Here is a 70,771-nt window from a genome sequence, read left to right on the forward strand (position 1 = left end):
AGAGTGTTTATCTAGCAAGCAAGGGGCCCTGGATTCAATCTTCTGTACTGCAAAGAAAAAGAAAAGAAAATGTCATGTCATGGCTGGGACATCCATTTCCTGACAGGTAGCAGTTAGTGTTCCCTGATAGCAAGCAACCAAAACCAATTTAAACTTAAATGGCTAACTAACCAAAATGGAATATACTGGAAGGAATCTCAGGAAATCAGGACCAGGAAAGAGGATCAGTGGAACAGCCAGATGTTCAGGTCAGGCCTCTATTGCTGGGGTGAATGAATGACCTTCATCCACTCCTGCTTATCCAGTGTCTCTTCTTCAGAATTCAGTCTTGGGAGAGGCCATTTGGCTAGGAAAACTTCATACAGGTGCCCAGCCTAGTACACAGTGCTGGTGAGGGGGTGTCTACCTTTCCCCCCCCCTCTTATTTAAAAAAACCTTTTTCTCACTTATGAAAGTATTTAGAACACAGAAAACAAGGCAACATCTATCCTTTTTTGTTGAACTGGTATGAGATCTATTGTTCCTCCTTTCCCTTTCTTTTTTTGCATTGCTGGAGATTGAAGCCAGGACCTTGTACATGCCAGGCAAACACTCTTCCAACTGAGCTACATCCCCAGCCCATGTGACTCCTTTTCTGTGGAACTCTTGCTTCCCAGGTCGGTATTACTACCTCAGTTCCTTCCAGAGAAGGAACTGTTGATCCCTCCTGTCAGCTCATCTTATCCTTAGGAGTGAAGGTATCTTCTTCACCGTTCTGGTGACTTTCTGTCATTTCTTCAAGCTTTGTTTGGAATGGTTTTCCTTTCTTGGTCTTTCCTTTCTCAGACTCTTTCTCTTCTGGGGAGAGAGAGAAAGAGACAGACAGATAGACAGACAGTTTCTTTTCAGGAAACTTTCCCCTTTTGTTGAGCAAGTCTGGGTAATGCCCTGTTCCTTGCAGCCAATGATTCCTTCTTCTAACAAGTTCCCACGTGGGCGTATCTCAAACTATAAGAATGGCCAACGGAGGTCTCTCTAGGCACCTCTTGTCTCCCTGATTCTCCCCACTCAATCCCTGTAGGGAAGCTTGTCCTCCTCTGGCCTTCTGACTCCAGGCCAGTGCAGTTCTGATGATCCCTTCTCTTCTCACCTGTCACTGGAGGGGTCAAAGGAGGTCCTGGAGAGGGAACCTCAACTCAGGATAAAGGAGTCCCCAACAAACATTGCAGAAAAGAATTTCAAGATGTGCAGATAGAAGCACAAGCAGAGATTTTTTCAGGGAAGCAAGGAGAACTCATCCAAGGCAGAATGTGGGCTATCTCAAGAGCGAGGCATACTTTTGAGGTCTCAGACTCTTCTTTTTTAAAGGAAACTTGGTGAAGGATGGTCATGAAAAGGTATGTGGGGATGACATCAGTTGGTGATCACAAGATGGTTTATGGTGGTCTGCCTGTTCTCAGGACCTTTGACATTGCCTCCATTATCTGATCAATAGATAATGTTTGGAATGTACCCTATATTAGACGTTTCTTAAAATATTATGTCTCCCTTAACCTACTCTAAAAACACATGTGTTAGTACACTTCACAGGACAATTATCATAAGGGATTACCACTAACTTTAAGGTTGTGAGTGAATATTTGTAGATATCCCAGAAATTTGTGAGTGACAGTCTGAGATGAAAGCTGGCTTGGGGAGTGAAGGTGTAAGGAACCCTACCACAAGTTTTCAGAACAAAGTGAAAATCTCCTTTTTTCTTTCTTTTGTCTCCTTTCTACCTATCTTTTTAATTTCTTCCATCCTATCTCACTCTTACCCCCTTTTCTTTGCCCCAGGGTGAAGGGGTTTCCCTTCTGGAGAGCAAGGAGGAAGTGGGGATCCACTGAGTAGAGTAGTCCTCTCTACTTCTCCAGCTTGGGCAACTCAGGTTGGCAGAAGCTGGCTCTACAACTTCTGTTCCTCTCCCCGCAGTCTAGCTACCTACCTTTTTAATCTAAATCCTAGCTCCTACTTTTAGGAACTGTCATCATGTTTAATCCTGCCTGGGGGAGACCCCTAAATGGAAGGTATTCCATTACATGATAAAGTGCAGTTTAAGTAGCTGTAAGGAAGTGTGACAGAAAGTCTGTCAGAGTTGAGATAGACTTGCCAAAACTTGGTGTAATGTGGGGATGCTGGCTGTCAACGTGCCTCCAACAGAAACCTGATCTGAGCTGAAGCTGGGGAGTCAGGATGTTCAAGGTAAAAGACAGGAAATGGTGTGGGGAGGGCAGACAAAGCTCAGGACCCCTGGGTGCCCTGAGAAAGAAGAGTTCCCAGTGGGTGGGAGCCAGGGGCTTCTTCCTTAATGTGCTGTCAGACAAAGGTACAAGGACCAGTAGAACTTTGGGACTGTTTCAAGGTGGAGCAGGAGGGCCCAACCCATGCTGAAACAGGATTAGAGCAGAGAGACACTGGAAGGGAGGGCAGGATTTCCTCCATAAGGAAATTTCACCCCGAGATCAGTGACACCTGGACCCCCTGCAACAGGAAAGGCTGATCCTCCATAGATGACAGCCACCAGTTTCTGGAGGGGAGGGCTAGTGCCTTTGCTGCTGAGGGGCCCAGGACTGGCAACACAGATATCCCACAGGACGATCCAAGCCAAAGACAGCCAACTAAGCAAGTACTGAAATGTCTCCATCAGATTCCATAGACCTTCTCAGTGCCTACTCTCCCTCCCATGTTCCTTTGTTCAGTCTAGAGACACCCAACCTCCAGCCCTTCTCTGGCCTAGGTCCAGGTGGCCAGTGAGGGATCAGACTGCTTTCCCACCTGGGCCCCTCATGCCTGGCATCTTCCCCACATCACAGTGAAGGAGTCTGCATTTCATCTCCCCTGCCACCGGGTGAGCCCAGGACCTGCCATGTTGTGCCAGTCTCACATAAGCCAACCTCCAGCTGGTCCTCCTATCCCAGCAGGCTAAGGCACCCGAGGCTTTAATTAGGAGCCACCTTAAAGCCTTTCTGGAAGCATGTGAGAGATGAAGTGCAAACAAGTGAATGAGTGTGTCATCAGCCCTCCCTGCCCCATAACAGGAATATCCATCCTGCCCCTATCTCTGAAAAACCAGCCTGGGATATTTCCCAATGTGGACACTGTCCTGTGGCGGAGGCCCTCTGCCCACCACCATGGCCCATGTCATTCTCCTCTTCGGCACACCCCCAATGAGTACTGAGCAATTTCTCACCTGGGCATCTTCCCTCAGACTAGTTCTTTTAATCCTCACAACAACTGCATGAGCCAGGTGCTGATGTGCCCACTTTACAGGTGGTAAACCCAAGACCTAAAGAGATTAAGCATCTTGTCAGAGATCACAAGATTGGTGGTGGGCCCAAGGTTCAACTTCCAGCAGTCTAATTCTAGCCAGTAACTTTAGGCACCTACTTCCTCTCCTCTTTTCCCTTCTGGAATTTCTAACTGTACACACAGAAGCTCACACACACTCACGGACACACTGCATTCTCAGTCCATCCTAAGAGCAGTTGCCCAGTAGCTATTTGCTTCTAATTCTCCCCTAACCACTCACTTGCATGGCAAAGCCCATCCCATACCAGGCTCATACTAACATGGGGAGAAAGTCACTCAACTCCTGTGTGTGTGTGTGTGTGTGTGTGTGTGTGTGTGTGTGTGTGTATGTATGTCAGGGAAGACAGGATAATCAAGGTGACTTCCTTTTGAGACATCTGCTCTGCATATCAGTTTTTGGAGGGCACAAAATGGAAGTTTTGGGAGATGGAGAATTGCAGAGAAGATCCTGCATCCCAGTCCTTTCACTCCCAGTATGATCAGAGCTCAGCTTCCCATTTAGGGACAGGAGCAACAGGTTAGAGTGTTCAGAGGGAGAGATGTGATGAGAGATCTTTTCTTCATTTCCCAGATCTCACGGCTGGAGGGGTAGCAGTTCATAGTCTCTGGAGTCAGATCAGTCTGATTCTCATCACTGTGTTACTTTGGGCAATTATTGGCCTTTCTGAGCCAATGACGTAATCTGGAAAATGATATAATAAATAGCAGCTAATTCTAGATGTTGAGAGGAGTCAACTCTATTCTGCAAGTGTCATGGTAATGACTAATTCAGGAAGGAATTACTGATTCGGGTAGGAATTACTGATAAATGCTAAAACTATAGGGCAAGAGTTTATTGGAGGAAAAGAACAGTCTCAAAGTATTTCCCCCACAGAGAGATGATTAATTTCAAAGGGAAAGAAAACAACCTTTACAACTGATAGATCTGGCAAAAAACATGTTAAGCAAGTGATCAAAATTACTGTCACCAATACTGGGACACACTGACATCCTCTGCTTTCTGATTGATGCAGTGAGAAGGACACAGCATGTGTCATGTGGTGTCCCTGTCAAAAATGCACAAACCGAATCTAATCATGAGGAAGCTGCCAGACAGCCAAACTTCAGAAATGTTAATATTATGAAAAGCAACCAAGGTTCACAAGAATTTTTCCAGATTTAAAAAAAAAATTAAAGAGACACAACAACTAACCACAACAATAAATCCAGGATTGGAATTTTGGCTCAAGAAAAAAAAAGTGGCTTAAAAGACAGAATTGGGACAAAGAACAAAATCTGAATATGGATTATTTATTAGATACTAGTGTGTATCAATGACATTTCATTAATTTTGTAATTGTCTAAGGACATGTAAAAGAATGTCCTTGCTTTTCAGAACTATGTGCTAGTAGCACACGGTGGCACACTCTGTGATTCCAGCTACTCATGAAGCTGAGGCAGGAAGACTGCAAGTTTGAGGCCAGTCTCACCAATTTAGTGAGATCCTGTCTCAAATTAAAATAAAAAGGGTTGGGGATGTAGCTTGGTGGCAGAGTGCCCCTGAGTTCAACCCTCAGTACTGGGGGGGAAAAAACTTATATGCTAACGTACTTCAGGATGGAGAATTATGAGGTCTAAAACTTACCCTAAAATATCTCATGCACAACCCCCAAAACTAATTACATTTATATGTGTGCATGTGTTTGTTTTCATGTGTGTAAACCCAGATAGATTAAAGCAAATGTAGTAAAATATTAGTTCTCAGTGAAAGGGATTTAGAAGTTTATTATACTTTTTGTTCCCTTTTTAAAAAAAAAAAACTTTTCTATAGGTTTAAATATTTTTCAAAATAAACTATCAAAATTCAGTTTCTGAATTAACACGAGTGTGTGTCCAGCCTGTACTTATTATTCCTTACTAGATGCCTGCTCATTCCTTTGTAGGACAATGGATCCTAAGGGCAGACAGCCCGGGCTGCCCAGTAAGACAGGGGGCAAGGTCCTTCCCCAGCCTCAGCCTCTGCCTCTGCTGTGGCCCTCAAGCTTCAGCCCCCCTGGCTACTCTCAGAATCTTCCCAGGCAGAGCTGAGAGGTGGGGTACAGGAAGCAAAGGAGGCAGGTGAAGGAAGACAGTCCTTTCTCTGTCCTCACACCCAAGAATCATGTCTTTTGAAAGACTGGACAGATTTGTCCACACACATCAAGTGCTTTGTGCTGAGGGATTCTGCAAACAGAAGAGGCACTAACTGAGAGGCAGGAATGCTCCTCAGGCTCCCTCCTGCCTGTGGGCAATCCTGGGCCTCTGAGTATGGGGAGGGGGTTTCACACAGAGCAGCAGGGGAGCACTCAGCCCTGGGAAAGCCAGCCCACGTGTCAACACTCTGGCAGAGAGAACTGTGAAAATGCATATTTGAAGATGTCTGAACAGACTTGTTTGAGAGACAACTGGAGCTATGAAGTAATCCTGGTGTCTCCCCATGTCTCAGTTTTGAAGGCAGGGATTGCCTGCAGGCCTCTGACCTCCAACGTCCCTCTATTATTGTAAGCATTTGACAAAACTTTGCTTAAGACTTCGGGATGACAGAAGTCAACACAGAGAGGAGCTTATAATTGCTACTGGAAGGGCTACTCTGAAGACCCACATGGGACATAAGCCAGCTCTGCTTGGAATCTTCCAGGCCTCGTGCCTGGGCCAGTAATGCTGTACCAAGTACAGATCATTGCCTGCATAAACTGACCTCCTCTGGCTTTAGTAGCTCCTGTAAGCCACAGTGTCCAGCTCCAAGGGGCAGTACCAACCCATGGGCTCTTGCTCAAAACCCAGCATCAGAATCCTCCCCAAGAATGGAAACTGGCCTCCAGGAGCCAGTTGGCTGAGTCCAGGGAGAATGAGTCATAGCAGGATACTAAGGCTCCAAGAAAAAATAAGATCATGGTGGAGGCCAAAGGACTGCTAGTGGAGTGATTCAGAACTGCAAAGACAGGCCTCTGAGTGACAGCTGATCAGGACCACAGAAGAGGAGGATCCAGAGAGCCATGACTGCCACCTTTCTCTGCCAGTTTCCCTGCTAGTGTATCTGCTACATCCCAAACTCCTGAAAGGGGTGTCCTAGCACAGTGAACCAACAACTTCTCAACCAGCTCTATTCTTTAAAAAAGCTCCCTGTACCCCAATGCAAGCAGGGAGGAACTACCAATGACAGCATCCTTGCACCCCTGGCTGCAATGATCAGCCCAGGGAAGGATGTTCAACTCAAACTAGCTTGATGAGCTCTTAACTGGGATTTTGCAGTTAAGTAAAGTAACAGGAGACAGCCTTTCCTTTACCCCCAAATCACTATTTGAGGTGATATAATATTAGAGTTGTCTGTCTCCTTCATCTCCATCTGCCACATGAAGATCCAACATGAGGGGATGAGGCCAACACAGAAAGAGGAACAGAGCCCCAGTGACTTTGTTGGCATTTCTAAATCCAATTGTCCCTGAAGCCCACTCCACTCTACTCATATCAGCAACATAAGCTAAGCCTTTTCTGCTTTTCCACTTAGATCAGTTTAAATTAGGTTCTTGCTTCTTCTTTAAAACATGGGTCCAGTGGGGTGCATACCTATAATCCCAGCAACTTGGGAGGCTGAGAAAGGAGGACCATAAGTTCAAGGCCAGCTTCAGCAATATAGCAAGGCCCTAAGCAACTTAGCAAGACCCTGTTTCAAAAAAAGGCTGGGGATGGAGCTCAGTGATAAAGTGTCCTGGGTTAAATTCCCAGTACCTGGAAAAAAAAAAAACATAGGTCCTGATCAATGTTTTATATGAGTCTCCTTTGTTCCCATTGTGAGCAGGAGTGGAAACCTGACCCAAGGAGAATAAGACATTGGCTGAAACAAGCTAAGAAGTAGAGATTGGAGCCCAATAGCTTGAACTAAACACTGCATAGATTTAGAGAAATCTGAATTTGGGGGGACCACTAATGGGGGGGGAAAGAGGAAAGCTGGTGTACTGAGATCAATAGAAATGAGAAAGAACTATCTGGGCAAGATGAAAGAAAGAGAAAGGGAGACATATAAAATATTCTCAATTCCTGAATCCAACTGCACTTCCTGCCCTTCCTTTCTGGGACATTTTCTGATCCCCTACAATATACCCTGTCTTAGGCCTCTTTAGGTATAACTGACAGAGACCTGTTCAGGCTAACTTAAATGAAATAGTAGTCAAACTAGGGATGCAAGTGTCTCCTGGAACCTGGAACAGGTGTCACATCCAGGCCCAGAATCAGGCAGCCCTTCTCTCTCTAGATCTCATGGTATCGGGCATCTTAATTGAGACAACTTCCTTCAGTTCTCCATGAGCACAAGGCTGAACATTATTCCTTCCAGCTCCAGAGTGTACAAATTCAAGCAGCTACAGAGATGTCCTGACCACTCTCTACCCCTTGCTCAAATGCCCAGAGGAAAGGCTTTGGCAAGCCCAGTCTGAGTCTGTATCTACCTGGTCCAACCAGCCATGTCTGGGCAGCCACCTCCAGGGAAGGATCCCAGAGAGAAATCCCCTGTATCTATATCACATCAGGCTATCATGGGTGGGTTTCCATTCCCTGCCACTGAAGAGATAATAAAGTATTTGCAAATAGCATCAAGACACTTCTCCTTACCCCCCCCCACCTTTAGAAATGTGAGGCTCAAGGGCATGTGCAACTGGATGGAAGGGCCAGTTCTTAGATGAATGCTGAGAACATTCTTCCATAGTGGCTGTTATGTGAACAAACAGAGTTCATGGGGATAGATCTGACTATCCCTCCCTTCCCCACAACCCACCATCCACCACCATTCTTGAGGGAAAACTGGCCAGTGACTTATTATCTATCTGGACCCATCATGTATTCTGTGGTAGGTAGCAAAGAATCCTGTAGAACATCTCAAAGGCAGACTCCTATGTGACACGTATGATGACTAGTGAGTATAACTGTTGTTTCAGGAACAATCCTGGATCCATGCAGACTAGACACCAAATGGGGAATTCTACAATGTGATTCTAAGACTTCTATAGGGTTGGTAGGTAGGATCACTGAGGGTAGGCCAGGTTAGCATGAGTCTTGCACACCTCTCTCACTTCAGCCCTCAGGACACTAAAGCATCAATTCCATCCAGAGGTCAGAATTTTCTTTCCAGAGCATCAAGTTTGTTTGGTAAAGCCCCTGCAACATCTCTTTAACTTCTATTTCTTCCCTGATTGCTTAGAAAAAGGTAACCCTAGATCCAGGATGGACATGGGGGACTGCCTCATGGAGCACAGGTGGATTGAAAGCTTAAGGTAGATATTTCAATTCAGCACTGCTTTTCTAAAACAAAAATATGGGCTAGGGTTAGTGTTGCTAGTCTGTAAACCCAGCAGGAGGATCACCAATTCAAGGCCAGCCTAGGTAACTTAGTGAAACCCTTTCTTAAAAATTAAAAGGGGCTGAGGATGTAGGTCAGTGAGAGGGCACTTGCCGAGCATTCATGAGGCCCTAGTTCAATGCCCAGTACTGCAGAAAACAGGACAAAAATATGAAAGTAGAAGCACATGCATACTGTCCAACACCGAGTCCCTCTGTTTCTCCCTCCCTCACACAGTCAGCATGTTCCTATTTCCAATTAATTTATTTCTTATTTCTCATGTGTGTGTGTGTGTGTGTGTGTGTGTGTGTGTGTGTGTGAGAGAGAGAGAGAGAGAGAGAGAGAGAGAGAGAGAGAGAGAGAGAGAGAGATATCCAGGGCCTTCTGCATTCTAGGAAGGTGCTTTACCACTGAGCTACATCCCAGTACACCCTCCACCATCAGCTTCTAATTTAATTCTAACCAATTGAAGAAAAATACACATTCTTTCTTTCTTTCTTTCTTTCTTTTTTTTGTGGTGCTGGGCCTTGTGCATGCGAGGCAAGCACTCTACCAACTGAGCTATATGCCCAGCCCAAGAAGAATACACTTTCTTAAATCATCCTCAGTGTACCTTGGCTTGTCCAAGGCCCAATATTCTATTTGCCTCCAGGGCCTGACGGGCAGCCTCCCTGTAGCTTTTAGGCTTGGAGTCTGCAGGAGACAGGTGACTGCACCTGTGCTTCTGTTGGCAGAGGCTGCATCCCAACAACACACTGGGTCCTGGCTGCTGGCCAGTAATAAGGACAACACAACAGCAGCCTCAGACGCACAGGGACAAATGCATTGGGGGTGGGGGTGCCTTAAATACAAACATACTATTAACTACTAAAACAATTGACAAATATTAACCAGGAAGGAAACTAGAGGGACTTGGGGAAAGGAGAAAGAAAAGGATCAAAGTAAGGCAGGCCAGGCACAGTGGGCCATGCCTGTAATCCCAGCAGCTCAGGAGGCTGAGGCAGGAGTATCTTGAGTTCAAAGCCAGCCTCAGCAACAGCAAGGTGATAAGTAACTCAGTGAGACCCTGTCTCTAAATAAAATATGAAATAGGGTTGGGGATGTGGCTCAGTGGTCAAATGCCTCTGAGTTCAATCCCCAGTACCAAAAAAAAAAAAAAGACATACTGGACCCTAGCCTGGTGATTAAGTAATATCATCAAAGTGAATCACATTGATTGTCTGCACATGAGATGTCACCCCAGTGTGATGTAATTGAAAAGGGCACTTCACCTCAGACCTACAACCTAGCTGAAACATGAGAAATCCACAAGTCAAATCCAGATCAAGGGACATTCTACAAACTACCTGACATATTCCACTCAACTATTAAGTGAATAAAAGACAAGGAAAGTCCAAGAGACTGTCACAAAGAAACAAAGATGTGATAACTGAATGTAATATAGTATACTGGCTAGAATCCTGAAATAGAAGAAGGATGTTAGAGGAAAAACTAATGGAATCCCCATAAAGAGGGAGTTCAGCTGAGTGTGCTGTTGCATGCCTGTATTCCCAGCTTCTCAGGATTCTGAAGCAGGAGGATCATAAGTTTAAGGTCAGCCTCAGCAACTTAGCAAATCTAAGTAACTCAGCAATAACCTTCCTCTAAATAAAATATATAGAAGGGCAGGGGATGTGGCTTAGAGGTTAAGTGCCCCTGGGTTCAACCCCAGTACCAATAAATAAATAAATAAATAAAGTGGGAGTTCAGTTAACAGCAATATATCAATAGTCATGTGACATCACCAATAGAGGACATTGTATGGCAGTATGTGGGAGCTCTTTGTGCTATCTTTGAAACTTTTCTATAAATTTAAAACTATTCTAAAATAAAAGATGCATTTTTAAAAACAGAGTAAGGTAGAGGTATGGGGGAGAGCAGAGGATCTGGTTTTCTGGTTGGAAGAGGAGGGAAGGTCGGACGGCAGAAGCCCTGGGATATCTGAACTAGGACGAGAGACTGCTGGTCTTGAAACAAATGGGCACCCCCAGCCTAGCAAGATGCTTCCTGTGAATAAGGTGAGCCAGACCTTATTCTGTGGGCACAGAAAACAGGTCTAGCATTCACCTGTGAGTGCAAACCTCTGGAGAGATTTCCTTAAGACAGCTCCGACTCAGCAGGTCTGGGTCGGGATTGGATTCTGGTTTCCTAACTGGCTGTCAGGTGCTGCTGCTGCTGCTGGTCTCTGACCACACTCTGAGTTGCAAGAAGCTGGCAAATTTGCAACACTCCTCACCTGGGAGGAGGAAAGGGACACTTAAAGAAGAGGTTGCAACCCTGAAGCCACATATCATCAGCCTTACAGCCCACAAAGGAGCACAGACCCCCAAGGGCCCCCCAGTGAAGAGAGCAGGGCATTACTCCCAGGCTTATAGAGCAGGTCCAACCCTGATTGTTCTCCCACAAACCATAGCACTGGCCCTTCCGGCCTCAGGCCCCCATTATAGAGTCTAATACCCACATCTCCAGGTTGTTCTAGGGACTGAGATGATCACATGTAAGGGTCTCTGTACACTGTGTAACTGTCTGCTCATTAAAATGACCAAGACATCTGTCCAAATAGTTTCAAGTGATTTACAAAGTGTATTTCTCCCTCTCTCTTTAATTAACACAGTTATGCCCACAAGTAGCCATTTTGCATTATTTACTCATCCATTTAAAAAAAAATTGGTAGTTGTAGATGGACATAATGCCTTTATTTTACTTGTTTACTTTTATGTGGTTCTGAGGATCCAACCCAGTGCTTCATGCATGCTAGTCAAGCATTCTGCCACTGAGCTACAGCCCCAGCCCTTTATTCAACCATTCACTCAACAGATAAGTCTTGAAAGCTCCTGAATCTTCCAAAGAATTTGCCTTTTGAAGTCTGCTGTCATGTGGAAGCCATATTTATAGAAGTTGGAGCTGAAAAGCAACCTGGATCTTACCTTAACCTTCCAAGGCATAAGTCCCCCTTGTCCTTCTAAGTCCTCCACTTCTCCTGTACTCTGACATCCCTATCTGAGTCCACAGAAAAAAGAAAGAAAACTTCCATGCCCTATGACCTCCTCTTTTCTTCGGTGGAGCCTTCTGCTTGTGATGGCCTGGGTTCCCAGCCCCTTCCCTCCTGCCTGATGACAGCCTCTTTCTCTGGCTGCAAGGTTCCCACCCTGCCTTAGCCACACCTGATTATTGTCCTGTGGGGACCAAGAGCTCAGGAATCTCAGCTTACCTTTAAGCTTAACTTGTATAAACACATTTATATGCATACACAGGAGTTTAAAAATCAAATCAAGGTGGTTCCTTCACAGCAGATTAGAGGAAAAGAGAAGGGAGTTGATATTGTTGGATCAGAGACTTTAGGAACTTGATCAAAGCTATGCCAGGGTATCAGGAAAACATGCTTCAGCACATTTTCACCCAACTCTGCTCCCAGTTCCATGGTATACTGGGTACTGGGTTAAGAAAGTTGGGTGCAGTGGTGTATGCCTATAATCTTTGGAAGACTGAGGTAGGAAGATGGCAAGTTCCAGGCTAACCTTGGCAAATGAGGGAGGCACTAAGCAACTTAGTGAGACCCTGTCTCAAAATACAAAATAAAATGGACTGGGGGTGTGGCTTCCTGGTAGAGCATTTCTGGGATCAATCCCCAGTACAAAAAAAAAAAAAGAAAAAGCCAAGTACAGAGGCTCCTGTGAGCTCACTGATACTGGAAGAACACAGCTAGACAACAGGGTAAGGTGATGGGTGGCTAGGTCCAGTAATCAGTGTTAGCAGCACTGTCCCTGCATCCTCAAGTCCTCATCTCCATCCATCTTCCATTCGTGAAGCATGTGTGAAGCCCTGGGTTCAGTCCTTGGCACCACATAAAATAAACAACAACAACAGTAAAAAATCAGAAAACTTCCCATTCCACTTGGGTCACCAGCTACTGAAGCACCTGAGCATTATAAAGGTTTATAAAGGTTAAGGAAAGCTAGAATGAGTGAGGCTCTTTTAACACTTCGCTACCCACACCTCAAAGCCCTGTTCTGTTAGACCTGACTCCTATCATTCTAAATCAATGTCCTTGAATATTGTTTCCCCAAAGTCTGCCCAGCTCACTACTCCTAGCCCAACCCCAGCCTCTGCCCTGGAAGAAAACCAGAGACAGAGCATCTTGGGGAGGGCTTCCCCAGAAGATCTCACTACCTGCTTATGATCATCATTAGATATTCCAGGGCAATGTGTCTCATTGTGGACAGAGGAGTCCCAATTGCCTGGAGGCCATGTTCCAGGGCACAGCCCGTGAATTTTTAACAGGTTCCCTAGAACTTGATGTGCAGTCACTTTTTTAATGTCTGAAACTGACACTAGGAAAACCCAACTCCTTTGAGGTGGTGTTTGCGGCAATAATTGGTAAGGCTATTTCCCTTTTGTTTTCTCACAGAGAGGAGTTAGAGTTTTTTAATGGGGGAATTGGCTGAGAAGAAGAGGTGGAAGTAGTATGGAGGCCTAGGGAGCTGTGGAGGAGATGCCTACAGGTGCACACAAAGAGGGGAATCCCAAAGGAGGTGACAGCCCCTACCTGGTCTCCCATCTGGTAACTGCCCTCTTCAGTCTCCATAGCTCACTGCTTAGGCCTGGGGGAGGTTTTCCTGGACTTAACAACACCCCCACCTATGGCACTGATCTTGAATCTAAAATATGTCTTTTGTAAAGCACCTTGTGGGGACCTTAGCCCTAGTCCTTAGTGCAACACCCTGGGGCAGGGATCATTGTCCCCAACACACAGAAACTAAATGGATGCTTAGAGATAAAGTGACTTGCCAAAGTCCCAATGACTTAAACCCAGTATCTCTAATTCCAAATGGCAGACTACATTCCCTCGTGTATAAGCATCGGTGGGAAGAAGGTGGGGTAGGGAGGGATAGGTTCTGTGCTTCTCCAGGATTGGTGTGCATAAGATTGGTATAGGGATAAATAAGGAGCCAGATGCCCCCCCCCATCTCCTGGCATTTCTATGCTGAGGATTCCTCAAAATTGCCAAGACTGGCCTCGAATTTGCAATCATCCTGCCTCAGCCTCCCAAGTATTTGTGATTACAGGTATGCACCACTATGCCTGGATTATTTTATTTCTTAATTGACAAATGAAAATCGTATGTATTTATGGTGCTCAACATGACGTTTTGGCATATACATACACAAGTGGTATAGGGGAAGAAATTTCTAACCTTCCAGTTAGGGGACAGATGGCCCATCAACAGAAAAGAGATAAATAAGATTGGCGCAGAACTAGCCATAGGGGTAGCACTTAACAACACTGAGTATCCTTTCCTTGTGCAAATCCACAAGGTTTATATGAAGCCCCTTCTGCCTGTTTGTGAAAGAAACTTCCTTCCTGAAGGCAGGGGCATGGCTAAGATCACCAGGAGATCAGTTCCGGAATTTCCTCAGCCCTCCAGAGCGGCGGCCCAGCAATTCCAAATCACAGACAGCAGAGGGTGCTGTTGCCTAACCTTTCTGGCATGGAGGCGGGTGTGAGGATCCGGACTTTCCCGACCCGAAGGAATTCTGATCTTTGCTCCTAGTGTCAGGGAGAATCCCGAAGGGGTCAGGTTAGAATAGAAATAGGGAAGACTAGGGACTTTAAACTTCCCCTTTGGAAGCTCAACCAGAAGGTTGGCCTCTTGAGACAGCCCAAGGAGGACCCTTTTTTTTCTCTCCCCACCACAAGAGACGTGGAGTGACCCCTTCCTCAGCTCTATCCCATATCCAACCCTGAAAGTGCGACCCCGGGTCTGCGGATTCCAAGGAGAACCCCTAGCCGTACCCATGGCATTCCTTTCTGCAGTCGCTCCTAAAAGACCTGTGCAAGGAAGTAGGAGTGCAGCGTGTTCACGTAAGGGCTTTTTATTAGTGGCACCGCGATGGGTGGATATTGGGAGTTTCAAAGGGGGTAAGGAAAAGTGTAGCTGAAAGGGCGCCTGCTGCTGTTGAATGTCGCCACAAATGCCGCTGGGTGGCGCTCGAAGCCCGCGTCACCGAAAAGCGCACGGTTTATGAAGAGGCCGGCGGGTGTTGAGACTGGCTTGGAGATCCCCAAGAGCTAGAAGAACAAGGAGCCAGGGTTAAGGATCCTCCTCACCTAAACAGGACAGGGTACACTAGACTATGAAGTAGCCGTCGTTCTTTAGAGGCTAGGAAAGGGCAAAAAAAAAAAAAAAAAAGGAGCTAAAGGCACGAACAAGCTGCCAGAGGTAGAAGATGGATGTCCCTGGAGCTGGAGTGGGGATCTTGGTCTCAGTGTGTCATCGGTCCTCTTGTCTCTCTGAATTTATGGATTCTGTTGTGGAGAGCTAGGAGAAAAAATCGGAATCTTAGAGTCCGAATTTGGCCTGGAATTAAAATTCTGAAGAGTATGTCCATCTGCTTTTCTCCCAGAATCTGTGGGTCTGTGTGGAGACACTTGCTCTGGGCTTGACCGACCCACCCTTGTTACTGGCGAAGGTGTGGATTCCTGGCTCTTTCTATCGCTTCTTTGGACACCCTTGGCGCTTATCTCCTGACGCTGGGGAATTTGCCCTGGCTTTGAGGAACCCGCCCCCCTCCCCAACACACACACCCCGCGGAGGAAAGGGGAAAGGGGCTCTAAATGTGTCTCAGATTCGTTCCAGATCAGAATTATAACCTCCATTAGTCCCCGTGGGACATCCTCAAGCGCGGACCCTTCTCTGTGCGAGGCCTTCCCTGTACAGATCCTTTGGGCACTAGGTTGGCTTCTCCTAACCACCTGCCAGTTGGAGAGACTCTGATGCCCCAAACTCTCTAGCTCCTCCCCATCTCCCGAGACTTAGCCTATCCCTCCCCTCTCCTCCTCACCCCTGAGTGCAGTCCTGGGTCCGTGCGGAGGGAACGGAAGACCTGGAGAGGAGTGGCTGTGTGGCCAGCTGGTCAGCAGCACTAGTGTTAACCGCGCCGGGTAGTCTAGGAAATCGAGATCCGACCAGCAGGCGACGGCGCTGGATTAGGCCTAGGGAACTGGAGCTCCTTGTGAGATCTGGATGCGCCAGCCTCTCCCTTAAAATAGACGGTGGCGGGGACAGAGTGCATTCTCATTGAGGGGGAGATAGAAATATGGAGTAAGAGATTGAAGGGGGCGGGAACTGGGACCCTGGAAGTTCCGTCCCAGACGATCAACGCCCACTAGCCCAGCTCCAGAGGCCTTGGCAGCGGCTTGGGGTGGGGTGGGGGCGGGTTGGCAAGCTCCAGGGAAGCCAGAAAATAGAACTTGAAAGGACTCTATGTCTCCCTTTGGGACAGCAAAGTCCCCCAGCCCTCCAGTCCACCGCCACCCGCGCCATCCTGCCGGAGCTCGGAACCCAGCACCCTCTTGATTGAATGGCACTGGTAGAAACGAATATGAGGTTCTGGGAGGAAATGGGAGGAGTGAATGGTTGGATATCTGTAGCCTCAAGGTGCCCCACCCGTTTTGCAGCTTTGGCACTACCAGCCTCCTGGACTCCTGGGGAAATGGAGACCGCCCCCTGGGAGTTCTCGCTGGCTCCCCCAGGCCGGAGGTATTAGTGCTGCTTGATCAGACCTCATTTCCTGAGAAAATGGAAACATATCCAGGGTCCTTAATAAAGTGAATGACGAGGCTTCGAGTGTAATTGGGCTTCCGTTTGGTGGCTATTTCCTTAAACTGAGAGTGGAAAAAAATATAAACCCACAGTGCCCAGTTGCAATTATGTGACTATCAGAAGTAGCACAGGGTGTATTAGCCGAGACCCAGAGCAATGATCTAAAGTCTGAGAAATGGGCATAAACGCTTACCCAGACCCAGGAACTCAGAAGGCCTGGATCTCCAGACCACTCCCGCATCCAAGAACACGCTTCCACATCCTTCCGCCTATGTTCGGAGCCTGAGACCCACCCTTCGGCTGCCATAGGCACACACCCAGATCTTTACACGCTGGGGGGGAGGTGGATCTTCTTCCTGGCAGAAAAGGAACGTCCTCTAGGGCAGAACACAGCCTGGCTGCGAGTCCCCTGACCGTTCCCCGGCCCGCACACGCTGGCTGCATATTTTCTATGCATAATCCAATTTTCTCCGTGACTATCTAGTTAAACTCTTTAACAACAGCTACATAATTAGAATTTGGATTCCCATTAATTTTTCCTGGGCCTCGAACCATTTGCAGCTCACGCTGGTAATTAATGCGATACATCACTAACTTTACCCAGCGCCCGCCAGCCCGACTTAGGTCGCTCAGCCTGCTCGCGGTGCCCCCGCGCGGGTTCCTGACTCTGGACCCTGCTTCCGGGGCGGGGGCTGATTCCCTCCCTCCAAAGCTGAGTGCCTTGGGCCGCGCACCCAAAGCCTTCCTCTTTCTAGGAAATTTCACAATTAAAAATATTTATCGGGAGCAGATTTACGTTTCTGGGTTTCCAGTCTCGGGGCGTCTGGGTAGGCTATTAAGAGTAATTAGCATCTTTTGCGCAAGCAGATTTACTTCGCTCATTGCCACATAACTCATCCCTAAAAGCCGGCGCAGGCGAACGCAGGCGCCGCCGCCAGAGCAGCCGCAAGAGCTACCGACGCCGCGAGGGTCTGACTCGGGTTCCCTGGGCCTTGCTCCCCAGTACACTGCGGACTTCCAGTCTTTCCCACTGTGTTGTCCGCTCCAGAGTGGACATCCAGTAAGAGATGTGAAAAGGTTCTCATCCTAGAGCCTGAACCAAGGACGACCTGAGGAGGCAAGGGAAAGGTCCAGACCAGGCTTTCTCAGTTGTCCCAGGGACCTCCGACCGTGGGCGTGTAAGGACGAACAAGTGGGCGTATCCATGTGTGAACGCTCACGTGCGCGCGAATGCACATGCATGTGGTTGTTAGTGCGCATTCCTGGGGGTGCGCAAGGAGGTGCGTGGGAAAAATGAGTTGATCTTTCTTCCCTTCCCCCCCCCCCAGCCCACCGATTCCCAGGACAGCTACTCAAATGCCAATCCTAGGCTACCCAACTAGGTCACTGAGGTTCAGAGGAAAAGAGACTATGGCCTCTACCTTTCCTCCATTTCCCTTTCACAGAGCCAGCCAGACTACCAGCCCGGCTGAGGGCGGAGGTTGGGGGGATTCGGAGGCCTGACCCTGTCTGAGTGCACTGCTAGCCAGAAAAAGCACAGGCCGGGAAACAGGGGTCACTGAACTGAGGCTTTGGGAACCTCTGGGGGAGGCTGGAGACGACTGAACCAGGCTGGTAAGGAGGTCATTCGGACAAAGGGACAAAGTTAGAGGGGCCAGGGACAGAGAGTGCGGCTGTGGCTCCCGCGCCCTGGGCCGAGGCACCCACCCCGAGTTCGTTATTAACGCACTGGGAAGTCTGCGAGCCACCCAACTTTCTTCTCTTTAATGAGCCTAGAAGAAGAGGCTGCCCTGAAGGGGTTTGTTCATTAAAGATGTAGCTAGAGGAATATTGTCTCATTAATTATCTGGTTTTAATTACACTCCTACCCTTTGAATTGGAGATGGGAAAAGTTGATTTGGTGGTGCCACCCCCTTTAGCTTAAAAAGTCAGGCCGAACCGGGAAGAGGTAAGGGGGGCTTCGTGTTCCTGGGGGGTATGTTCAGTGAGAATCCTGTATGAGGGGACTCCATGCCTCAATATGTAGGTGGACAAGGTCTGCCTGTGAATCTGAAAATGTGCATGTATCAGAGAGTGTGTGACCACGTGTGCCTGAGAGGCTGCGTGAACGTGACTTGGGTGCCTATGTGTGCTTCCTGCCTGTGTGTGGTTCTATGCATCGGGATGTGCATGTGAGTAGCTGACTGTGTCTACAGACCGGCCTGAGAGCAGGGGTCTACATGAATAGGAGTGTGACTGGATAGCCCCCGTGTCTGTGCCTGAGATGGTGGCTTCCTGCGCATCAGTTCAAGTGACAGTGTCTTGGGTACTCTGCTGTGCCTGCATGTACCCTCATGCATATGAGTGATGGTGGGGGGGGGCTCCATAGCTGGAGTGTCCCAGAAGCTGTACTGCTCCAAGGATATAGATCAGTTTCTGAGGGTCCCCAGAGCTGGGGGCCACCTGGAAACCATGATCGTTGTTGGGGGGAGTCATTTAAGGGGGTGCTCCGCCCTGTCTCGTCCCTTGTCAGCTTGGTGCTGCGCTAAAACGGGGGCCATTTTCCCTTTAAATCGCGGACACTTTGACAGGGGACATTAAGGACCCGGCTGCTCAGGCTGAGCAGATCATAAAACCGGACAGGCAATTTCTGCTCCCGCCAAATAGCCGGGCAAACTCGTTCTGCATCTTTGGTTTTAATGCACTAAACTGGCAGCTAAGCAGGGAGCGAGCAAAGGGGGTGGGTAGGTAGCCCCCACACACACCGGCACACCGGCACCAGCACACACGGGAACACCCCTTCACACCCTTTTGCCCCGCCCCTCCCGAACCCCCCCACCAGCGGAATTATCAACTAGAATTTGATTAATATGCAAATCGCAGGCAAACAGCTCCATATAATTCTTTCAGTGGAGAGTAATTAATCCCCAGTTAAAGCAAATTAATACATACATCAATTTTGTCAGAAACATGCTTAGTTCAATCGCCCGTAAAATTGAAGTTTGAAGTATTAAGAGGCTCTGCAGAAACGCCAGGACTAAAACTTTCAAATTGATCCTATTTAGTAATCAATCAGGCTCTCCCCTCAGGTTAATTTGCCTAATTTTTCATCTCAAATCATACACTTTACTGACACGCCATCTAGCAGTCGATAAAAAGTTAACAAAAATGATAACGACTCCAGCCAGAGCCATTGTGCTGGGTGGGTGGGCTGCAGGCGGTTTTGATTGCATTTCTGGGGTGGTTGGGGATTTGGATTTTTCCTGGGCCAGGGGCTGGGCACTCCCCCACACAGCCAAAGCCTCCCTGCCCCACCACTCCTGTCTGCTACTGGCTGCCCTCTCTGCTATTGGACTCCCTCAGAACATCAGAACACCAGCAGGCATTTCCACCAAAGCAGCCTCAAACAGCCAGCTCCCTCCCCACTCCTGTGCTTGCAGAGAATGTCAGAAAGCTTGTGCCTAGTATGCTGTTGGTAACTGTGGCCTGTGCCTGTGTCCCTGTGTTTATATTGTCTGTAGAGCTGAGGATGGTGTCTATCTGTTTAACAGCAAAGGTTTATATGTCTAATTCGAGTGTGTGCCATTGGCACTGTGTTTCAGGCATCCTATGTGTCTGTGTCACTGTAGGTGTGTACTGGGTTTCGGCATTGTGGGTCTGTGTAACTGTGTGCCTGCCTTACTCTGGGATGTTTGTGAAACACTGTGTGCCTATGTTGTAGCTTGGCTTTGTGTCTGTGTGCACAAGTGTCTTTGTGGGACTACCCTTCATGTGAAACCTCAGGCATCCAGATCAATAGGATCCTTCACAGACACAAGAGGGAAGACCCCAACACTTCACCTTGAAAAGCCTCTGGGAAGTGGGAGGGATCATCTCTTTCCTACCTAGTCTCCCACTCTAGCCTCTATGTTGAGGGAGATAAGGAAGAGGAGGGCCCCCATTTCCTGGCAGTGGAGATGCCCAGCCCTTGAGTCCCTTTTTCTGCAAAGCTCCTGACTTGGACTACTGAATTTGGGGTGGAGGGTGCAGACACTCAGGTAGACATGCCTGTATTCCACATACTGAAATGTCACATCCACACCCAGATATGGTTACATCTCAAACCCCTGTATACACGTGGTGACAACTAAATCTGCTCAGGTCCCAGGACACATACACACACAGATAATCAATCTTTCTTCTTCATAGCATCCACCCCACTCACAAAGTGCAATATCCAGCTCCCCATGGGACAAACTACACATGGGTCAGATGCCTAAACCAATGCACAGCAATGGATCTCTGCATGCACTCATACACCAGATTCCAAGTGATCAGGATTCATTCACTCCCAGCCCTGCTGGAAGCATTGTCCACCCATCCCACATGCACACGTGTGCATATTGCCATTTGTACTCTCCCCATCTTGTGTGGAGCTGGCCCCTTCCCATAGAGGAGGAGCTTCCCTTGAGTGAACTGGGAGAAGCAGAGCCTTTGAGGACTGACGCAGCCAAGGGTGGGTCTGCAGACAACTGCAAAGACAAAGGTTCAACCTAGAGGCCAACTTGAATGGGAGGGGGCAAGCAAGGGAGCCAGACCACTACAACAGCACAGCAAAGGATACTAGCTCCTCCCCAACTTGTTTTCAAAGAATCAGCTTGCACCTTCATAGTGTTCATTTGCTGGACTCAGCTGACCTCAAAGTAGACTCACATCCCTGCTGAAGGTTCCCCATACTACCATCTGCTCACTTCTTTTGTGAGCTACTTTTCCTTCAGGCCAGGTGCTTTCCACCTCTGCCCTCCACATTGTACATGTAAATTTGAGTAGCCAGCGTGGCCAAGCTGTTCAGGGCTAGGATTCCTGTGTTGTCGGGCTGTAGCTTCCATTCCCTATCAATCTGCATTCTCCCCATTATCTGCTCACAGTGGCTCCCTGCACACATCACTCACCCCAGCATTGCTCACCCACTGGTCATACCCACCCCAGTGACAGCTTTACTCTTTTCCTCTCCATTGCACAAATTTAGTCACACCTAGTTGCACGCACTAGTTTGCAACAATCAGTTACACAGAACACAGCAGAACACACCCAGTTATTCCTAGTTACACATGCTCTGTTTCCATCAATCACTGGCACATGCTCAGTCTCTCAACTGCACACACTCAGTGGCATACTCAGGAACACATTCTTGTTGGTCCCTACACTGCTCACCAAACACACTCACTCAGTTTCAAGACTCTCCCAGGACTGGCAGCAGTGGAAAAAAAGAAGAATGAGTTGCTGAGGGCAGCTGATACAGAGGTGGGACCCCAAGGAAAACGTTGAGATGGGACTTCTCCTTTCTTCAGGGTATTGTTCTTTCACATGCACATGCCATAAAGCCCAGGAACCCTCATCTTCCTTAACTTCAGTCCCAAGAACCTGTCCTTTGGGAAACTGGGCCTATGGACACACCCAGAGGCCATGCTCTTAGGCCTGCCAAAGTCTGCTTCAGACCCCCATTCCAGCACATGGCACAGTATAGATGGACCCATCCACCACACAACACCTCACCTGTACAGCCCAATCACCACTACCCAGTTTATCCAGTTCTCCCCCCCCTCACACACACACACAACTGGAAGCCACTGTATTTCTCCATTTTACAACAGCGGCATCCTACCCTTTGATCCTCATCACCCAGCTCACTCAGGCTTCCCTGTCCCTTTTCCCACATGCCTTTCAGCCCCTGGTCTTACCCACCCTGACCCTTTATCTGGCTGCTCCTTTTACATCTCTGGAACTCTCTTATTCTCCCTCCATGCATTTGGGGAGCTTGTGTATTGTCAGCACAAACTGTTTTCTGGCCCTCAAGAAAGAAGGGCTGTTTGTTGGGGGTGGAGAGCAAAGCCCAGGTGCCGCTGGGTTCTGGAGGTTGGGAACACGCAGGGCGGGGCAGGTGGACTTTCCTGGACCCAGCGGCTCAGAAGGGTGGGGAGGAGGGGGACCCGGCGGTGATGGGCAGGGGCGGAGGGGAGGCGTGTGGGGCCCCAGCCCGTCCCTTTCAGGGGGGACTCATGCATCAAACTTCAATTTTCCGGACGATTGAATTAGTGATTTTTTTTTCTCCTGAACTAAAATACACTTAAGTCTTTGGGATTAATTACCACGTTCTGGTCCCTCAGACTGGAGTATTACTTATCGGAGCTGCGTCTGACACTGGCCCGACACCTCATAAAATAAGGAACTGCGCCTCCCGGCCTCACCCTGCGCCGCCCGCTAGCCCGCCGAGCCGGGAAGCCAGAGCAGGGAAAGCAGAACTAGCCAGAACGCGCCCTGCGGCTCGGCCGGTCCGAGCACGGACAGGAGAGCAGAAACTAACCGCATCCTGAGACTTGGCAAGCCGCGCTGAGGCCCGGGTCCCAGTGGGGAAAGGAGAGACAAAGCCTAGCCTTCTCCCCTGGCAGCCAGGAACCGAAAGTGGGTCCGCAGAGAGGCCAGATTTCTGAGGGAACCGGTCGGTAATGACCCCAGGCGATGACGGAACTCGGCAAAGGGCCGAGCCTTAACGAAATTGGCCCAGAGAGTGGCCGTGGGCCTCACAGTCCCTCACAAGATCCACGGCACACTCAGACATGCAAAAGAAACAGACAGGCAATATATAAGCCCCGATCCCACGGAGCCCACTCCTGTGTGCACACACCACACACAGCCGAACCACGACAGGCCCAGCAGGCACCTTCCAAGAGGCTCAGGTTTGACACCTGGAGTTCCAAACCTTCTGTCATCATAGGTTCGGTCAAGGCCATCTGAAAGCCCCTGGACCGCGCGAACGGATGTCAGACTTCATCAGAACTGGGAGAGCTAAGGCGCCGGTGGGCTAGAGTTCAGGCCTCCCTGGATTCCAGTTCCTTGCCTGGTTCCAAGTCCCTCAGCCCTTAACCACGATCGCCGACTTCCCCACTGCTTTCTGCGCTGTGGGGCCTTAAGATGAGCCCCAAACTGCGGGCTCCGCCTGGCCTTAACAACCGTGTGCATGGTCGGTGGAGCTCCAGGAGCCCACCAGCAACCCAGGGGAGGCATCGAATTTTGTACAGCCAACGTGATTGAGGAGTGGCTTAGCTCCACTTTCCAAATTTTTCGAGACACAGCCTGAGGCTCTCCCCAGTCCTCCTCCGCTAGGGTTTAGCCTAAGGCTCTCAGGAACACCCCTCTCCTCCTTCCCTTCCGACTGTCCAGTCCTTACTTGGGCTTGCCGTCCTTTCTAGCCTATAGAAACAACGAATTATTTATGTCTTTCAAGGCCTGGGTCCCATGCCACCTCCTCCTCCGTGAAACCACCATCACTACCGTGAAGCCACCATCACTACCGTGGAGCCCGAAGTCATCTCTCTGCATTTTGCAAGAGGCACTTCCCTGCCCCATGGCCAGGGTCTGCTATTAGCGTCTGAGGTGCTTGCGGGCTTGCCCGTTAGAGTGGGAGCTCCTTGAAGGCAGGAACGGAATCTGATTCATTTCAATTCCCCAGCCACCTGCACACAATAAACATTTGCTGAATTGAATTGATTTTTCTCTTTACTTTATTAATCCTTCTCCTTTCTTCTTTCCCTCTTTCTTTTCCTCCTTCCTTCCTCCCTCGTTATTTTTTATTTCTTGGTTATATTCAATTGTCATGTTTTTCAGGCTCATTAAATCCATTTAGAGACAAAAGAATAAAAGGCAGAAGGGGAAGGGAGGGGGAGGCCGGAGAAGCAAACAAATAACCCGCTTTAACTAGATGGGCGGATAAATGGCCCCGTTTCTCCTCAGCCCCGAAGCGCCTGCTTAGCTGCGCGCCCTGCGGGCGCCGCAGCTCGGGCGGACTCAGCCCCGGGGCCACCGCCCCCAGACCGAAGGGACCCAGCAGGGCCCAGCCCAGGGCCGCGAAGAAGCGAGCGGCCGGAGGTGCCAGGGCCGCTTCATTGGGATTCTTGGGCGTGTTGGGCGGGCGGCCCGGGGCTCCGGGCGCGGGGCGGGGGCTGGGCGAGGGGGGGTGCGCACGGCGGGCGCAGATGCCCGGGTGACCGCCGCGCCGCGGTCCCTGCGCCGCCTTTGTGCCGGGGAGGCGCGCGCGGGGACCTAATCCATCAAATTGTCTACAAATTGTGAAGAAAATTCAAAAACCATATGATCGCCAGCGCCGGCGCGCTCTGGGCTGTGGAGGGCCGCGGCCGTGCCCGCACCGGGAGCCGCGGGGGGCTGGGTCCGGCTATTGTCGCCTGTCAGCGGCCGCCCCGGGCCCATTCGTCCCGGCCTTCATGGTCCGCGCTCCGAATTACAGACCCATCCATCCTGAGAGAGGGCGATTTATGTCGCCAGGGAGGAACCGACCTAACGCCCGCGCGACTGCCCGGCCGCCTCCTTCTCTGGTCCCTCTCCTCTCTTCTCTCCCCTCTACCTACACTATCTTTTTCTCCCTATCTCTGTCTCCGTTTCTCTTTCTAGGTCTGTAAATTTTCTTCTTTTCCACTCTCCTCCCTTTCCTTGGCTGTCCACCTTCTCGCTCTGCTTCTGGAGTGTCTTTCTCTCTTTTTCTTTCTTTCTTTCTTTCTTTCTTTCTTTCTTTCTTTCTTTCTTTCTTTCTTTCTTTCTTTCTTCCTTCTTCTTCTTTTCTTTCTCCCCCCCCCCGTTTCTGGCTGTCTCTTAGTTTTCCTCCTGGACACGCACGTTCCTGACTGGGGGGGGGCATCGTCTGCCCGAGACCAGATGCGAATTTCTCACATCAATTTTGAGGAGAAAGAGAGCCGAGCAGCCCGGGGCGGGACCCGACTTTAGTGACAGTAGCCACTCGCCAGCCCAGAGACAACAAAAGCCAAGAGAGAAATCCTCTCAATCCGGGAAAGTGAAAGCGAAGTCCCAACCACTGTTAAGTCACCACAAACCTCAAAGAGTCCCTGCAAGATTCATGACTCTGCTCCCAACCAAGTTCTGGGCCCAGAAATTTACCTTAGCTCCCACTTCGGGCTCACATCCCCCAGGGCCCTTGTGTGCAATTCAGCCCACCCTTGTTGCTTTCAGACTCATTCTTTTTTATTCCTACTCTCCAAGGATGAGGCCTGGGGAGGGAGCAAAAGTTGAGAGCCCCCAGGCTCCACCTTGATGTGGTACTGAATGACACCTTCCAGAGCACTTTGGACTTAGCCAGTGTCTCCGGGAGCCCAGGTAGAATATGGGAGGAGGGGGCAAAACAAGTCTCTCTTCTAATCTTTGGCCCAACACAATTAGTTTTGTGCCGTGACGCCTCCCACTTTCATTCCCGTTTTTCCCCAGTATCACATGTCTTGCTTTTTACCCCGACCTTTCGAAGCCCGTTTCTCCCCTCCACCCATTTAGTAGTTAATGCGTGTTATGGACAAGAAGCACCTCCTCCCAATGCTTCCTTCTAACCGCGCGATCTCATGCTTGCCTAGAAACTCCCCAAGATCTCCATGGCTGGGGTGGCCGGTGAGGAGCCACGACTAGAAGTTTAGCCTGCCGTGCTTCCCCGGTCGGGCCCACTCACTCAGACAAGCTCACCGCCGGTTCTAGTAAAATGGCAAAGACTTTATTTATCGGAGAAAGAGGCCTTGGGAACAGTCCGCAGAGGAGATGGCAGGGCAGGAGCAGGGGAGGAGCACGCGCGACCCACGCTCAATGAGCCATCCTTGTCTGGCCAAGTGGAGGTGGGAGCAGGGTGTTGGAGATGGCAAGACAGATTCAGAGCTGCAGAGGAAGTGGGGGTGAGGGCTTGGGTCGGCCTCCTCTCTGTCTCTGTCACATGCAAAAAAAATTCTAAAAAGAGTAAAAAATAATTCTAGGGCTTTGGGTTCTGTTTTCGATGGTTGATTATTGGTTGGATGTCCCCCTATTTTGTCCCTAAGAGCTGGACTCCAGCAATCTGTCCCAGAAAAATGCTAGAGGGAAAGAGGAATCTTAAAAATAGCATAAGTGGGTATTGGGAGGCAGAAATGTCATCGAAAACAGACTTCTCTCGCGGGGGTCGGGGGAGGTAAAATCGATTTAGAAACTTGCAAGTCAGGACCCAGCTGCCTCCCTTACCCCCTTCCCACGGGGGGGGGGGGAAAGGCAGAAGGAAATAAAAGAAGTCAACTGCAAATGGCTGAGGGAGGTGAGAGGGAGCTGGCTGGTGCATTCGCCACATGCAGAGAAAAATCAAAACAGCCTGAGCTACCCTCTTCTCTAGACCGCGGGTTAGTGTTCTGGATTCTGCCTCGCCCTTAGCCAACCCAGCAGCCCGAGAGCTTTGAAAAACATCGAGATCTCTGAGATTAAAAAAAATAAAAGAAACGAAAAAACCAGGCTGCGGTGGGAAGAACCTGCTATATAGGTTTAAATATTTATACAGAAGCCATACAGAATTGCACGGCGAGGGCTCCCGGAGCGGCGGAAGCCCTGTATAGCAGCCCGCCCGGCGGCCAGCCCGGGTGGGAAGAGGCGGCTGCTGGGAGCCGAGTCCGGGCCCTGGGACATGGGAGGAGGCGGGAGTTGCAGAGGAGGTCCCAGCTCCCCTCGGCGGTCGGGTCCGGGAGGCGGCGGGTGTGCGGGCGCTTGGGGCCCAGGGCGGCAAAAGACACAAGGCGCCGTGCAATCGTCCACGTCGATCTCTTCGTCTTCCTCATCCTCCGAGCAGTCCTGGCTGCTGGTCCTCTGGTCCATGAGCGGAGAGGCGGGCGAGAGCTGCAAGGGCCCGGCGCCCGGGGCCTGCGGGGTGCCTGGGGGGAGTGCAGGAGAACCCGGCCTCGACTTGGCCCTGCCACAGCCACCGCCACCGCCGCTAGCGGCCTCCGAGTTCTGCTCGAGTTCTGCCAGCGCCACGATGTCCATCTGCCTGCTGGGGCCCAGTTTCTTGGCGGACTCCACGTCGGCCTTCATCTCCTCCAGATCCCGCTTGAGCTTGTCACGCCGATTCTGGAACCAGGTGATGACCTGTGCGTTGGTGAGGCCCAACTGCTGCGCGATTTGGTCGCGATCTGCTGGGGACAGGTACTTCTGGTATAGGAAGCGCTTTTCCAACTCGTAAATCTGGTGATTGGTGAAGGCTGTGCGGGACTTTCGCGCTTCTTGGGGGTCTGCCGCTGCCCAAAGATGGTCATCCCATCTGGAAAGAAATGACAGTATAGGCTCCCATCGGGAGAGTGGAGAACCCACCCTAGCTCTCACCCTTTAACTCCCCACACCACACAGGCCCATCAGGGCCTGCAGTCTATCCTCATTTCCCTTCCCTATTTGACTCAGCTTCTCACACCAGAGCAAGCCTGAATTGTCACAAACCTCCTGTCTCTGGTCTCCTTGAAATCGCTAAGAAAATTTGTTTTGGTTTCTGCCTGCCACCTAAGGCTTGGTTTGAAAGATTCAAAGTCTCTGCAAGCCAGAGGAACCCAGATAGGGACTCTGGGATCATAGTGTCAACACGGTGTTGGTTCCCCTATTGCTTCCCAACCGCCGCCTGATACTATGTTACCCAGAAAATCGCAGCAAAAGGTTTTCTTGATTCCCCACCCAGAAGTGTGTAGGGCTAGGAGCGCCAGGCCACTGGGAATCTGGGAACCAGAGGGAGCCGAGCAGAGCAGAGCATGCAGACTGGGTTCCCACCACACTACTCAGATCACCCGGACTCTGGCCTACCCAGAGGTCTATAGGAAATAGGGATTGGGTTCTGTCCCACCTATCACCACTCCCAGCGGCAGCGACTCGGGCTGGAGGGCCCTGGCGACCGGCGCGGGAAGAAGTGGGCAGAGGCATAGGGCACAAAACAGAAGCGTGAGGCATTGGGCAAAGGGAAACCTAGCGGAGGCTCTTACCTTCCGCTGCCTGCAGGACGCTGACCTCGAGCCCCTTAAACGTCTTGCTTGCGAGCACCTCCAGCGCGCACAGCGGCGAGGTCTGCGAGAGTAGCGAGGGCGGTCCGCCAGGGGCAAGCCGCCCGGCGCGTGCTTGTCCGTGGCGGCCAGCAGGTGCGCCGCCCCGCACAGCGAGTAACTTCTCCGCACAGACGGCTTATTGAGGATGTCCTCGATACTGAATGGCGTCAGCGGCTTGTTGGAGTTGGCGGGCGGTGGCAGGTGGTCTAGCGGGCTGCGCCGCCGCTCCTCCCCTGGCACCGCCTTGCCGTCCTCCTTGGAAGTCATCTCGGCCTCGTTTGGGGGCCCCGCCGGGGCGGCTCCGGCCGCTGGGACCCAGCCCGCGGGCAGCTTGGGCGCCGGGCGGTGCGAGCAAGGAGGCCGCGCCAGGCAGGGCGCGGACAGGGCACCGGACTGATTAGTGCGGTGGCTGAGGCAAGCTTAGACGCGCGGGGCCCACGAAGTAGAGCGCTGACGCGGGCGCCGCCACAGCCGCCGCTGCTGCCTGGGGTTCCAGCAATCCGGGGCCGGAGCCGGGGCGCGCAGCGCGGGGCTCCAGTTTCGCCAGCCCCGGTGCTATTTAAAGGTATCAGGTGGCTCCGCGGCGGCTCCTGGCCCCGGGTCCTGGCGGCGGCAGTTGGAAAAACCGAGGCAAGGGCGCCGATCCCGGACTGCGAGGGGAGGCGGAAAGACGAGGCAATTGACTATTGCTAACAAGTTAGCCTTGATCGAGGAGTAATCAATTATCTGCAGCTTCACGGCACTTCTCTTTCTCTTTGCTTTCTCCCAGTCTTTCTCCTCTCTTCTTTCTCTCTGTTCTCTCTCCCTGTCCTCTCTCCCTCCCTCCCTCCCTCTCTTCTCTCCTCTCTGCTCCCCCCCGTCTCTCTCCTTCTCTACCTCTCCCTCGCCCTCTCTCTCTCTCTCTCTCTCTCTCTCTCTCTCTCTCTCTGTCCAATGCAGGCGGCTCTAAGTTGGGAAGCTCATTAATTAGCGTGCCGGGGGTAGGAGGAGCCGGCTGGAATTAGCCTGCCTAATGCGCCTGTCAGTCCGGGCGCTGCGCCGCGCTCGGCCCGAGCTGTTTGTAAATTACATTAGCGGCGCCTTTATTGCACCCGAACCTCGGGCGACTGAAAAGCCACCGCCCCCACCCCAAACTGAGAGCCGAGCTCCGAGCGCACCCGCCTCCCGCAGGCCTGGTTGTGGTGGCAGCGCCAGTCCTGAGGTCTCAGGCTCTCCAACCCGGGATTTGGAGTCCGGAAGGGTGGCGGGAGCCCCAACAAGGGAGGGACGCAGCCGCGGCGCGGGTCAGGTAAGAACAGGAGTCCGGGTGGGCCCGGTTTCGCCCACTGTGGACTTTGCCAAGCCGAAATCAAGAACCTAGAGCCCCATTCCCGGATCCTTGTCCCTCACCCCCAGCTCTGGGCCGTGTGCTTGGAGAAAGGGAACCTGAAGCCCTCCTGGACTGGCGCGCAGGAGGTCAGAGCCAGCTTCACAGCCCTGGGTGGGCAACGCGGGACAGGGGTGGAGATTCCAGCGGTTGGGGGAGGGGGCCAGTCAGAGGGCTCAGCCTTCCCCATGCCAAGAGGCGGAGGGAGGAGTTGTTGGTGCTGTGAGCGCCTCTACCCCGGCCTGAGACCAAAGCGGCCACCCTACCTCCTCCGGCAATCTTGCACACTCTTTGCCTGGTCTGCGACTGGCTCTCCGGCCGGCTAGGGTACGACTCTTTTGATGATAGGCGTCTGATGGGCAAACGGGCCGAGTGCCGGAGTTCCTGGGGCGGGCTTGGGGCTTCTCCGCTGCTCTGCCCCGGCCCGGCCGGGGCCCGTTGCGGGCCCCGCCCAGCCCAGCGCTGGGCTTGTGTGTACTGCCGGCGGACTCCAGCTGTTCTGGATGCTGGGCGGGGGCCCGTAGGGGGCCGGGCTAGGGTTGGGGCTGGGCTCTCAGAAACTCGCAGGGAGGCTGGGGTTCCAGTTAGGCTGACCGCTGGGGAGCCCTATGGCCTGGAATCTGTGAATATTAGATGGGCATTTTGTGTGTATCGTTACTTGAAGGTGTTTATGTTTTTGAATATGCGTATTTGTGTGTGGTTCTCCATGTGTATATTTGTGTAAACCTATGTGAACCTGTGGGCATGTTAGTGGGTTTGAACCTCAGCTATGTGTTTCATTTCCCTGAAGCACAACAATGGGGCTGTGCCCTCAGGCCCTCTTCTCTCTTGCTACCCCATCTAATTGGTTTGTGTCTGCCCCTAATTTTCCATTTCTGCCCTTGGAGAAAGGGGAGGAAGAGAGAGTTGGAGCCAAGGGAAGTTCTCCCTGCTCACACACAGAGGCACAGACTCTACCGGTTTTGTTTGTAGTGCGGGTAGTGTGGTTAGTGTGGTTGGAAAGCTTAAGCTTGAACCAGAGGAGGGACCAGAGAGGCCAGTTTGAGGGCTCAAGGCCTAGGGCAGAGGTTGTTGGAATAAGAAAAATGGAACTTCTTTCCCCTCATACCTGCCCTGGAGAGGGAGTGGACTGACCTGGGCTATGGAACAGAGAGCAGATTCTCTCCCTGCCTCCAGTGGAGAAGCAGCTGAACACCAGAGATTGGTTTATCTCACAGTTAGTTGTGTTTGGAGTCATGACTTGCAGCTCTCTGGAGTAATAGGGATGGATTAGGGAGACCGAATTCTCCTGTGGGGTCCTAGTGCTGACCTGGAGCATGCCTGAGAATGTTGGAAGGAGCTTGATGCTTCCTTCCCCACCTTTGCACTGGACTTTGGAGGAAGGACAGGTGCTCAGAGGAAGAAATGGTGTAAAGAGGGATTTCAGATCTCACAGAGCTGCAGATCCTTTCCTGGGCCATGCCTGTTTCTGAGGCATCCCTGCTACCCTGAAAGCCACAAGGAGATTCTGGGCCTAGAAATAGTAGAGTCAGAGTCTAGGAACTGGTGAAGAACAGAAGAGAGAAGGGGAAGATTTGGAAGGGGGAGGGCAAGATAGGTCTGCCCTCTCCTTTCACTTACCGCATTTAGAATCCCATCTCATCCCTTTCCTACCATAACCTCAACTTCCTGACCAGAACCTCAGTCAAACTCCATATCAGAGAGATCTCTCCAGATCTGGGACTGGGAACTTTGAGTTCTATCCTAAGGTGAGGGTATCCTCCCATACCTGCCCTCTTTCCTTTCCTGTTACTTTATTCTCTGCAACTGATACTGGACAGAAGGACTATGCCTTAGGGAAAAGCCCAGCAGCTGCTATTGCCCATCTCCCAGTCCCCAAAGACCAGTGGAGTTCAGGATTATGGAGAGACTTCTAGGAAGGGGTGCAATGTGAACTGAGGAGCATGAGAGTCTTGTTCCCTGGGACCTTTAGTTTTTAGCCACACTATGTCAGAGTGGGGACTACATTACACCATCCTTTGATGTATCACCTCCACCCACCTTCACCAAATGTCTCCTTCCCTGGGCTACCCAGCCCTGCTACCTTTGGTTCATCCACCTAATCAGTTGGCCTCTTGGCTAAACATGTTCAGGAGCTCTGCATATTTAGGGGTTCCACCTAGTTCTTTGTTGTTTCAATTTATTTTCCCAGGTCTCCTCATCCAGGCCACCTTGGAAAATCAACCTAACGGTCCCAGCAACCTTTTCCCCACCCTGTGGTTCTACCCTATCTCCACGCCTAAAGCCCCAGTGTGTGCCCAGCTAAGACTTTCTGGACTTCTAAGAGTCCAAATTCTCTGGCCTCCCTCACCCTTCTTGCAGAGCAGTGAGGTGTATTTTGGGTTTGGGATTGGACTCCCTCCTCTCTGCCACCAGACTGAAATCCTTGAGTTTGATGATTCCATCCATCCCAGACTGAAGGACAACTGTTATTGGTTGAATAAGTTTCCATCAAGCAAACAGGGTTCAGATGGCTGGGGAATGACTTGGGCCAAGACTGTGAGACTCTAAAAGAGAACTAACCAGTAGGGGAATGGAGGTTGGTTGGAAGGAACCCAACCATCACTTTCTAGACTCTAGTCTTTCTGCCCAACTTTCTGCTAAGGAAAAGAAGACACTTAGAGTTTCCCCCTCCCCTAGCCAACTGGGACATTGTCTTTTTACCTGGAGCTGTAAGAAACTGATCCCCAGAGTCTGCTCCACAGAGGAGGTGCTCATTTTCAGAGCCAGTTGTACACCATATCCTGACCTTTTTTTAAATGGGATAGAGGCTTTCTTTTTTCTTTCTTTCTTTCTTTTTTTTGTACTGGGGATTTAACCCAGAGGCATTTTACCACTGAGCTACATCCCAGCTCTTTTTTATTTCTTATTTTTAGACAGGGTCTTCCTAAGTTGCTTAGAGCTTCACTTCCTTGCTGAGGCTAGCCTCAGCCCCCACCCCCCCGAAGTCGCTGGGATTACAGGCATGAGCCACCATGCCCAGCAGCATATTCTGACTCTTGAAGTCTCCTTTACTTCCTATAAGGCCAGGGTCTGGCCTTATTTCATCTCTAGTGGAAGGGGCAGGGAACATTCTACCCCAAATCTGTCTGCCCCCTTCCCAGTTTAAGGAAGATTCTGGACAAAAAGAAAAGAAAGAGCATTCATTCACAAATGGCCATGATAAGGGGACCCAAACAAAATGAATAATTCCTTAGCACAGGAGAGAAATTCACTTATACCCCTGGGGCTCCATCTGATCCATCAGTCTATATTGTTTGGGTGGCCCCATTCATTTCCAGGTTCTTTGTGTAAGTACCACCCTTAAGCCAGAATTCCTTCTGAAGGAAAGAGCCTGACTCCACTTAAAACAAGTCAACTTGAGCATTGCTCTGGGTCACATTTTCTCATGTAGACTTGCTACTCTTGACACTCCATATGGAATTCAGAAAGTGCTTTCTGTGCTATAGAATTAGCACAGATTAGGTGGCCTCCTGTTATCCTGACTGAGCCAGGACTGCCCAGTAGTCCTTACATTCGGCCCAGGGTACTATCTGTAGCTACAACTGTAATAACTATGGCAATAAATACCATAAGCCCTGAATCCAGGCTGTTTTATTTATTTCATTTATTACAACCTTTGAGGTAGCTACTGCTATTACCCCTATTTTACACATAAGCAGGAGCCCAGAGAAGTTCTCTGGGGCCCAGAGAAGTTCAGTAACCCATCGTCACACAGCTTGTTTTGAAGTGATAAGGACTGGAAAACTTTTTTTTTTAGACTCAAGTCTGTGCCCTTAATCCCTGAACTATGAGGTTCTTAATCAGAGATCCACAAGAGCTTTTTGAATGGGCTTCAGGAGTTCTGTAAACCCCAGAAATTGTGTATAAAATTCATATGTGAGCCCTGATGGGCATATTTTTCTGGGGCTAATATTACATAACACACTAGAGTCTCAAAAGTGTTGGAAATGCAGAAAAGGTAAAGGCCAGAATCAGGCCAGTGGGGAATGGGAAGTTGTCTCCTCCCAGGCCTGGGGAGGGGAGCCAGCTGCTCCAAAATTCAGTCTGGGTTCCAAGCTGGCTTCTGAAATTGCCAGGCTTTCTCTAGCTAAGCTTAGCTTTCAGGACCTCTGGTGAGGTGAGGCAGGGGCAGGGTCTGAGGGCTGGCCATTCCTTTGAAGAGCACCCCATTCCCTGCTCCTTTCCTCCCTACTTCTTTTGTGAACTGAGTTCCTTCAGAACCTAATGTCTAGGTGGCTACCCACATAAGAAGCTTCTTCTGGGAACTTCAGTCCTATATGATGGGAGGAGCTGACTGTTCTTTGGAAGTATGAAGGGTATAACCTGATAATAGAGTGACAGAAATAGGCAGGTATGGGAAGACTTACCAGGAGGTTACTCAAGTCCTGGGTGCCCATGCTATGCGACCACCAGAATAGTCTTCTATTTTAGTCCCAAGCCTTTGCCCCCTTTATCCCAAAGCCAGAAATGTCTCTTCCTGATACCTCTTGCCCTGTGCTTAATGCCCAATTCATTTCCTTGGAGAAACCTTCCCTGCCCTGTCCAGCTCCTCAGCACACCCCTTCGGGGCCACTATCACGTTGCTAGGAACATGTTGGATTTGTCCATCTTCCCTTCTTCCTCTCTCTCTCCATTTGGCTGTGAACTTACTTAGGGAGGATGAAAATTGAATTTCCTCTCTATGCCCCTATGCCAGGATGGCATATACCAATGTCTTTCCCAAGCACTTGCTGAATGTATAAACTAAATTAATAAGAGACAAAGAGAGAACCAGGCAGGGCTCTCAGCCTATTCGGAATGAGGACTAGGGATACAAGGGAAGGGTAGGTGCATCATTTTTTTTTGCCAGCTGTGAGCAGATGTGTGAGGCACCCTGCTGCTTACACCTCCAATGTACAGAGGGGCAGAGACCTCTTCTTTAATGATTTTTGGCTGGGAGTGGAGTGCTGGGTTCCAGATCCAGCTGTGGTGGTGTGATCTGATTTAGGAATGAATTTTGTTCACACTGATTTTTGTTTTGTTTTGAAAACCAGAAGTAGAGAGGAAGAACAGACTAAAGATGGGGAGTGGTAGGATTAGCAAGAAACAGACACCATTCCACCCCCAATAGTCCAGGGGGTCTGTCAAGAGGGTAAAGGAAGCTAAGTGTGTGGAGAGAGGGGCTAGTTCTGTTTCCACTGGAGGTAACATTTGAGTGGAACTTGGAAAAACCAGAAGCATTTGAATAGGTGGGGAAGCAGGAACCATTTTGGAGGCAAGGGGGAATAGTCAAGCAAGAGCCCAGAGGTGTCAGCCCAGAAGGGAGCTGGAGTGTCACCATACCTTTTCCCTCTGTTGCCTGCTGGGGTCCAGATGAAATCCATGGTCCCTTGTACACCCTAGTGGGTTTGCAGGCTTGGGGCAGTGATTGGTGGGCTCTTGGGATAGCTGTAGGGCTTGGAGGAGTCCTTGAGAGAGTCTGTGTCAGGCCCTTATGGATGGTTCCTCTCTGGCTGCTTCAGAGCTGACAGTTCTCTCTACTAATCCAGTGGGCCCAAGAACTCCAAGAACAGAGCAAAATCACTAATGATAGTCAGCATCCTCCATTCCATAGAGGTCTCATAGCCTTTGGGAAGGCGCCAAGCACAGGCCAGCAGCGGGGTTTGGTGGAAAGACACAGGGACCAAGGGGGAGAGTCCAGGAAATGGAAGAGGTGGGGGGCAAGAAAGGCCTGAGTCAGGCTTCTCATAATAAACAGCATGTGAATAATTCAGGAGCGGCCCAGGGGCTCATTGCTTTAGACCCGAGGCAGTTCGTGCAGCCCCACAAGTCCCGACAGAGCCCAGGGGGCCACTAATGCACTAGAGGAAGGGGGCTCCCTACTGCTTGGTATCCTAGGTTATGCCCAGGCTGAGTTCCAAGAGCCTTGGCATCCCTGATCCAACCGTCAGAGGCAGACTGCAGGTCAGCCCAGCGGCAGGACCGAGGCCAGAATAGGGCAAAGAGGAGATATGAGTGGCTGACCTGCAGAAAGTCTGGCAGCCAAACTACCCAACCACACCAGGAACATGGGCTGCGAGCCTCGAAGCAAAGTGGCAAGACAGTTTTGGTCCTGTGCTTGGATCCAGTATCCTTGGGGAATTCGTCCAGTGAGGGATTTTCTTTGCTATGGAAGTGAGGCGCCAAGTAAACCTCAGGGCCCTCCACCGGCTCTGGACCGCCGGGTCTCCTGGCCTCTGTTCCCACCTCTCCCAGGCCGGGGGTCCAAGTTTGGATGCGCCTCAAGCATCTGTTTTGTCCCGGGCCTCAGCATTCACCTCGGTGCGGGAAGGGAGTCCTAGGCTGCTGGGCATGTAAGAAAGAAGAGTGAAGCCTTATTTCGTTTGAGCAATACCAGCTAGTTCCCTTTGGTGCTTCCCATGTGTCAGTGGGTTCCTAATCTTGAGGGATCGCACTCATCCCATCTCATTTCCAACAACCCCTCCAATTTCTCTAGTTCCTGTCCACGCCCTTCATTTCTACTAGGTCAACCTAACCCTGTATTCGGCCTCTGACTCCTTTACCCACACAACCTCCCTCACCTCGGTGAGTCTCGGACCAATACGCTCGCACAGGCTCCGCAGGCTCTCCAGTCCAGGGCAGGCGCAAGGAGGCCCCTAGCGGGTCTTCAGGTATGTTGCGCTGCCCGACCCGAAGACACCAGGGAAGCAGCTCCCCTCTGCCCTCTGCCCCAATTTTCCTCCTTTTGTTTATGGCTCATCCTCTTCATCTTCCCTCCGCCTCTACACATTTCTTATTCGTTTTTCTTCGTTTGGAGAGGTAGGGCGGCCGCAGCCACGGCCCCTGGGGAAGTCTGGATTTACTCTGGCGCTGTTGGCTCCGGTTTGACAGCCAAATCTCCATCCCGGGATTCCTAGAGGCTCAGCAGGGCAGCTCAGGTGTCTGTGGAGATGCAGATGAGGTGGAGTGATGGCACTTTGACCTCACACTGCTCCGCTGCTGGCCGGCTGTAAGATTTTGGTAAGTTCTTTTAACCTCTTTGCCTTGATGGTAGCAAAGGGCAGGAGACTTAGGGAAGGGTGACGGGAGCCTAAGCCTTTTACTTTTTTTTTTTTTTTTTGGTGGTGGTGCTGAGGATTGAACCCAGGGCCTTGCACATTCGAGGCAAGCACTCTACCAACTAAGATATATATATATATATATAAAATCTTACCTGCCTTGGGGCTTAAGGAGCAAGTGAGATTCAAGGAAATTCTAGGTCTGAAATGACTATTTATTTAAAAGAACATTTAGAGAGCAATTGGTAGCTGCTACTTGTTTTTCTTTCTTCATTTATCTTTTCTTCTTCTTTTTGTAAACAGCCGATGAGGTGCCAGGCATTCGACTCCTTCTCTCCAGTTCTCACCGTCTCTATTTTGCAGAAGAAGAAACACGTGAAGGTCTCATCGCTCTAATCAGCCTCACAAGGGGCATTCGAACCCAGATCCAGTTAGAAGCCTCTACACTTTAAGCCTTGCAGTCTTGCCTTGGACCCAACTAAGCCCAGAGGAGTTGGGTTGAATTCTCAAGCATTTGTCCCCTGGCCCTCCTGGCTCTGGGAAAGGTTTGAAAATTTTATTTTCGGGCTAACGATTTCGGCGGCGCCTAAAGAAGGACGGAAGTGAGACCAAGGAGGAACCTAAGTTACAGGCGAGCCCCTAGGGAGGCGGCAGCGGCTGGGTCGAATTCAAATCCCTTCTGGACTTGTGCTCTTTGGAGTCTGTCCTAGTCTGGCTATTCTGTGGGGCCTATTTTGGGACAGTCCTGGACCAAGAGGGAGAAGAAGCAGAAGCAGATAATTCCCCCACTATTCCTCTCTCTCCAGGGGCACCTCGCTGGGGTCGGATCCCTAGCTGGAGGAGGGGTTGGCTGTTGGGGAGCGGAATGGAAGCATAAGCCTAGGAACCTCCGGGTGGGCGGGGAGGGACTGGAGTCAGGCTCTCCGGCGACCAGGTACCAAGTCCTAGCGCATGGTCGCTTTGTGGCAGCCCCAACAGGCCACGCGTACCTCGCCACAAGTCCCATTACGTTGTATTTATGCTTCAGTTTATTGTTTCTCCCCCTCTCTTATTATGGTCTCACTCTGGGGGAGGCAAAGGATATAATATATTCATCTTTATTATACCAAATCTGTGTGAAGCATTTAATAAAATGCTGTTTCCACACAGCCAGGGATATTAGTGTGAGCCATTCTTAAGTACTGAGGGCGCCTCCGCCACAGCGCCTGCTGCCGGCGGATCGTGGGAAGTGCAGGCCCCTGCCCTCTGGTGCCCGAGCCCACCCAACGTCCGTGACCTTCTCTCTCTCAGGTCCCAGCCCCCACGCCCCTCCTAGTCTGTCTCTCCTGGACTCCTCTAGCTTTAGCCTGACAGAAAGGGCTCAGAAGAGCCAAGGTCAAGCCCCACTATGTTCCTAAGCCACTGTGAGCCTTGCTTTGTTTCTATGAATTTAGAAGTCCATCACCTTCTCCCTTGCAGGGCTCTTGGGAGACGGAAGATGATGTAAGGATGGACAAAATTTTATAAATACGAAAAAAATCGAGAATTTGTGGGGAGGGGATATGTGAGGGCCAGAGAGAAACAAGGAGGCTGCAGGAGTGGTTCCAGGTAGCAGAGACAAAGCTGGACCCCAGGGGAGCAGATGAATGCAGCAACAGTTTGAGAGGAGCTTGGAAGGTTTCAGCAGCCTGGGCATCACTCCTGGCGATGAACCTAAAAAGCATCTCTATTGGTTTAAATGCACCTGGCATCGTCCTTCCTGCCTAGTCATTGTTAGTCCCATGTACAGCTAGCAAATGGAGGCTCTGAAAGATCAAGTGGCTTATTTGAGGTGACCTAGCTAGGAAGTAGTATATAAAATGATACTGTCTTCCAGACTCCATGTCCCTCCCTCACCTAGCCCTCTTACTTCCTGTTCCTAACAACTCACCCCATCATCCAGGGTTTACCTACAAACTTCATGTTCTACCATACACACACACACACACACACACACACACACACACACACACACCTACCTGAAGATGCCCTAGGAAGGAGAAACAGTCTCATGACTTTCCTTAGCCAAGCCCACTGCCTGGGTACTTTGAGGGCCCAGATTTGGACACATTGTCTGATTTAGGCTGTTTGTACCAGTGCACAGACAGAGCTGGCATTTAGGCCAGGCCAGCAGGAAGACCTGTGCAGGAGAGAGTTGAAGGGGCGGGGGAATCTCTCTGACTAGGATGAATACCCCCCACAATTGTTGATTCTTCTCTGTCCCCATCACCCCATCCTTGGGGGTAGGGGCTGTACCAGGTCACCCATATCCTGAGGGCTGCTTGTGGGAGATTCTTTGGAGGCTTAAGGTACTGGAGGAACCTGACAGTTCCCCCCTAGGCTAGCTAAGAAGGGTACAGACTAAGGGTATGGCAGGGCTAGGACTAAGGTGAGGAAAGCAGGCACCTAGAACCCAGAATTTAAGAAGGCATTTGCCCTTCTTGTTGTGTAGATCCCTTAAATTTTGTGCTTCACCCTCATCCTGGCTCTGTTGTGTGTTCCCAGGAGATGGAACTCATGACCAGGGAATAAGAAGCCTGAGTTTAGCTCATCCTTTTGAATGGCTGTCTGAGGGTAGAAGTGTAAAAATGGAAACAGCCACCTTTTGTGGGAGTGAACTTCCTCTAAGAACACATAGTGTGCTTAAGCTGAGTTTAGAACCTGTGGAAAAGAATAATCATCTCAGGCTTATCATCATCACCATCATCATCCTCTTAATCATTCTGTCATCACTTTTTGTCAAGTAAGAGCTCTCTACCTGGGCTGGGGATGTGGCTCAAGTGGTAGCGCATGCCTAGCATGTGTGAGGCACTGGGTTAGATTCTCAGCACCACATAAAAAAATAAAATAAAGATATTGTGTCCACCTAAAAAATAAATATTAAAAAAAAGAGCTCTCTACCTGTGTTATCTCATGTAATATATACAATGTGTTTTGGCTGAGGATGGTATATCAGATTCTCTGAACTTTGGGGTCCTTTCAGTCAGCCTAAGGAGACCATATTGTGGGTGATTTTGACAGTGAGAACCTACAACAACCAAATTCCACTGAGTTTCTAGACTGAGATAAGTTCACCTCCACGGCATCAAGGTGCAGCCTGCAGGTCGCCTCCTCTTTGAAGAACCCAGACTGCCTCGGGCTGCTATCTGCCCCACCACGTCCTGTGGCCTCGTCCCTCCCTCAGGTAATGGTGTTGCTGGGTCACTTCCTCCACTAGAGCCTCGCTCCTACCTAAGGGTGTCCTGGGGACCAATTGGACAGGTATACAGTAGGTGCCTACAAATCACCTGCTGTCGTGCTGACATGATGGGTCTGATTTTTTGGTTCTCGTCCTCACTTGGGTCATCCAGACAAGACATCGATATTTGCTTAACAGTAAACTGCGCTTGGATGAGAACAGCCATGGGGTGGCCCCAGGCAGCAGGCAGGGCAGTGGGCTGGGGGGCCGAGGCTGAGGCGTTCACAAGCCTCCACCAGGTGCACCATGTGGGCTGGGAGGCAGAGGTGGGTTCGCCACTCCTTCTGGGAGCCACCAAGGGAGGAGCCACAGGGAGGGGGGGGGCCCTGTACCATCCGTGAGCTCGTGGGTGTTCATTTTAGATCAATTCAGTTAACTGACAAGTGGGGCACACCGTCCTATCAGAGAGGACCCACAAAGAGGCCCGCCCTTCCAAAGCAGGCTCCCAGTCACGCTGCGGGGACTCCAGGGAAGCAGGAGCTGTGAGGGCCGGGTGCCCCAGGGGTTCCTACTCCAGGCCAGCTGAGGCTGGGGCAGCTGGAGGCTGAAGGCCAGCTGGCGTGTGCCTGGGAGTGAGGTGAACAAGGGAATCCTCCGCGTACTCATTTATTCTTTTACTCTTTCAGCAAAAATGCACTCAGTGCAACCCTCTGTGGGGTGCCACTCTGGGTGCTGGGCTCCTTTGCAGGGCTGGCATGGCGTCCTCGGGCAGTTCTGAGCAGGGCTGCCCACATGCTGTGCACGCCTGCGGGAGCTCCCGCCAGCTTCAGCCGCTGGAGGCTGTGGCCTGGTCCAGGTCTGGAGGCAGACCCTGAACTAGGTGTGGCAGTGGGCAGGGGTCATTTTTCAGGGGAGTGGGTTGGCGGGTTGGTCACAGGTGGGATTCCTTCAGCCAGGCCAGCCAGGCCCCCAGAAGCAAGCGTGGGGAAGAAGTGCTCCCACCACTGCCTGGGCTGGAGGACAGAGCCGGGCCTGGGAGAAGGAGGCCAGGAAGCAGGAGGCTGCGCCCCAACCCTCCCTGCACCCAGCTGCAGCGGCCCGTCACTGTCCAGCACAGTCAGGGGATTCGCGCCCTGAGCTCCTCTGGTCTTCGTGCCTGTAGTCCTCTTCCTCTTCCCTCCCTCTGGAAAGCTCTCTCAGTTGCTCTGATGGCTCCTGGTAAGCCGCCCAGTTCCTGCAGGCCGTGATGACAGAGGGGAAGGTCCCTCACCTGGGCCCCGGGAAGCTGGGCTCCTGCAGACTATGGGAAGAGCAGCCTTCACACCCGCCACCCCACCGCCACTGCAAAGGGACCTGCATGGAGGGTCAGGCAGGGAGTGGGCAGGAAGGTGCCACAGACCTGACCTGCAGGCACTAGGGAGCAGCACAGGGACCCGCCCAGACCTGGCCCCGGCCAAGCACAGACCACAGAAGCCAGCCCTGGGACTGTTGGGTGAGCTGCTACAAAATAGGGGTGCCAACATAGTAGGTTCCCCAGAGGGGGTGGACATGTCTGTGAGGAGTGGGCTGCCCAGGCCCCCCACGGCTGTGCCCAACACTCACGGCCTCGTGTCCTCCTTGTCCACCTCCTTGTCATCCTTTTCCTGGAAGCAGCAGCAGTAAATGATGATGCCGCTGATGATGAGGGCTGCCACCACGCCCCCAGCAATGCCCGCATACAGGGCCACGTTCATGGAGGCTGCAACAGGTCAGAGTAGTTCACTCCCCAGCCCCTGACGTGGCTGGTGCCAGGGGGCAGCAGGCAGTGCAGGGGGCTGGGGCAGGTCCCTCCCAGCCTCTGGGCCTGTGGCACTGTTGGCTTCTGGCCACACCCCTCAAAAGATATAGTCTACAGGACCGTGACCAGTCAGGCCAGGGACACTCCTCAGGTTAGAGAAGGGACAGATTGGTCCCTGGTTCTGTACCTCAACACCCTGGGTCACCCAAGCTCTGAGACCTCGGGTGTTAGTCCCGCCAGCTCCTAGCTCATGCTAGAGCTAGACCTGGTGTCTAGCTGAAGAGTGTCCCATCCTAAAAAGATGGGCCCAGGCCATGGCAGCTGTCCCTGGGTACAGCCCCATGATCCCTGAGTGACTCTTGGGGCAGAGGACTGGGACCCTCCAGAATGCCAGGTGCTGAAGTCTCAGGCTCCACTTCCAAAGATCCAGTGAACTACACTGGCCCCCAGGTGAGGGCAGGCCTGAGACAGGAGGCATCTTGCCAGGTCCCCATGCTGCCCTGCCAGTGAGTGGCTCTAAGGGAGTCCCAGTTCATCTCCCGGGGCTCAGCTGAGTTGGGACCACGGACAGCCACCTGTCCCACAGCTCTCACGGGGCCTGACAGCCACGGTGATGTTGCAGAAGGCTGTCCCCACATCGTTGCTGGAGGTGCAGATGTAGTAGCCCGACATGTTTGTGGAGATGTTCTTCAGAAAGACGGTCTGGCCTGAGACTGAGGGGACAGCAGAGGGTGAGGCCGGGGCAGGCAGGGCCCGTGGACAGAGCCGCAGCAGCCGCTTGCTCTGGGCAGGGGAATCTCCACCTCCATGGCCGGAGCCCAAGCCACGGTAGCTCAGTGGCACGCAGCTTGTTAGCCCTGCGTCCTCGGCAGGCCCTGTGGCTCCCTTGGGCCTGATTCCCCACCATGGTCAGAGCTGGCCACACCTGCCCCGTAGCTCGTGGGCGGGACATGAGGTGCTGCTGGTGAATGTGGCCTGGTGTGGCCTGAGGGCTCCAGAGAAGCACAGGAGCGGGGCTCGGAGGGCGCTTCATGGCTGGAAGGCTGCTCACCACCCGAGACCTAGCTCGGAAGGCCAGGCTGAGCACAGGTGTCTGCTCCGAGGGTGTGTGCCTGCGCTGGGGGGAGTGGGGTGTGGGTATGGGTGTGTGGGGGTGGGGGTGGGGTGTGGGGGTGTGTAGGGGTGTGGGGGTGTGGGGTGTGGGGGTGAGGTGAGGGTGTGGGGGTGTTGAGTGTGGGGGTGTGTAGAGGTGTGAGGTGAGGGTGTGGGGGTGTGGGGGTATGGGTGTGGGGTATGGGGTGTGGGTGTGGAGTGTGGGTGTGTGGTGTTGGCTGGGGAGGAGGCAGGCTCCGGCTAGGCTCTCTTACCCCCATGGCTCCAGGGAGCCAGCCTCTCTGAGCCTCAGCTGGGAAGTGGAGTGAAGACACCACCCTGAGTGAGGGAGCAGCGGCAGCCTCAGGAGGAGCTGGAGACCCGGCCTCCTTGTTGACTGCAGAGCCAGCCTCCACACCTGCTTCCACCGGGTGGTCACATGCCCTCCTGGGCCCTCGTTCTGCCCTCGCAGTTCCAGAGCTGCCCCAGAGGGCAGAGGCCAAACTTCAGATTTGTTCTCCTTATTTGTTTTCTTGTAAAACAAACTCAGCATCTCCAACAGTTGATTCCATGTAGCTGAAACTCGGTGCCAAGTGCTGATCTTAGGGCGGGTGGGTTTTGTGTTCAGTGCAGAGCGTCTCCCTCATCCAAGACACGTCCTTGGAAAGGGCTGCGTGATGTTCTTTCCTCTCAGTGCGTCACCCTTGGTGCGGTGGCGCGGCCTCTCCAGACCCACTTTTTGTCCCTCAGACTCCTCCACTTACTGCCTTCAGTCAGGTTTGGTGGTGGGAGCTACTACATGAGACCACAGTGGGGGGACAGGGGTCGGGACATTTATTTCCCTGACCTCCAGGTGGTCAGGGGCCCCTCTCCCTTGGTCATGGCTCTTGTGGGGCTCTGGAAATAGCTTCCTCACTTTATCCCTCAGCACGAGGGTGGGGCCACTCTCTCCCTCTGACCCCTTTCCTCTGGTGCTCTGCAAACGTCCCACCTGGAGCTCTCCTCAGTCACCACTGTGGATGTTCCCGCTGCTTCCTGTGGGGCTTTTACCAACAGGCAGACAGCACGCGGGACTGCCACTGTCACCCTCGGTTAGGTATGATGCAGAAGTCACACTTGGGAGTCTAACAGTTCAATCCCAGATATTTCCTCAAGTTCATCATAAATCAGATACAATTGTTATTGATGTGGTTTCCAAAAATAGACTCTGGACTCCAGGAATAAGCTGAATCCAGAGTCTTGAATTCTCAGACAGACTCCCTGGGCGGCAGGGTCCCCAGCAAGGCCAGCAAAGGACCTCTCTGGCTTCCCCTGCTAGTAAGCCAAGCTGGTCTACAGGTGCCCCTATAGCCTGAAATCTCAACACAAGTGGGCAGTGCACATCCCGGCTGGAGGAAGGCTGGTGACTCTTCAGCTCCACACCCCTCAACTGCTTGGTCCACATTCAGAGAAGTGAGTTGGAATGGACCAGGAGTGAGTTGTGAGATTTCTCCTCTACCTTGACATGACGGGGACCCATCTGTGTGTTGTGTGAGTGATGTTAAAAATGAGGCCTGGGCAGACACCTGGGTTAACTGGCTCCGTGGAGACGGCACAGGGCCCGTCCAGTGAGATCCTCAGTCCTCCCTTCAGAAGATGCTCCTTCTGTGGGTGCCCAGCTGCTCATGCCTGGGTCAGAAGCCTCCCCACAGCATGAAGGAGAGGAAACCCCGAGCTCCTGGAGGCCCAGGGCCCGTGGGAGCAGCCTCTTGGTGCAGAGGGTGCCAGAAGGGCACCTTTGTACACAGTGGGAGTACACAGGCCCAGGAGAGCCCACTGAAGCCACGGTGAACAGGGAGAAGGAAAGGGGGGAATGGGGGGAATGGGACAAAGACTGAGCCCCCTGCCCCGCCCCGGCAAGCTCCTGTCCATCATGAGGGGAGATGGGGCTGCAGCAACTGAGCTGCAGGTACAGGGAGGGGGAGGCAGGAAATGAACTCAGCGGCTCCGACAGCAGCTGCATGCCGTACAGGGATCGGGCATCATGCTGGCACTCTTCGCCCGAGCATTTTCATCTTTGAGGCCATGAGGCACGTGATGCTGAGCCAATCCATGCAGGAAGGCCTCCTCGTCTCCACGTCCCGGGCAGCTCAGGTTAGAGAAAGGGATCCCAGGATCACCAGTTACTGTTTGCCCACTGGTGGATTCCTCCTTACTCTTGCCCTCTCAATAATCAAGTCATGGCCAGCTGTGTCCCTGGGCTGGGCTTCATGGTTACTAAAGACATCTCAGACCCCTGCATGGCACAGGCCTGTTCAAATCTGGCCAGGGTCTGTGGCCCCACAGCAGCTCTGGAGAGCATCCCACCAGTGGAGGTTGTAAGGTGTTCAAAGTCCTCTGCTTGCTCCAGCAACCCAACCTGTGTCTTAGGGGCAGAAATGTCTTGGTGATAAGGGTAAAGACTTCTGGCCAGCTCAGCCCACCCACAGGGCAAGGAAGGACCAAGTACACTCTCATTATCCAATCAGCCTTCAAGAAATGAAAGCAAGGATGGCCGCAAGGTTTTATAAAAACTCACCTCCACCTGGTACTGTTGGGCTTTTCTGGTCTCCCTCGGGCTGGTTTTGTGTTCCTGTCATTCCAAGGGACCCTCTCTGTACCCCAGACCTTGCTGCTCACACACTAACCTCACTCTTTCCCTAGTTCCTTCTGTTGCTCCCAGGCGAGGTGGGAGTGGGTCCTGAAATGGCCTCTCAGCTGCCCTCCATCCTGGACCACATCTTCCTTTATTATATAACAACAAGACAGTGGTGGCATTGCCTGGAGGCACAGATTTTGTGAAGCAAGGTGAGGCTGGCCCATAAAAACCCACCATGACTTCTGAAGTGAGTTTCCCCTAACATCTAAAGAGCTAAAGTGACCAGAGTGCAGAAGGAAGATTTCACAACAAACCAATTTAATGGAGATCCAAGATATTAAACAGAGCTGGGCATTGCTGACAGATTTCCTGAGACTTCTTATGAAACCACTTGAACAGAACCAAGTCCTGCCTTATGGCCTTCTGGATGTACACTGGACTCTCCAACAAACTGCAATTCCTTTCACACTCTCCTCTCCAGTCCAGGACACACACTGTCGAACACATAAGCACCAAAGCACAGAGGGCCCTGGATGACAGAAAACGGCCCGAGCTGGCCCAGCATGGCTCCTCTCCTCCCACACTGCACCCCGGTGTCCTTCCACTCAGGCACTGCCACTCTGCCTATTGGAGAGATCCTCTCTGCATCCTTGGCCCCTGAGGGGTGGTGGCAGGGTGTGCCTGAGCCCTGTGCTCCGCTGAGCGGCAGGTGGCCCAGGCCCTGTTCAGTCCTCCCTCCTCCTCGGCAGCTTAGTCCTGGTCTCCTCTTGCCGGCGTCTCCAAGCAGCGATGATGGCTTCCTCGTCCATCTCCTCCTCTTCCTCTCTGTCTGTGCTTCTCCGATACTGGCTCCTCTGCCCAGAGGCAAACCTGCCCTCCTCTCTGTTTTCTGTCCTCTCTTTCTCACCTTCCTCTTCAGACCTCATGAAGCTCTGGGTGAATTTCCTCTTGGCTCCGAACTCAGAGAAGTCCGACTTGGATGACTCTTCCACGTCCTCCCAGTCCCTGGGCCTAGGCCAGTCCCAGCACCATGGCTCTGGGGACTCTTTCCCTTAGGAGGGCTCAGGGGTCCGGCAGAAGGAGTAGGGCTCCGGGCTCTCCTCTCGGGAGCTGGAGGTCTCACTGAATGTGGACCTGGAGAACTTGTGGGTCTCTCTGCCCTCCCTGGTGGAGGACGAGGAGAAACGGGAAGTGCTCTTCACAGAGCTGCCCTCCGTGTCGTGGTAGGAGGAAGTGTCCTGCTCCTCTGACCGGGATTTGGAGAACTTGTAACTGCAGGATTTGGACTCGGTTTCCCGGTGCAGGGAAGATCTGCTGTACCTCTCCCTGGATCTGCCAGACCAGTCACTCTGGGGAGGAGAGTCTTCCTTGGTCCTGAGGCCACTGAGCCACTTATTGATGCTGCTGTCCATCTCCTTGCCATTTCTGCTGCCTCTCCTACAGTGGTCAGAGACCACCAGGGAGGAGGAGGCATCCGTTTCAGGCTTTTGGGAGTTACTGCGGGAAGAGAGTCGGAAGCTCCTGATGGCGCTGTCTGTGTCCCCATCCCTATCACGGTTCCTCTCCCTGGGGGTATCCTCAGGGCCCTGCGCCTCACCGCTGCCCTCTCCCGCCCCTAGGTCTTTCTTGTGAAATCCAAACTGGATTCTCTTGATCTTCCACCTCTCCAGGGCAGTGAGCTTGTCCTTGTTCCTGCTGCAGAAGTTGTAGAAGGAGCTGGCCTCGGAGCACACGCTCTGCTGGTCATCCTCGGGCACCGTGCTCCCGGCCTCCGAGCGCGCGTCCTCCTCCTCCCTCCTGCTCCTGAAGCAGAACTCCCGCGTGGCCTCCCTCTCAATCTCCAGCAGCTTCTTGTTCCACAGGTCCCACGTGCTCTCGGTGGACACAGAGTCCGAGCGGCGCCAGGTGCCTGGGCTGGGGCCGCCGAGCTCCAGCTGCCGCAGGACGCGAGCCTCCCGGCTGAGCGTGCTCTCGCTCTCAGAGACGCTGCTCTGGCTCCGCGAGCGCCTGCGCCTCCGCGCGGACTTGCCCTCCTCCTGGACCTCCTCGTCCTCCTCCTCCAGGGCCCACCGCTGGTGGCCCTGGGCGTGGTACCTCTCGTTCCGGCTCTGCCACTCCTGGACGATCCTCTCCACACCCTGGTCCTCGAGCTCCTGCTCTTGCTCCTGGCTGGCCTGGCGCGAAGAGGCCGGCCCTGGACACTGTCCACCCCCGGCCACAGCTCATTTAGTACATGGAAATTTTCTTGCTAACTCTTAAAGCACTGATACAGAAAGCTGTTCCTGTGTGACACAGCTTAGAGCTACTTTGACCAGGAAAAACCACAAAGAGAAAACTGAGACCAGATTGTGTGTCTGAAGGTTCAAGCAAATAGTACAAACCACATTTGATATGTAGCTCTATTTCCATCCCTCTTTATAGTGCAAAACAAAGTAAAACCAGAAAATTCAAACTGTTCTTGTGTGCAAATTTTTGATTCTCAGAGTCCAAATCTTGGGGGATAAAGTGGGTTTAGTGAAAGGGTGAACCCTGCCTATTATCAAAGAAATCCAGTAAAAAATTATTGCAGCTCATTCAGTACATTGGGATTCTCCTCCTAGATCCTCAAATGAGTTACTAATAATGGTTCCTGTAAACATTTGATTTGAAGTACTTAAACCAGAAAGAACAACACATTGAGCACTGAGTACTGATGGTATATGTCAAGTTTCAATCAGGTAGGAGAAACAGTTTTTGATTTGCAGCTTTATGTCCATCCACCTGCATAGTGCAAAAGGAAGTGAAACCTAAAATTTCAAACTGTTCCTGTCTGCAAACCATTGAATCTTGGAGAATCAAACATGGAGATCAAAATGTGTTTAGTGAAAGGAGGAATACTGCCGAGTATCAGAAAATCCAATGAAAAAAATTTTTCCTTTTTTTTAGTACATTGGAATTTTTCCAGTAGCTCCTAAGTCATTGATAGAGAAAGCTATTCCTGCATACCTCTGTTTAGAGATAATTTTACCAGTAACAAACCACAGAAGGAACACTTAGTCCTGATTGTGTGCATGAAGTTTCAAGAATCTAGCAAAAACCATGTTTGATTTGTTGGGATCTTTTTATTTAACTCTATTGTGCAAAACAAAGTGAAACTAGAAAATTCAAACTGTTCCTCTATGCAAACATTTTAAACTAGGAGTCCCAAACTTAGGGTACACTGTGGGTTTGGTGAAATGATGAACTCTGCTAAGTATCATAGAAATAATTGAAAAAAATTTGCAGCTCTTTTATATATTGTGATTCTTCTGCTAGCTCTCCAAACAAGTTAGTTAAAACTTTTCTTGAATGCTTCTGCATAGAAGTAATTCAACCAGAAACAAACCACAGAGTGAACATTAAAAATTGATTGTTTTTGCCATGTTTCAAGCAGCATCACAAACCTTTTTGGATTCGTAGCTCTATTATCATCCACCTGTATAGTGCAATGTGAAGAAAAACCTGAAAATTCAAACTGTTTCCTTTTGCAAATCTTTTGTACATAGGAGAAGCAAAATTGGAGAAGGAAGTATGTTTAGTTAAAGGATTAATCCTACCAAGGATAAAAGAAATCCAATGATTTTTTTTTTTGCAATATTTTTCTGCAAACTTCTAAACTGCTGACAGAGAAAGCTTTTCCTCTATGACACTGCTTAGAGCTACTTCGACCAGGTACACACCACAGAGTGAATACTTAGAAATGATTAATTGTGTGTGAAGTTTCAAACATCTACCACAGTGTTTAATTTGTAGATCCATTTTCATCAAATTTTATACTGCAGAACAAAGTAAAACCTGAAAATTCAAACTGTTTCTGTTTGAAAACATTTGAACCTAGGGGTCCCAAAAATGGGGTACACATTTGGTTTAGTGAAAGTGTGAAAAAAGCTGAGTATCAAAAAAATTCTAATAAAAATGTGTGGCAGTTCTCTCAGTAAATGGGAGTTTTACTGCTAACTCCTAAAATGATGACAGAGGATTCTGTTCCTTCATGCCTCTGCTTATAGCTATTCTGACAAGGAACACACCACAGAGATAAAATTTAGAACTGATTGAGCGTGTGAAATTTCAAGCATCTAGGAAAAACTATGTTTGATTTGTAGCTCTATTTTCATCATCTCTACAATGAAAACTGAGAGTTAAAACTGTTCCTATATGCAAAATGTTAAACCTAGGAGACACAAAATTGAGGGAAAAGTAGGTTTAGTGAAAGGCTAAACCCTGCTGTGAATCAAAGAAATCCAAAGAAACAATTCTTGTACCTCTCTGTACACTGGGATTCTCCTACACACTCCTAAAGTGAGTTAGTAAAAATGGTTCATGCGTGCTTCTGCTAAGAAGTATTTCAACCTAAATAAACTACAGAGTGAGGACTTAGAACTGAGGGTTTATGTCAACTTTCAAGCAGCTAGCAGAAACCTTGTTGATTTGCAGCTATATTTTCATACAAATGTATAGTGAAAAATGAAGTAAAACTTATGAAATAAAACTTTTCTTGTCCGCAATTTGTTGAGTCTAGGAGAACCCAAATTAGAGAAAAAAGTGTGTAGTGAAAAGATGAATTCTGCTGACTAAATAAGAAATCGTAAATAAAGTTGTTTCAGCTCTTTCAGTACATGGGAATTTTTCTCCTAGATTCAAAAGATCTGATAGAGAAAGCTATTCCTGTGTGCCTCTGCATAGAGCTACTTTAACCAGAAAAAAAAAAACACACAGAGTGAACACTTAAAACTGATTGTTTGTGTGAAGTTTGTAGCACATAGCAAAAACTGTATTTGATTTGTAGGTCTATTTCAATCAATCATATAATGCAAAACAAAATGAAACCTGAAAATTCAAACTGTTCCTGAGTGCCAATAATTGAACCTAAAAGTCCTAAACTTGGGGCACAATGTGGGTCTAGTGATAGGGTGAATGATGCCAATTATCAATAAAATGCAAGCAATAATTTGTTGCATCTCATTCAGTATATTAGGATTCTCATTCTAGCACATAATGTGTGTTTTTAAAAGCTGTTCCTGAGTGCTTCTGCTTAAAATTCCTTCAATAAGAAAAAAAAAACATAGAGCATGCACTGATAACTGATTGTTTAAGTCAAGTTTCAAGCAGCAGCAAAAACCGTGTTGGATTTGCATTCACCTCTATAGTACAAAATGAAGTGAAAGCTGAAAATTCAAACTGTTTATGTCTGCAAACCCTTTGTACCAGGACAACCAAACATAGAGAAAAAAGTGTTTAGTGAAAGAATATATCTCCCAGCTCCTAAAGAACTCATAGAGAAAGCTGTTCTTGCATGGCTCTGCTTGGGGTTACTTTGTCCAGAAACAAAGCACTGAGAGAACCTTTAGGTCTGATTGTGTTTTCGAATTTTAAATCATCTAGCTTAAATCCTGTTTGATTTGTAGAACTATTTTCATGCCTCTTATAGTGGAAAACAAAGTGAAACCTGAAAATTCAAACTTTTCTGGTGTGAAAAACATTTAACATAGGAGTCCCAACCTTGGGCTACAAAGTGAGTTTATTGAAAGAGTGAACTCTGCTGAGTATCAAGGAAACCCCACGAAAAAATTGTTGCTGCTCCTTCATTACATTAGGTTTATCCTGCTGGCTCTTAATGTGAGTTAGTAAATTGTGTTCCTGTATGCTTCCACTAAGAAGTCCTCCCACCAAAAAAAAAAAAAAAACATAGAGTGAGCACTCAGAACTGATTGTGTTTGACACGTTTCAAGCAGAAAGCACAAACTGTGTTTGAAATGCAGCTCTACTTTCATCAACTTGTATAGTGCAAAAAGTAGTGAAACCTAAAAATTCAAACTGTTTCTTTGTGAAAACCTTTGAACCTAGGAACCTCAAAATTGTGGTACAAAATGTGTTTTGGGAATGAAGAAAACTGCCAAGTATCATATTAATCAATAAAAAAATTGTTTCAACTCTTTCAGTACTTGAGAATTTTCTTTCTACCTTCTAAAATGCTTTTAGAGAAAGCTCTTTCTTTTTGCCTCTGTTTAGAGATTCTTTGACCAGGAAAAAATTCCAGAGTGAACCATTGGAACTTATTCTGTGAACTATCAATCATATATGATAAACCATGTTTTATTATTAGCTATATTACCATCAATCTATATAGTGCAAAACAAAGTAAAATCTGAAAATTCAAACTGTTCGTGTGTGCAAACTGGTTAAACTAGGATTTCAAAAATGGGCTTTAAAGTGGGTTTAGTGATAGGGTGAACTCTTCAGAGTATCAATGAAAACCAATTTTTAAAATTGTTGCACTCTCAGTATATTGGGATTCTCCTACTAACTCTTTAAGTGAGTTACTATAAGCTATTCCTGCATGCTTCTGCTTAGAAGTACATCCACTGATAACAAAAACAGAGTGAGTAATGAGACCAGTTTGTGTATGACAACATTCAAGCAGCTAGCACAAACTGTGTTTGATTTGCAGCTCTATTTTCATCACCTATATAGTGCAAAACAAAGTGAAACCTAAAAATTCAAACTGTTCCTGTCTGCAAACCCTTGAATCTAGGAGAACCAAACTTGGAGAACAAAGTGTGTTTAGGAGAAGATGAAAACTGCCATGTATTCAAGGAATACAGTGAAAAAAATTGTTGCAGCACTTTCAGTATATTGAAATTTTTCTGATAGCATCTAAAGCCATGATAGAAAAGGGCGTTTCTGCATACATCTGCATAGAGCTACTTTGATAAGGAACAAACCACAGAGTGAACAGTGAGAATTGATTTTGTGCTTGAAGTTTAAAGCATCAAGCAAAATCCGTGTTTGATTTGTAGCTCTATTTCAATCCATCTCTATAGTGTAAAATGAAGATTAACCTGAAAATTCTAACTGTTACTGTCTGAAAACCATTGAATCTAGGAACATTAAATGTAGAGAACAAAATGAGTTTAGTAAAGGGATGAGTCAAGCCAAATATCAAAGTGATCCAATAAAAAAAAATTGCACTTCTTTTGGTATGTTCAATTATTTCTGTTAGCTACAAAAGCACTAATAGAGAATGCTTTCCTGGGTGCCTCTGCTTATAGCTAATTTCACTAGGAACAAACCACAGAGTGAACACTTAAACCTGATTGTGTGTATGAAATTTTAAGCTTCTAACACAAACCGTGTTTAATGTGTAGCTCTATTATCATTCATCTCTTTAGCCCAAAACAAAGTGAAACCTAACTATTCAAACTGTTCCTGTGTGCAAACTATTGAACCTAGAAGTCCCAAACTGAGGGTACAAGGTGGATTTAGGGAATGGGTAAATCCTGCTGAGTATCAAAAATCCAACAACAATAAAATGTTACACCTCTTTCATTACATAGGATTTCTCCTGCTACCTCTTAAATTGAGTTAGTAAAAATGGTTCCTGCATGTTTTTGCTTAGAAGTGCTTCCATCAGGAAAAAAAAAAACACAAAGAGAGCAGTGAGACCTGATTATGTATGACATGTGTCAAGGAGCTAGCACAAGCAGTTTTGATTTGCATTTGCATTTCATGCAAATGTATAGTGAAAAACAATATAAAACCTGAAAAATAAAATTAAAATATAAAACCTGAAAAATAAAAATAAAAATGTTCCTGTCTGTAAACCATTTAAACTAGGAGAACTAAACTTGCAGAACAAAGTATGTTTAAGGAAAGCATGAATCCAGTTGAGTATAAAAGAAATGAAATGAGAAATGTGTTGTAGCACTTTCAGTACATTGGAATTTTCTTTTTAGCTCCTAAAGAACTAATAGAGAAAGCTGTTCTTTTCTGTCCTTGCTTAGAACTTCTTTGATCATGAACAAACCACAAAGAAAGCAGTTAAAACTCATTGTGAGTTTGAAGTTTCAACCATCTCGCACAAACCTTGTTTGATTTATACCTCTATTTGCATCCAACCCTATAATAAAAAAAGTAAAACCTGAAAATTCAAGCTGTTAATGTGTGCAAACCCTTGCACCTAGAAGTCCCAAATGGAGGGGTATAAAGTATGACTAGTGAAAGGATCCACCGTGCCAAGTATTAAAGAAATACAATAAAACTATTGTGGTAGCTCTCAGTACATTGAGATTCTCCTGCTAACTCCAAAATTGAGTAAATATGAGCTCTTCCTGCGTGCTTTTGCTTAGAAGTACTTCCAATAGGAACAAAGCACAGAGTGAACAATGAGAACTGATTGTGTATCCCAAGTTTAAGAAGCTAGCACAGACCATGTTTAATTTGCAGCTCTATTTTTATCAACCAGTATAGTGCAAAAGAAAGTAATAACTGAAAATTCAAACTACTTTTATCTGACAAAGGTTGAACTTAGAAGGATCAAACTTGCATAACAAAGTGTGTTAAGTGAAAAGATGAATACTTCTGAGTATCAAAGAAAGGCATGAAAAAAATTTTGGAGCTCATTCAGTATATGGTAATTTTTCTGCTAGATCCTAAAACACTGATAGAAGAAGCTGTTCCTGCAAGCCTCTGCTTGGAGTTACATTAATCAGGAAAAAACCACAGGGTTAACAGTGAGAACTGATTGTGTGTGTGAAGATTCAAGAATGTAGCACAAACAATGTTTGATTTGGAGCACTATTTACCTTCACCACTATAGTGAAAACAGAGTGAAACCTGAAAATTCAAACTGTTTCTGTGTGCAAAACCTTTGAACCTAAGAGCACAAACTTGTAGTACCAAGTGAGAATAATTAAAGGCTGAAACCTGCTGGGTATCAAAGAAATCCAATGAAAAATATGTTGTGGCTCTTTCAGTACATGGGAATATCACTGCTAGCTCTAGAATGCTAATAGAGAAAGCTGTTCCTTCATTCCTCTGCTTAGAGGTACTTTGACCAGGAACAAACTACACAGTGAATACTTAGACCTGATTGTGTGTTTGGAATCTCAAGCTTCTAAAACTAACCAATTTGATTTGTAGCTCTATTAATATATTTCTCTATAGTGCAAAACAAAGTGAAACCTAACAATTCAAACTGTTCCTATCTGCAAACTGTTGTAACTAGGAGTCCCAAACTGGAGGTATATACTGGGTTTAGGGGGTGGATGAATCCTGCTGGGTATCAGAGAAATCCAATAAAAATATAGTTGCAGCTCTTTCAGTACATTGGAATTCTTCTGCTAGTTCCTAAAATGAGTTAGTAAAAATGATTTCTGCAAGAATCTGCTAAGAATACTTCAAAAACAAACAAACAGAGTTAGCACCGAGAACTTATGTGGAATGTCAAGTTTCAAGTAGCTAGCAGAAACCGTGTTTGATTTGCAGATCTATACACATCCATGTGTATAGTGCAAAATGAATTGAAATCTAAAAATTCAACCTGTCCCTGTCTGAAAACCCTTTAACCTAGGAGAACGAAACTTGGAGAATAAACAGTATTTAGGGGAAGATAAAAAAAGTTCTGAGGATACAAGGAATCCATTGAAAAAATTGTTGCAGCACGTTCAGTATATTTAAATTTTTCTGCTAGCTCCTAAAGTGGAGATTTAAAAAAAAAGATGTTCTTGTGTACATCTACTTAGACATACTTTAACAAGGAACTAAGCACAGATTAAACAGTTAGAACTGATTATTTGTGTGAAGTTTCAAGTATCTAGCACAAACCGTGTTTGAGTGGTAATTCTATTTTCATACATCTGTACAGTGCAAAATGAAGCAAAACCTTAAAATTTAAATTGCTCCTGTGTGAAAAGCATTTTATCTAGAAGAAATGAACTTGGAGAACAAAGTGAGTTTAGTAAAGGAATGAGTCATGCTAAATATCGAAGCAATCCCATGAAAAATATTTTGTAGCTCTCTCACTATATGGGAATTTTCCTGCTAGCGCCTAATGCACTAACAGATAAGGCTTTCCTGTGAGCCTCTGCTTAGGGCTACTTTGAACAGGAAAAAAACACACAGAGTGACCAATGAGACCTTATTGTGTGTGTAAAGTTTCAAGTTTGTAGAGCAAAGCATTTTTGATTGGTAGCTCTATTCCCATCCATCTCTTTAGCGCAATGTGAAACCTTACAATTCAAACTGTTCCTGTGTAAAAAACATTGAACCTAGAAGTCCCAATCTGAGAGTAAAAAGTGAGTTTAGCAAATGGATGAATCATGCCGAGTTTCAAAGAAATCCAATGAAAATTTTCTTGCAGCTCTTTCAATTCATAGTGATTCTCCTGCTAGCTCCTAAAGTAAGTTACTGCAAATAGATCTGGCATGCTTCTGGTTAGAAATGCTTTCATCAAGAACAAACCACCGAGAGAGCAATGAGAACTAATTGTGTATGACAAGTTTCAAGGAGCTATCACAAACAAGGTTTGATTTGCATCTCTATTTTTATGCAACTCTATAGTGCAAAACAAAGTGAAACCTGAAAATTCAAACTGTCCCTGTATGCAAAACATTGAACCTAGGAGAAATGAACTGAAGACCAAAGTGTGTTTGAGGAAAGCATACTTCTAGCTGAGCATAAAATAAATTAAACAAAAAATGTGTTGCAGCTCTTTCAGTACATTACAACATTCCTGCTAACTCCTAAAGCACTGTAGAGAATGCTGTTCCTTACTGCCTCTTCGTAGAGCTTCTTTGACCAGGAATAGACCACAGAGTAAACACATAGAACCGATTGTGTGTGTGAAGTTTCAAGCACCTAGCACAAATTATGTTTGATTTGTAGCTCTATTTCCTTCCAGCACCATAGTGAAAATCAAAGTGAAACGTGAATATTCAAACATTGCCTGTGTGCAAAAGTTTCAACCTAGGAGTCTGAAACTTGGGGTACAAAAGATGTTTAGTGAAATTGTCAACCCTGCCAAGTATCAAATAAATCCAATGAAATTATTGTGGTAGCTCTCAGTACATTTTTATTCTCCTGCAAACTCCTAAATCAAGTTAGTGTAAGTTGTTCCAGCATCCTTCAGTTTAGATTTACATCCACCAAGAACAAAGCACAGAGTGAACAATGAGAACTGATTGAGTATGCAAAATTTAAGCAGCTATCAGAAGCCTCCTTGAATTGCAGCTCTTTTTTTCCACTGGTATATTGCAAAACAAAGTGAAAACTGAAAATTTAAACTGTTCCTATCCACAAACCATTGAACATAAAAGAAATAAACTTGCATAACAAAGTGTGTTAGGTGAGAGGATGAGTCCTCCCGAGTATAAAAAAAAAAATGCAATGGAAAAAAATTTGCAGCTCTTTCAGTATATGGGAATTTTTTCACTAGCTCCTAAAACACTGAAAGATGAAGCTGTTCTTGCTAGCCTCTGCATAGAGCTACATTAACCAGGAAAAAAAATACAGAGTGAACAATGAGAACTGATTGTATGAGTGAAGATTCAAGAATGTAGCTCAAACAATGTTTGATTTATATCACTGTTTCCATTCATCGCAATAGTTAAAACACAGTGAGACCTGAAAATTCAAACTGTTTCTGTGTGCAAAGATTTGAATAAAGGAGCACAAACTTGAGATAACAAGTAAGTAAAGTAAAAGGCTGAACCCTGCTGAGTATCCAAGAAATCCAATGAATTAAATGTTGTAGCTCTTTCAGTACATGGAAATTTTACTGTTATCTCTAGAACACTAATAGAGAAAGCTTTTCCTTCGTGCCTCTGCTTAGAGCTAACTTGACCAAGAAAAAACCACAGAGTGAACCCTTAGACCTGATTGTATGTGTAAAATATCAAGCTTCTAGAACAAACCAAGTTTGATTTGTAGCTCTATTTCTATCTTTCTCTATAGTGCAAAACAAAGTGAAACCTAACAATTCAAACTGTTCCTGTCTGCAAACTGTTGAGCCTAGGAGTTCCAAACCAGAGGTACATACTGGGTTTAGGGGTTGGATGAACCCTAGTGGGTATCAGAGAAATCCAATAGAAAAAAAAAATGTTGCCGCTCTTTAAGTACATTGGAATCCTTTTGCTACTTTTAAAAACGAGGTGGTGAAAATTATTCCTGCAAAAATCTGCTAAGAGTACTTAAAGAAGAAACAAACAGAGTTAGCACTGAGAACTTATGTTGAAAGTCAAGATTCAAACAGTTAGCAGCAACAGTGTTTGATATGCAAATCTATATTCATCCACCCGTAGAGTGCAGAATGAATTGAAATCTGAAAATTTCAACTGTCTCTGTCTGAAAACTCTTGCACTTAGGAGAACCAAAGTTAGAGAACAAAGTGTGTTTAGGAGAAGTTGAAAAGTACTGAGGATCCAAGGAATCCAATGAAAAATTTGTTGCAGCTCTTTCACTATATAGGAATTTTCCTGCTAGCTCTTAAAGGGGAGATAAAAAAGCTGTTGCTGCATACATCAGCTTAGAGCCACATCAACGAGGAACAAACCACAGATTGAACTGAGAACTGATTGTGTGTGTGTGAAGTTTCATGCATGTAGAACCAACCATGTTTCATTTGTAGTTCTATTTCCATTCATCAGAACAGTGCAAAATGAAGCAGAACACTAAAATTCACACTGTTCCTGTCTGAAAACCATTGGATCTTAGAGAAATAAACTTGGAGAACAAAGTGAGTTTAATTAAGGAATGAGCCATGCTGAGTATCAAAGTGATCCCATGAAAAATATTTTGCAGCTCTTTCAATACATGGAATTTTTCCTGCTAGCTCCTAAAGCACTAATAGATACGGATTTCCTGCGTGCCTCTGCTTAGAGCTATGTTAAACACAAAAACACACAGGGTGAACAATGAGACCTGATTGTGTGCATAAAATTCTAAGCTTCTAGAGCAAAACATATTTGATTGGTAGCTATATTTCCCTCCATCCCTTTATAGCATAAAAATGTGAAACCTAGCAATTCAAACTGTTCCTGTGTGCAAACCCATGAAACTAGAAGTCCCAAACTGAGGGTGCAAAGTGTGTTTAACGAATGGGTGAACCCTGCTGAGTATCAAAGAAATCCAATGAAAAATAGTTTTGAAGCTCTTTCAGTACATAAGAATTGTCCTGCTAGCTCCTAAAGTGAGTTACTACAAATGGATCCTGCATGTTTCTCGTTAGAAATGATTCCATCAGGAACAAACCGCAGAGTGAGTACTGAGAACTGATTGTGTATGACATTCTTCAAGGAGCTATCACAAACAAGGTTTGATTTGCATCTCTATTTTCATGCAACTGTATATTGCAAAACAAAGTGAAACCTAAAAATTAAAACTGTCCCTGTTTGGAAACAATTTACCTAGGATAAAAGAATACACAGAACAAAGTGTATTTGAAGAAAGCATTAACCCACATGAGTATAAAATAAATGAAACAAAAAAATGTGTTGCAGCTCTTTAAGTATATTGTGATTTTCCTGCTAGCTTCTAAAGCATTGTTTAGAAAGCTGTTCCTGTCTGCCTCTGCTTTGAGTTTCTTTCACCGGAAACTAACCAAAGAGTAAACACTTAGAACTGATTGTGTGTGTGTGAAGTTTCAATCATCTATCACAAACTGTGTTCGATTTGTAGCTCTATGTCCATCCAAATCTATAGTGAAAAACAAAGTGAAGCATAAATATTCAATCTGTTCCTTTTTGCAAACCTTCAAACCTAGGAGTCCCAAACTTGGGGTACAAAGTATGTTTAGTGAAATTTTTAACCCTGCCAAGTATCAAAGAAAAAAAGTGAAATCAATGGGGTAGCTCTCAGTGCATTTTTAATTCTCCTGCTACCTTGTAAAGCAAGTTAGTATAACCTGTTCCATACTGCTTCTGCTTAGAATTACATCCACCAGGAACAAAGCTCAGAGTTAACAAGGGGAACTGATTGTGTATGCCATGTTTAAGTAGCTATCACTGGCCATGTTTGAATTGCAGCTCTATTTTTATCCATTGGTATAGTGCAAAACTTTTGAATCCTGAAAACTCAAAGTGTTCCTATCTGCAAACCATTTAACCTAGGAGAACCAAACTTGGAGGACAAAGTGTGTTCAGTGAAAGAATAAATCCTCCCAAGTAAGAAACAAATTCAATTAAACAATTTTGCATCTTTTTCACTATATGAGAACTTTTCTGCTAGCTCCTAAAACACTGATAGACAGAGCTGTTCTTGCTAGCCTCTACTTACAGCTATATTATCCAGGAGAAAAACACAGAGTGAACAATGATAACTGAATCTTTTTGTAAAGGATCAAGTATCTAGCACCAACAATGTTTGATTTGTAGCACTATTTTCATCCATCACTACAGTGAAAAAAGAAGGAAACCTGAATATTCAAACTTTTTCTGTGTGCAAACCTTTGAACCTAGGATTTAAAAAGTGGTACCAAGCGGGTTTAGTTAAAGGGTCAACCCTACTGAGTATCAATGTAATCCAACAAAAATTGCTGCAGGTCTTCAGTACATGGGAATTTTTCTTCTAGCTCTTTAAATAATTCCAGAGAATTCTGTTCTCTAATGCCTCTGCTTATAGCTACTTTGACAAGAAACAAACCACAGAGTTAAAACTTAAAACTGATTGTGGGTGTGAAGTTTCAAGCATTTAGGAAAAACCATATTTGATCTGTACCTATATTTCCATCCATCTCTACAGTGCAAAACAAATTCAAACAGTTTCTGCATGCAAACCATGGAACCTAGGAAAAACAAAATTTGGGGAAAAGTGAGTTTAGTGAAAGGATGAATGCTGCTGAGAATCAAAGACATCCAATGGAGCAATTCTTGTACCTCTCAGTACATTGGGTCTCTCCTGCTATCTCCTAAAGTGGGTTAGTGAAAATGCTTCTGGCATGCTTCTAATAAAAAGTACGTCAACCTGAATAAACCACAGAATGAGGACTGAGAACTGATGGTGTATGTCAAGTTTCAAGAAGCTAGCACAAACTTCGTTGATTTGCAGCTATATATTCATACAAATGTATAGTGCAAAGTGAACTAAAACCTATAAAATTAAACTTTTCTTGTCTGCAATCCCTTGAATATAGGAGAACCTAACTTAAAAACTTATAGTGTAAAGATGAATTCTGCCAACTAAATAAGAAATCCAATGAAAAATTTGTTTTAGCTCTTTTACTACATGGCTAATTTCCTCCTCAATCCTAAAGATCTGACAGAGAAAGTTTTTCCTGTGTATGTCTGCTTAGAGCTACTTTGACCAGGAAGAAACCTCAGACTGAACACTTAGACCTGATTGTGTTTTTGTGTGTGTGTGAAGTTTGTAGCATCTTGCACATACTGTATTTGATGTGTAGGTCTATGTCCATCAATAATACAGTGCAAAATAAAGTTCAAACTGTTCGGGAGTGCAAATCATTGAACCTAGGAGTCCTAAACTTGGGGAACAATGTGGGTCTAGTGATAGTGTGAACCTTGCCAATTATCAAAAAACCCAAGCAAAAATTTGTTGCATCTCCTTCAGTACACTGGGATTCTCATTTTAACACCTAACGTGTGTTATTAAAAGCTGTTCCTGTGTGCTTCTGCTTACAAGTGCTACCATAAAGAAAAAAAAAACATAGAGGAAGCACTGAAAACTGAATTTTTGTGTCAAGTTTAAAGAAGCAGAAAAAACTGTGTTTGATTTGCAGCCCTATTTTTATTAAACTGTGTACTGCAAGATGAAGTGAAATCTGAAAAATTCAAACTGTTCATGTTTGCAAACCTTCTGAACCCAGGACAATCAAACTTGGAGAACATAGTGTTTAGTGAAAAGATGAGTCTTGCCAATTATCAAAGTATTCCAACAAAAAAAAATTGCAAAAAGTTCCTCCCAGCTCCTAAAGCACTCAAAGAGAAATATGTTCTTGCATGGTACTGCTTATAGCTACTTTGACTAGGAACAAACCACAGAGGGAAACATTAGGTCAAATTGTGTATTAAAATTCTCAAGCATCTACAACAAAGCCTATTTGATTTGTAGCTCTGTTTTCATTCATCTCTATGCTGGAAAACAATGTGAAACCTGAAAATTCAAACTGTACTGGTATGGAAAACATTTAACATAGAAGTCCCAACCTTTGGCTAAAAAGTGGGTTTATTGTAAGAGTGAACCCTGCTTAGTATAAAAGAAATACAATTAAAAAAATTATTTCTTCTCCTTTATTACATTGTGTTTCTCCTGCTGGCACTAAATTCGAGTTAGTAAATGGGGTTCCTGCATTCTTCTGCTTAGAAGTATTCCCACCAGGAAAAAAACATAGAGTGAGCATGCAGAACTGATTGTTTGAAAAGTTCAAGCAGCTAGCATAAACCATGTTTGAAATGCAGCTCTATTTTCATCCACGTGTATAGTGCAAAATGTACTGGAATCTGAAAATTCAAACTGTTCCTGTGTGCAAACCTTTAGACCAAGGATCCCAAAATTTGTGGTACAAAGTGTTTGGGGAATGATGAAACTTGCCATGTATCATCTTAATCCAATGAAAAAATTGTTGCAGCTATTTCAGTACATGGGAATTTTCCTGCTAGCTTCTAAATTGCTGATAGAGAAAGCTCTTTATTTTTCTGCTTAGAGATACTTTGACCAAGAAACCACAGAGGGGACCTTTAGAACTGATTGTGACTGTGAAGTTTCAATCATCTATGACAAACCAGATTAGATTTGTAGGTCTATTACCATACAGCTCTATAGTGCAAAGAAAAGTGAAACCTGGAAATTCAAGCTCTTCATGTGTGCAAACTGTTGAACCTAGGATTCTTAAACATGGGTTACAAAGTGGGTTTAGTGAAAGTTTGAACTCTTCTGAGTATCAAAGAAAGCCAATGGAAAAAAAAATGCAGCTCTCAGTATATTGGGATTCTCCTGCTAACTCTTGAAGTGAGTTAGTATAAGCAATTCCTGTGTAGTTCTGCTTAGAAGTACTTCCACCAACAACAAAAACAGAGTGAGTAATGAGACCAGATTTTTATGACAACCCTCAAGCAGCTAGCACAAACCGTGTTGGATTTGCAGCTCTATTTTTATCACCTGTATAATGCAAATCTAAGTGAATCCTAAAAATTCAATCTGTTCCTCTCTGCAAATCCTTGAATCTAGGAGAATTAAACTTAGAGAACGAAGTGTGTGTGGTGAAAGAATGAATCCTTCTGAGTGTCAATGAAATCCAACAAAACAGTTGTTGCCGCTTTTTCAACTCATGGGAATTTTCTTGCAAACTCCTAAAGCACTGATAGAGAGAGGTATTCCTGCATGCCTCTAATTAAATCTACTTTGACCAGAAACAAACAATAAAGTAAATAGTTAAAACTATTGTGAATGTTAAATTATAATCTATTTGCCCAAACCATGTTTTATTTGTATGTCTATTTCTATTCATCTCTGTAGTGCAAAACAAAGTGAAACCTGAAAATTCAAACTGTTCCTGGGTGCAAACCATTGAAACTAGGAGTCTCAAATTTTGGAATCAAAGTGTGTTTAATGAAAGGGTGAAAAATGCTGAGTAAAAATGAAAAAAAAAAAAAAAACTAGTGGCAGGTTTTCAGTACATTTGGATTCTCCTCTAGGTCAAAATCAAGTTAAAAAAATGCTTAGAACTACTTCAACCAGGAAAAAACCACAGAGTTTGCAATAAGATTTGATTGTGTTTGAGAAGATACAAGCAGCAACAACCAACCATGTTTAATTTGCAGCTCTATTTCCATCCACTTTGTAGTGCACAACAAAGTGAAACCTGATTATTCAAACAGATTCTGGGTGCAAATTTTTGAACCTAGGAGTTGCAAACTTGGGGTACAAAGTGGGTTTAGTGAAAGGGTAAAGTACCAATAATATCCAATGAAAAATATATGGTACAGCTCTTTCAGGACATTGGGATTTTCTTTTTAGCTTCTGAAGCAATTTAGTAAAATGTGTTCCTGCATGGTTCTACTTAGAAGTACTTGAACCAGAAAAAAAAAACACATTGTTTGCACAAAGAACTGATGGTGTTTGAGAAGATTCAAGCAGCTACAACCAATGGTGTTTGATTTTCAACTCTATTTCCAAACACCTATATAGTGCAAATTGAAGTGAAAACTCAAAATTCGAACTGTTCATATCTGCAAACCGTTGAACCTATTGAACCAAACTTGAAGAACCAAGTGTGTTTAGTTAAGGGATGAATTGTTCTGAGTATCAAAGAAATCCAAGGACAAATTTGTTGCAGCTCTTTAAGTACATTGAAATTTTTCTGCTAGATCATAAAACGGTGATACAGAAAACTGATCTACCGTGGCTTCACTTAGAGCTACTTTGACCAGGAAAAAGACACAGAATTAATACTTAGAAGTGATTCTGTGTGTGTGTGTGTGTGAAGTTTCAAGTACCTACCACAAAGTGTGTTTGATTTGTAGCTCTATTTCCATCCATCTTTATAGCACAAAACAAAGTGAATCCTTATTATTAAAACTGTTCCTAGGTGCAAACCTTTGAACCTAGGAGTCACAAACTTGCAACACAAAGTAGTTTTCATGGAAGGGTGAAGCCTGGTAAATATCAATAAAATCCCCCCCCCCCGCAAATTATACATCAGCTCTTTCAGTACATTGGGATTCTCCTGCTAGTTTCTATTGCGAGTTAGTAAAAGTGGTTCTTGTGTGCTTCTGCTAAAAATACTTCAACCAGGAACAAATCTCAGAGTAAGCATTGAAACGGATGGTGGATGTCAAATTTCAAGCAGTTAGCAGAAACTGTGTTTGATATGTGCTCTGTATTCATACACCTGTATACTGCAAAATGAACTGAAACCTAAAAATTCAAGCTGCTCTTGTCTTAAAACTGTTGAATCTAGGAGAACCAAACTTGGAGAAAAAGGAGCATATTTTGAACAGATAAATCCTGCAGAAAATAATAGAAATGCAACTAAAATTTTCTGTCAGCTCTTTCAGCAGATGGGAATTTTCCTGCTGGCTCTGAAAATGCTGATTGAGAAAGATGTTTCTGTGTGCCTCTGCTTTGAACTACTGTGACCAAGAACAAATCTCAGAGTGAACACATAGAACTGATTCTGTGTGTGAAGTTTCAAGCATCAGCACAAACCATGTTTGATTTGTAGCTCTATTTCAAACAACTCTATAGAGTAAAACAAATTGAAACCTGAAAATTCAAAATGTTCCTGGTTGCAAACCTTTAAACTTAGTAATCTCAAAATTGGAATACACAATGGGGTCCTTGAAAGAGTGAATCCTGCCAAGTATCAAAGAAATACAATGAAAAAAAATTGCAACTCTTTCAGTCCATTGGGATTCTGCATCTTGCTTCTAAAGCAACTTAGTAAAAATAGTTCCTGAGTGCTTATGCTTAGAAGTACTACAAAAAAAACCCCACAGTATGTAAACTTATAACTAATCGTGTATGTCCAGTTCCAAGCTGCTTGCATAAACCATGATTTATTTGCAGGTCTACTTAAAAAAACTGTACATTGTAAAATGAATTGAAACCTGTAGATTCAAACTGTTCATGTCTACAAACCATTGAACCTATTGCATCAAACTTAGAGAACAAAGAGTGTTTAGTAAAAGGATGAATCCTGCTGTGTATCAAAGAAATACAAGGACAAATTTGTTGCAGCACTTTAAGATCATTGGAATTTTTCTGCTGGCTCCGAAAATGATGATAGAGAAATCTGTTCAGATGTGGCTCTACTTAGAGCTACTTTGACGTGGAAAAAGACACAGAGCAAATACTTAAATCTGATTGTGTGTGTGAAGTTTCAAGCATCTACCGCAAAGCATGTTTGATTTGTAGCTCTATTTCCATCCATCTCTCTATAGCAAAACAAAGTCAAACCTGATAATTCAAAATGTTACTGGATGCCAACATTTAAACCTAGCAGTCAACAACTTGGGGCACAAAGTGGATTTAGTAAAAGGATGAAACCTGTCAAGTATCAATAAAATTGAATGAAAATATATGGTGATGATTTTTCAGTACATTGGGATTTTCCTGCTAGCTTCTGAAGTGAGTTAGTAAAAATGGTTTCTGCATGCTTTGGCTTAGGAAAACTTCCACTGGAACAAACCATAGATTGTGTACTGAGATGTGATGGTGTTTGGGAAGATTCAAGCAGCTGCAACCAACAGTGTTTAATTTGCAGCTCTATTCCATACACCTATCTAGTGCAAAACAGTGAAACCTAAAAATTTAAACATTTTCTGTCTGCAAACTGTTGAACCTAGGAGAATCAAACGTGGAGAACAAAGTTTTTTTTTAGGGAAAGAATGTATCCTGCTGGGTATTAAAGAGATCCAGGGAAACAGTTGTTGCCACTCTTTCAATTCATGGGAATTTTCTTTCAAACTTCTAAAGCACTGATAGAAAAAAGGTATTCCTGCATGCCTCTGCTTAGAGTTACTTTGACAGGAACAAACAATAAAGTCAATAGTTAAATCTATTGTGAGTGTGAAGTTTTAGGCAAATAGCACAAACTGCATTTGATTTGTAGGTCTATATCTATTCATCTCTATAGTGAAAAAAAAAGTGAAAACTGAAAATTTAAACTTTTCCTAGGTGCAAACCTTTGAAACTAGGAATCCCAAATTTTAGATACAAAGTATGTTTAATAAAAGGGTGAAACCTGCTGAGTAGCAATGAAATCCAACGAAAAACTAGTGGCAGCTCTTTCAATATAATTGGATTCTCTTGCTTGATCTGAAAGCGAGTTAGTAAAAATGGTACATATGTGCTTTTGCTAAAAAGTACTTCAATCTGGAACAAATCAAAAAGTGAGCACTGAAACAGATGGTGTAAGACAAGATTTAAGCAGGTAGCATAAAATGTGTTTTAATTCATGCCCTATATTCATACATCAGTATATTGCAAAACAAACTTAAACCTGAAAATTCAAACTTTTCCTGTCTGAAAACTGTTGAATCTAGGAGAAGCAAACTTGAAAAACCAAGAGCATTTTTTGAAAGTATAAGTCCTGAATAGGATATAAGTAACTCAATAAAAAAAAATTGTATGCCTGGTGTCTCCTAAAACTCTGATAAAGAAAGCTGTTTCTTATTGCTTCTGCTTCGAGCTACTTTGACCAGGAACAAAACTCAGAGTGAACATTTAGAAGTGATACTGTGTGTGAAGTTTCAAGCATCTAGTAGTTCTGTTTCCAAAAGTATCTATAGTTCAAAACAAAGTGAAAACTGAAAATTCAGACTAGTCAAGGATGCAAACATTTAACCTAGTAGTCTCAAAATTGGGGTACAAAAGGTATTGGTGAAAAATTGATCCCTGCTGATTATCAAAGATATCCAGTGAAAATTTTTTGCAGCTCTTTCAGTCCATTGGGATTCTTCTCTTAGCTCCTAACGCTAGTTAGTAAAAACGGTTCCTTCATGCTTAGGCTTAGAAGTATTTCAAGAAGAAACAAACCACAGAGTGTGGACTTACCAATGATTGTGTATGTCATGTTTCAAGCTGCTTGCAGAAACTGTTTTTAATTCACAGCTCTATTTTCATCCAACTGTATAGTGCAAAAATGAAGTGAAACCTGAAAATTCAAACTGTTCATGTCTGCAAATAGTTTAACGTATTGAACCAAACTGGGAGAAAAATGTGTGTTTAGTGAAGTGATGAATCCTGCCAAGTATCAAAGAAAACCGAGGACAAATTTGTTGCAACACTTTAAGTACAATGGAGTTTTTCTGCACACTTAGAACTGAGTATGTGTGTGAAGTTTCAATAATCAAGTAAAAACCATGTTTCACATGTAGCTCTATATTGATCAATCCCTATACTGCAAAACAAAGTGAAACCTGATTTTTGAAACTGTTCCTGGGTGCCAATCTTTGAACCTAGGAGTCACAATTTGGGGTACAAAGTAGGATTATTGAAACAGTTAAACCTGAAATGTATCAATAAAATTCAACAAAAAAAAATATGGTGCAGCTTTTTCATTACATTGGGATTCTCCTTCTAGCATCTGAAGCAAGTTAGTAAAAATGGTTTCTTCATGCTTCTTCTTAGAAGTACTTCCACCAGGAACAAAACACAGACTGCACACTGAGAACTGATGGTATTTGAAAAGATTCAAGCAGCTACAACCAATTGTGTTTGATTTGCATCTCTGTTTCAAACCACCTGTATAGTACAAAATGAAGTGAATCCTGAAAATTCAAACTCTTCATGTCTGCCTACCATTGAACCTATTGGACCAAACTTGAAGAAAAAAAAGTGTGTTTAGTGAAGGGATGAATCTTACCAAGTATCAAAGAAATCCAAGGACAAATTTGTTGAAGCAATTAAGTACATTGGGTATATTCTGCTGGCTTCTAAAAGGCTGATAGAGAAAACTCTTCTGCCATGGCCCCACTTAGATCTATTTTGACCAGGAACAAGACACAGAGTGAACACATAGAACGGACTGTGTGTATAGAGATTCAAGCCACTAGGAAAAACCATGTTTCATATCCCTATACTGCAAATAAAACTGAAACATGATTATTTGAAATGTTCCTGGTTGCAAACCTTTGAACATAGGAGTCTCAAAGTGGGGTACAAAGTGGGTTATTTGAAAGGGTAAAACCTCCCAAGTTTCAAAAAAAATCCAATGAAGAATTATGCTGCAGCTCTTTCAGTACATTGGGTTTCTCTTGCTAGCTTCAGAATCAAGTTTGTAAAAATGAGTCCTGCATATTTCTGCTTAGAACTACTTCAACCAGGAACAAACCACAGAGGTTGCAATGAGATTTGATTGTGTTTGAGAAGATTCAAGCAGCTACAACCAATCATGTTTGATTTGCAGCTCTATTTCTATCCACCTTTATAGTGAAAAAAAAAAGTGAAACCTGATCATTCAAAACAGCTCCTTGGTGCAAACTTTTGAACCTAGGAGTCACAAACTTTGGGCACAAAGTTGGTTTAGTGAAAGGGTGGAACCTGTCAGTATTAATAAAATCCAACAAAAAATATGGTGCATCTCTTTCAGGACATTGGGATTACTAGCTTCTGAAGCAAGTTAGTAAAAAGGGTTCCTGCATGCTTCTACTTAGAAGTACTTGAACCAGTAACAAAACACACAGTGTGCACTGAGATCTGATGGTATTTTAGAAGATTCAAGCAGCTTCAAACAATGGCATTTTATTTGCAGATCTATTTCCATCCACCTGTATAATTAAAATCAATGTGAAACCTAAAAATTCAAACTGTTCCTGTCTGCAAACTGTTGAACCTAGGACAACCAAACGTGGAGAACAAAGTGTGTTTAGGGTAAGGATGAATCCTGACAAGTATCAAAAAATCCAACAAAACACTTGTTGCTGTACTTTCAATACATGGGAATATTCCTGCTTGCTCCTAAGGCTGATAATAAAAGTAGTACTGTATGCCTCTGCTTAGAGCTACTTTGACCAGGAACAAACAATAGAGAGAATACTTAGAACTATTTAGTAGTGAAGTTTTAAGCATCCAGCACAAACCATATTTGATTTGTAGCTCTATTTCTATTGATCTCCATAGTGCAAAGCAAAGTGAATCCTAAAAATTCTTTCTGTTCCTGGGTGTAAACCTTTGAACCTAGGAGTCCCAAACTTTGGGTATGAAGTGTGTTTAGGGAAAGAGTGAAACCTGCTGAGTAACAAAGAATTCCACCGAAAAAAACAGTGGCAGCTCATTCAGAATATTGGGATTCTCCTGCAAGTTTCTAACTCGAATTAGTAAAATTGGTTCTTGTGTGCTTTTGCTAAAATACTTCATCCAGGAACAAATATCAGAGTAAGCATTGAAAGGAACGGTGGATATCAAATTTCAAGCTGGTAGCACAAACTATGTTTGATTTGGTGCTCTGTATTCATACACCAGTATTGTGCAAAACAAACTGAAAACTGAAAATTCAAACGTTTGCTGTCTGACAACCATTGAATCTAGGAGAAGCAAACTTGAAAAACAAAGACCATTTTTTTGAAAGGATGAGTGCTGCAGAGCATAAAATAATTCAATGAAAAAACTGTATCTGTTTTTTCAGTACATGCTAATTTTCCTTCTGGCTCCTAAAATGCTGATTAATAAAAGCTGTTTCTGTTTGCTTCTGCTTTGAGCTACTTTGGAACTAATACCAATACTTTTCAAGTTATTTCAGGAAATAGAAAAAGAGGGAGCTCTTCCAAATTCATTCTATGATGCCAAATTCACCCTGATTCTGAAACCAGACAACAACACTTCAAAGAAAGAAAACTACAGACCAATATCAAAAATGAATCTAGATGCAAAAATCCTCAATAAAATTCTGGTGAATCGAATACAAAAGCACATCAAAAAAATTGTGCACCATGATCAAGTAGGATTCATCCCTGGGATGCAAGGATGGTTCAATATACGGAAATCAATAAATGTTATTCACCACATCAATAGACTTAAAGATAAGAACCATATGATCATCTCGATAGATGCAGAAAAAGCATTCAACAAAGTACAGCATCCCTTTATGTTCAAAACATTAGAAAAACTAGGGATAACAGGAACTTACCTCAACATTGTAAAAGCTATCTATGCAAAGCCTCAGGCTAGCATCATTCTGAATGGAGAAAAATTGAAGGCATTCCCTCTAAAATCTGGAACAAGACAGGGATGCCCTCTATCACCACTTCTACTAAATATAGTTCTCGAAACACTGGCCAGAGCAATTAGACAGACAAAAGAAATTAAAGGCATAAAAATAGGAAAAGAAGAACTTAAATTATCACTATTTGTGGACGACATGATTCTGTACCTAGAAGAAACAAAATGTCTACAAAAAAACTACTAGAACTAATAAATGAATTCAGCAAAGTGGCAGGATATAAAATCAACATGTATAAATCAAAGGCATTTCTGTATATCAGCGATAAAACTTCTGAAACAGAAATGAGGAAAAACACTCCATTCACAATATCCTCAAAAAAATAAAATACATGGGAATCAACCTAACAAAAGAGGTGAAATATTTATAAAATGAAAACTACAGAACCCTACAGAGAGAAGTAGAAGATCTTAGAAGATGGAAAAATATACCCTGTTCATGGATAGGCAGAACTAACATCATTAAAATGGCCATATTACCAAAAGTCCTCTATAGGTTTAATGCAATGCCAATCAAAATCCCAACGGCATTTCTTGTAGAAATAGATAAAGCAATCATGAAATTCATATGGAATAATAAAAGACTCAGAATAGGAAAAGCAATTCTAAGCAGGAAGTGTGAATCAGGCGGTATAGTGATACCAGATTTCAAACTATATTACAGAGCAATTCTGCAATCTGTATTGGGAGTAAAAATGGGAGTTCATAACCCACTTGAATCTAATGTATGAAATATGATTTGTCAAGAGCTTTGTAATGTTTTGAACAACCAATAAAAAAGATGTAAAATAAAAAATAAATAAAAAAAATTAATTAATATCAGAGCCAAAATTATAAAATATATAATTTTAAAAAAACAGTAATAATGAAACAAATAGGTGGTTATTAAAATGGTAAGTAAAATTGATAAACCCTTGGCCAAGATAGTTAAAGAAAGAGAAAGAAGATATAAATGAATAAAGCAAGAAACAAAAACAGAAATATTAAAATGGATACCACTGAAATCCAGAGGATCTC

The 70,771-nt window shown here is 46.4% G+C and overlaps 2 protein-coding genes and 1 long non-coding RNA gene across 7 annotated transcripts; 1 reads left to right on the forward strand and 2 right to left on the reverse strand.

The window, feature by feature from the left end:
- Positions 1-14,625: 14,625 nt before the first annotated feature.
- LOC308635454 lies at positions 14,626-29,925 on the reverse strand. Of its 2 annotated transcripts, none has more exons than XR_014019197.1 (4): positions 29,792-29,925; positions 16,513-16,675; positions 14,925-15,035; positions 14,626-14,785 (listed from the first exon to the last, which is right to left on the reverse strand). It is a non-coding gene; the product is annotated as an uncharacterized lncRNA (long non-coding RNA). The 2 variants fall into 2 exon arrangements; XR_014019198.1 differs by lacking the exon at positions 29,792-29,925 and adding an exon at positions 22,642-22,697.
- On the reverse strand, positions 22,707-28,426 carry LOC308635030 (transcription factor LBX1-like; the record flags this gene model as incomplete). Its single annotated transcript, XM_081269304.1, has 4 exons — positions 22,707-22,823; positions 24,028-24,394; positions 26,653-27,396; positions 28,125-28,426. The coding sequence occupies 4 exons, from the start codon at positions 28,424-28,426 to the stop codon at positions 22,707-22,709; spliced, it is 1,530 nt and encodes a 509-aa protein (XP_081125430.1).
- Positions 28,633-37,760, forward strand: LOC308635453 (uncharacterized protein). 4 transcript variants are annotated; one of them, XM_081269883.1, is made up of 4 exons: positions 28,633-29,447; positions 36,072-36,217; positions 36,364-36,566; positions 36,908-37,760. In XM_081269883.1, the coding sequence occupies exons 1-2, from the start codon at positions 29,172-29,174 to the stop codon at positions 36,204-36,206; spliced, it is 411 nt and encodes a 136-aa protein (XP_081126009.1). In that variant the 5' UTR covers positions 28,633-29,171; the 3' UTR covers positions 36,207-36,217; positions 36,364-36,566; positions 36,908-37,760. The 4 variants fall into 4 exon arrangements, 2 of the variants coding, with proteins under 2 accessions (XP_081126009.1, XP_081126008.1); XM_081269882.1 differs by having other exon boundaries at positions 28,634-29,447; positions 36,072-36,221; positions 36,370-36,566; XR_014019195.1 differs by having other exon boundaries at positions 29,391-29,852; positions 36,072-36,221; positions 36,370-36,566.
- Positions 37,761-70,771: the final 33,011 nt, after the last annotated feature.

This window comes from Spermophilus citellus, assembly GCF_964194105.1.
Source record: "Spermophilus citellus genome assembly, chromosome: 16".
NCBI classification, from domain to species: domain Eukaryota; kingdom Metazoa; phylum Chordata; class Mammalia; order Rodentia; family Sciuridae; genus Spermophilus; species Spermophilus citellus.

Coding starts and splice junctions, on each gene's coding strand:
- LOC308635453 (XM_081269883.1), top strand. CDS start 29,172: ATGCGCCTGTCAGTCCGGGCGCTGCGCCGCGCTCGGCCCGAGCTGTTT. Junction 29,448..36,071: donor GCAGCCGCGGCGCGGGTCAG/GTAAGAACAGGA, acceptor CATTTCTACTAG/GTCAACCTAACCCTGTATTC.